Source organism: Triticum aestivum, chromosome 7B (genome assembly GCF_018294505.1).
Source record: "Triticum aestivum cultivar Chinese Spring chromosome 7B, IWGSC CS RefSeq v2.1, whole genome shotgun sequence".
In the NCBI taxonomy this organism is placed as follows: Eukaryota; Viridiplantae; Streptophyta; class Magnoliopsida; order Poales; family Poaceae; genus Triticum; species Triticum aestivum.
In genome coordinates this window covers 287,137,613-287,209,701 of record NC_057813.1, presented here as the reverse complement: position 1 = coordinate 287,209,701, position 72,089 = coordinate 287,137,613, and positions in this window count along the sequence as shown.

Here is a 72,089-nt window from a genome sequence, read left to right as displayed (position 1 = left end):
CCTTCCGGAGGTGTAAAAAAAATGTATAGGAGCTTGGAATGCCTCCGATGAGATGTAATCCTGTTTCACCGTAATAGTACTTTGTTTGGTCTTGTACTAAACCCTGTATGGTGTGTATGACGATGGAATAAAAGAAGCAGTTTCTGTATTTACCATGTCATACGGATGATCATCTTGCATTCCGAATTATTCCTTACACTCTGTATCCTATGTCGGAATTTTATCGTTCTGACTAAATCATTGTCTTGTTACCTAGGATGGTCAACACGCGCGCTAACCCTGCTTCTCAAGAGCAGGCCGAAGGCAGTGAGGGCAGGAATGAAAATCTGCCTCATCCTCCTTCACTAGCCGAGGTTATGATGGAAGCTGAGAGAAACAAGCGGGAGACCAACCGTTTGCTGGAGCGTATTGAACAGAACACAGCACACCATCAGAGGACTAACGTGGTGTCACTCAGTGATTTTATCAAATTGCATCCACCCACGTTCCACCACTCCGTCGAGCCTCTCGACGCTGATGACTGGCTTCGCAGTATCTCTCACAAACTGCGTTCCGCGCTGGTAGCGGAGGCTGACAAGGTCACCTTTGCTGCATATCATCTTGAAGGCCCCGCCAGTCTATGGTGGGAGAATTATGGAGCTATGCGCCCAGTGGGCCATGTCACTACTTGGGCTGAATTCAGCGAGGCTTTCCGTGAACATCACATTCCGGAGGGTCTCATGGACCGTAAACGTGAAGAATTTTGCAGTTTCATTCAAGGCCGACTTTCTGTGGATGCTTACAGCAGGGAGTTTGGTAATCTCGCACGATATGCAACTGAGGAAGTGTCTACTGACGCCAAGAAGCAAGCAAGGTTCCGTAAGGGCCTTAGTCCTGAGCTTCGCCGCGACCTCCGTCTGCATGAGTGCACATCTTTCCAGAAACTTGTCAACAAAGCCATCAGTGCTGAAACTGGTCAGACTGACTATGACGCAACACGCAAGCATGGCCGTGACATGGGTTCCTCATCCGGTGCTGGTCCTCAAAAGCGCCGCGTGTGGGTACCCAACACCGCCCTGCCACCCAGGTTCACCCCGAGGCCATCTTTCCAGGCGCCTCGCCCTGTTCAACAGTCTGCACCAGCCAAGCCCTATGGGGGTCCAACCAATAATGCTCCTCCACGTACCAGTTCCGTGACTTGTTTCAAATGTGGGGAATCTGGTCACTATATGCGTGAGTGTCCCCAGACCAACCCCAACCAATCTGCTAAAGCTGTTGGCCGTGGCAAGCCGACAGGAAAAATATTCCACGCCAAGCCGGTCACCGCTTCACGTGGCCATGTCAACTGTATCTCTGCCGAAGAAGCTCAAGAGGATCCCAACGTCGTTCTCGGTACACTTCTTGTTAATTGCCACCCGGCATCTGTTCTTTTCGATACAGGAGCCTCTCATTCATTTATATCCGAGAACTATGCTCGTTTGCATAACACCGCATTCTGTGACATGCCATCCACTATGGAAATTTCTACTCCCGGGTCTAGATGGCAGACCTCTAGGGTAAGTTTTGGAAATGAAATCCAAGTCGACAGACTTGTTTTCCTCGCGTCTTTGATAGCCCTTAAATCTTCAGATATTAATATCATTTTGGGTATGGACTGGATGTCAGCTCATCAAGCCAAAATTGATTGCTTCTCTAGGACTGTTCAACTCACCCATCCTTCGGGGGAGATAGTCAATGTCTTGACCCGAATAGCCAAGCGACAATTATATTCGCTTAACGCCAGCCCTTTGCCAGACCTTGAGGACGTTCCGGTAGTCCGTGACTTCCCGGATGTTTTTCCAGAAGAATTGCCAGGTGTTCCACCTGACAGGGATGTTGAGTTCGTAATAGACCTCATTCCAGGAACCGTTCCGATTGCTAGAAGACCTTATAAGATGGCACCTCTAGAACTAGCCGAGCTTAAGAAACAACTCGATGAGTCCTTGAAAAAGGGTTTCATCCGACCTAGCTCATCTCCGTGGGCTTGCCCCGTTCTATTCGTTAAGAAGAAGGATGGTACGGACCGGATGGTGGTAGATTACCGACCTGTCAATTTGGTCACAATCAAGAACAAATATCCACTTCCCAGGATCAACGATCTGTATGATCAGCTCGCTGGATCCTCAGTCTTCTCCAAGATGGATTTGAGGTTGGGCTACCATCAAATCAAAATCAGAAACGGGGACATTCCTAAAACGGCCTTTGTTACTCGTTATGGCCAATACGAGTACACCGTCATGTCCTTCGGTTTAACCAACGCTCCAGCCACCTTTTCTCGGTTAATGAACTCAATCTTCATGGAGTATTTGGATAAATTCGTCGTGGTTTACCTCGATGATATACTCATCTACTCCAAGAACGAGGAAGAACATGCCGAACATTTAAGGCTAGTGTTGAAGAAACTTCGAGAGCATCACCTTTATGCCAAATTCTCTAAATGTGAATTCTGGTTGTCAGAAGTGACCTATCTGGGTCATGTAATATCTGGTAAAGGTATTGCTGTTAACCCTGAGCGAGTTCAAGCCGTCCTTAATTGGACTCCACCTGAATCGGTCAAGCAAGTTCGGAGTTTTCTGGGCTTAGCGAGCTATTGTCGTCGCTTTGTCGAGAACTTCTCCAAGGTTGCTAAACCTCTAACCGAACTCCTCAAGAAAGATAAAAAGTTCGAATGGACTCCACAATGTGAGCACAGTTTTCAGGAACTGAAAAGACGCCTGACCTCTGCTCCCGTACTGGTACCGCCAGACTTCTCCAAGGACTTTGTTATCTACTGCGACGCCTCGCGACAAGGACTAGGTTGCATTCTCATGCAAGATCGACACGTAATTGCCTACGCTTCACGGCAATTGCACCCACATGAGGAGAATTATCCTACTCATGATCTAGAGCTTGCAGCCGTAGTCTATGCACTTAAGACCTGGCGACATTACCTCCTCGGTAATCGTTGCGAAATATTCACTGATCACCAAAGCCTGAAGTACATTTTCACCCAACCGGATTTGAATCTCAGGCAGAGACGTTGGGTTGAATTGATCACAGACTTCGACTTAGGAATAACCTACACCCCAGGGAAAGCCAACGTCATGGCTGATGCGCTAAGTCGTAAATCTTATTGTAACAACCTGATGTTACAACAAAGTCAACCGCTTCTCCATGAGGAATTTCGGAAGCTTAACCTTCACATTGTACCTCAAGGTTTTCTTTCCACCTTGGTGGCAAAACCTACTCTTACGGATCAAATCATCGCTGCCCAAAAGCGAGATAAGGGAATATCTAAAATCAAAGAGAACATTGCTAGCGGAGGTGCTAGTTGTTTCTCCACAAATGATCATGGTGTTGTGTACTTTGAGAACCGTCTAGTGGTTCCCAAGAACCAGCATCTACGGCAGTTGATCCTTAAAGAAGCTCATGAATCTCCTCTCACTATTCATCCCGGTAGTACTAAGATGTATCAGGACCTACGCCAGAGGTTCTGGTGGACTAGGATGAAGAGAGAAATTGCTCAGTTTATTGCTAATTGCGACGTCTGTCGTCGTGTAAAAGCAGAGCACCAACGGCCTGCTGGCACCCTTCAACCCTTAGCTATTCCTGAATGGAAATGGGATAAAATTGGTATGGATTTCATTACCGGTTTTCCCAGGACCAAGAGAGGGAATAATGCTATTTTCGTCGTGGTCGATCGTCTTTCCAAAGTAGCTCATTTCTTACCTGTTCGTGAGAGTATAACCGCTAGTCAGCTGGCAGATTTGTACATCTCCCGAATAGTGTCTCTCCATGGTGTTCCTTTGGAAATTAACTCGGATCGAGGAAGTCTTTTCACCTCTCGATTTTGGGAAAGCTTCCAAAATGCTATGGGAACCCGTCTCTCTTTTAGCACCGCTTTCCACCCTCAGTCAAGTGGTCAAGTGGAACGCGTCAACCAGATTCTAGAAGACATGCTTCGAGCCTCTGTTATCTCATTCGGAATGGACTGGGAGAAGTGCCTTCCATTTGCCGAATTCGCTTATAACAACAGCTATCAATCTAGCTTGGGTAAAGCCCCTTTTGAAGTTCTCTATGGACGACGATGTCGAACACCCCTTAACTGGTCAGAGACCGGGGAAAGACAATTCTTTGGCCCGGATATGATTCAGGAAGCAGAAGAACAAGTTCGTATCGTTCGTGAAAAGTTGAAAACAGCCCAATCCCGTCAAAAGAGTCAATATGACCGAAAACATAAGGCTATGACTTTCGAGGTTGACGAGAAGGCTTATCTTCGGGTCACCCCTCTGAAGGGAACCCATCGTTTCGGTATCAAAGGCAAATTGGCTCCTCGTTACATTGGACCTTTTCGCATTCTTGCCAAACGAGGAGAAGTTGCCTACCAGTTGGAACTACCTCCGCACCTCTCCAGAGTTCACGATGTCTTCCACGTTTCTCAACTCAGGCGTTGCTTCTCGGATCCTATCCGTGGAGTGGACCACGAAACGCTTGATCTCCAAGATAATCTTACATATCGAGAGTACCCCATTCGTATCCTCGATCAAGCCGAACGTACCACCCGGCGTCATAATATCAAGTTTCTCAAAGTTCAATGGTCGCACCATTCTGAGGATGAAGCAACCTGGGAAAGGGAGGATCGTCTTCGACTCGAGTATCCCGCCTTCTTCCCGGAGGAACCCAAATCTCGGGACGAGATTCTTTTGAGTGGGGGTGAGTTGTCACACCCTAGCTAGTCATGCATTAGAGTGTTGCATCATGTTTACTCTTTCATCAGAAACTTGAAATGGGGATCTGTGAAACCCTCAGAATCATTTTGAAAATGACCCAAATAAAAATTTCTCCAAAAGGATCCAAGAAAATGCTCATGATGCCCTCTGAAAATATTGGACAGAGATAAAAATCAAACCAATATTTTTAGTGGCTCATGGACATTTATTTTGGGCATTTGGAATTAATGCATAAATATTTGCATTGGAAATATATTTCTATATATATTAATATATGTCCAAATATTATGCCAATTATAAAGGAGCTCTGGAATAATATATCTAGCCCCTGCAAAAATTGGCATAAGTTAAATAAATGATTTAATATATTATTTAAATCAAAACAAATGTCAGAAATTAGAAAACAGAAAAAATAAAAGGGAGAAGCTTACCTGGGCTCCTCCCTGTGCAGCCCAGCCAGCTGGCCGGCCCAGCCAGCAGGCGGCCCAGCCCGTCTCCCTCCTCTGTCGTCTTCGTCCCGACAGAGGGAGGGGAGTGTGGCCGGCGCGCGCGCGCGCCACCGCGCCACGCCACCTCTCTCCCTGCCTGCCTGCCCTCCCCTCCTCGCCTCGATGCCCCTGGACGACGCCACGCCTCTCCCCCTGCTCTCTCTCACTCTCCCCCGGCTCTCCCTCCTCTCCCTCGCTCTCTCTCTCACACGGCCGAACACCCCCCGTCGCCGCCGTTCGCCACAGCAGCCGTCTCCGGCCACCCCTCGCTCCCCCGACTAGCTCAGAAGCTCCGCCACGACCCCCTCTTCCTCCCCACCGCTCCACAGCTCCCCGGAAGCCCTGCATCGCCGCCACGTCGCCGTTCCCCTCTTCGGGCTCCGACCGTCGTCGCCGTCGAATTCGCCGTCTCCAGCGCGTCCCCGAGCCCGCTAACCATCCCTGCAGCTCCGCGGTGAGCCCCCGGATCGTTTCCCCCTTCTCCCCTGGTCTCTTTCGACCTCTAGGCCCTAGCCCCACCTTGGCCGAGAGCTCCACGCCGCCGGCGATGTCGCCGTCGTGGCCACGGTCACCGTAGCACCCAACCGAGCACACTATCGTGCTCCCCACCTCACCAGGAGCACGCAGCACGCACTAACGCCTCCCCAAACCCCCTGCAACGTCGATTCCGACCGCACCCGAACTCCGGCAGCCGCAGCCGAGCTCGCCGCCGTCGACTCCGGCCACCCCAGGGCCAGCCACGGCCACCGTCCGACGCGCCGTCGAGCTAGCTATCCAACGCACCTAGCCGCACGCCGTTTGGAGCACCACAGAGGAAACCCGAGGCCCCTGCACGCCGCGGACCTCGCCGGCGACTAACCGCCGGCGGGTTTGACCTGTCCGACCTGAGGTTTGACCCCCCCAGGGTCACTGACGCGTGGGCCCTGTCGGACAGGTGGTTAGTTAGTACTAATTACCGTTAGTCAACCCCCCCCCCTGACACTGACTAGTGGGCCCCAGCGCCACTAATTAGTAATTAGGATTAATTTAACCCTGTTTAACCCCCCTGTCACTGACGTGTGGGCCCCACACGTCAGGTTTGACTTCAGCCAGCCGCAGTTGACCACTGACGTCATGCTGACGTCATGCTGGCGCAATAGTTATAATTTCTGGATTTAATTTAAATCAGGAAATTCCAGAATATTATTTAAACTTCAAAAATTCATAACTTTTATTCTGTAACTCCAAATTGGACAAATTATATATGAAAAATGATCAGAAAAATCCAATCTATCCATCTGTACTATTTTCATGCATGATCAAACAAGTTAAATTGATGTTTTAAGCAGAACAAGGATAAGCACTTAAAGAGACCATGTTTGAGTTTGAAATTTGAATCTTTGATTCAAATTTGTTCAAACCCTTCTGGTTTTAGTTGCATTAGCCCAACACACTCATATTGCCATGTTTCATGCATGCATCATATTGTTGCACATTGTTTGGTGATGCTTGTGTATCGATGTCCTTTGCGACAGGTTCTGCCTCCGAGGAGTACCGTGATTACCCTAACGAAGAACCGTATCAGTGCATCGAACCATCAGGCAAGCAACCAACCATTTGATCATATCGATACAATCCCATGTTCTCGCTCCTGCTCTCTTTTACTGCATTAAGACAACGCGTTTCAAACTGCTGTGTGCTACGGTAGTTGAACCCATTTCCTCTGCATGACCTGTCATTGCCACAGTAACTAGATGAAACCCACTAGCATGTGTAGGAGTTGATTGAGCCATGTGTATGTGTTGTTCCTACCTTGCTATGCCTGCTATGCTTAGAGTCGTGTCAGGTCTGGTTCATCTGGGTGATGGGCTAGAGTGAAATGTTAATGTCGGTAATGAGAGTGGTGTGGTGAACACGATTTGGTAAAGGTATCGATGAGAGGCCATGTAGGAGTACATGGTGGGTTGTTTCATTGAAGCCGACCTTAAGCACTGAGATCTGTATATGTGATTTAAGATACAGCTACTACCATGCATTGGGCCCTGAAATATGACCCCGCTCGACTTCTTATTCACCCTAGCTCTCTGTCCAGGAGTTGCAAGTAGTTTCTGGTGTTTGTAGCCTACTGGAGGCCGTGGACAGCGCTGACCGTAGGGGTGGGCTGTGATGCGGTAGGTACGTGGCCGGGTGTACCGAATACCCGTTAGGTATCTCGGGAACCCTGTTCACATCGTTCGGGGCCGTATGGGAAACCTCGGCCGGACTCCCTGCGGATGGAACCTGAATAGGCGATAAACCTGGACTAGAGGCTTAAGTGTTTAGGTAGGTCGTGGTCTACACCCACGTCGGCTTTCGCTTGAAGTCTGCCGAGCACATGTCGTGTGCAGACGCTAAGTGGTGGAAACATGTATGAAGAAGTACACCCCTGCAGGGTTAACAGGATCTATTCGAATAGCCGCGTCCGCGGTAAAGGACTACTTGGTTGCCTATACAGTTCATAGACAAGTAAATGGAAACTACTAAAAGCCTCAAGATAAGTGTGAGTGCCAAGGATGGCTCTTCCGTAGGAAGACGGAGGTGGATCCTCGGTAGTGTATTGAAGTGGTGAGTAGTGGACTCGTGTGCGCAAAACCTTTTCAAGTTGGAGTATCGTAGGATAGTCTAGCCAAGAGTCAAAGCTGGCTTGCTGCAATAACTCCACCAACCCTTCTTGATAATATGCATGTATGTAGGATCTGATGTAAGTCTTGCTGAGTACCTTTGTACTCATGTTGCTATAATCTACATTTTTACAGAAGACGCTGCAACCCCTTCTGATGGGTTCTATGTAGACGTTGACATCAACGAGTAGGCTAAAGACCCAGGTGGTGACCCTGAGCTTGTGAAGGACCACGTAGTATAGCTAGGCTTTCCAAGCCTCTTTTATTTTACTAGTTGTCTGTACTCAGACAAGTTACTTCCGCTGCTGGTTTGTATGACTGTATGACTTGTATGTTGGGTCGTGAGACCCGTACCTTTGTGTATGTTATGTATGGCTCCCTGAGCCTTAAATAAAGTACTTGTGTCATAGAGTCATGTTGTGATGCTTCGTTGTATTCGCACATATCGAGCATATTGTGTGTATGATTGAAATGCTTGGTATGTGTGGGATCTGACCATCTAGTTGTTTATCTTTAGTAGCCTCTCTTACCGGGAAATGTCTCCTAGTGTTACCGCTGAGCCATGGTAGCTTGCTACTGCTCTGGAACACTTAGGCTGGCCGGCATGTGTCCTTCTTCGTTCCTGTGTCTGTCCCTTCGGGGAAATGTCACGCTTTGAGTACCGAGTCCTGTTAGCCCGCTATAGCCCGGTTTACCGGAGTCCTGCTAGCCCAGTGCTACAGCCCGGACCCACTTGCTGATGACCGACACGTTCGAAGCTGGGTCATGGATGCCTGTCCCTGTAAGTCCGTGCCACTTTGGGTTTACGACTAGTCATGTCAGCCCGGGCTCCTTATCATATGGATGCTAGCGACACTATCATATACGTGAGCCAAAAGGCGCAAACGGTCCCGGGCAAAGGTAAGGCGACACCCGTGGGGATACCGTGCGTGAGGCCGCAAAGTGATATGAGGTGTTACCGGCTAGATCGATGTGACATCGAGTCGGGGTCCTGACACCAGGCCTCTCCGTCGTCTCCATTTACTCCCTCTCCCTCCCCTAGTCCTCCTAGAATGGCTCTCTCTCGCTCTCGCGCCCTCTATCGACCAGCACGGCCAAAGCACCGCCGGCGGCCGCTGCCCAAATTTGCGCCACCGAGAGCCCCTCCACTCCACCTCTTAACTCTGGAGAATCACTACGACAGCCACGGACCTCCCCTACTCTCCAGTTGCTCTTCCCGATGGCTGTAGCATCAATCTCGTCCTTGCTAGCACTCCGGTCGTTGCTCCCCAATGTTTCTCCCCTTCCTAAGCTTCTCCGCAGTTGTGGAGCACATGGGCGAGCATGGCTCAACGCTTGAAAAACTCCGGTGTGCAGAACGCCGCCGGGGACAACCTGGGTCGCAGCATGGTTAACGGCGGATCCCCTCTGTCTCTGCTCCTATCACGGGCGGGAGGAGGTAGAAGACCCCGCAGGTCAGCGACTCTGCCAACGGACCCCGCCAATTTAAGTGGATGGGTACCCATAAAAATTCGCCTCCCCTAGGCAAAAGTGTACTCGATAGAAGGCGCAATCGACGTGGCCTCTAGCACGCTCGTGGCCGTGCAACTGAGTCGGCCGAGTGCGCCATGGCGCTATACTGTGCTCAGGATGTAGTATAGTTGATGAAGTAGACGGAATACTTGGAGATGAACCAGAAGGGTTGAAGACTTTTGTCAGATTTCGGGCTCTGCAGATCCAAGAAAGGTTCGAACTCAGGGGAGTGTGCGAAGAACTCAACCTCTCAAGCCGCTCGATCCGCTGCTCTCAAGACCTAGCTCGATGAACAAGAAGGACAAGTACATGGCAGTTTACCCAGGTTCGGGCCACCTTACGGTGTAAAACCCTACTCCTGCTTTGTGGTGGATTAGCCTCGCAGGGGGCTGAGGATGAACTAGTACAAGTGGAAGTACAGCCTCATGAGGCTTTCTCTTGTGATGAGCTCTAGGGTATTCGATGAGCTGATCACTCGATGCTTTCTACGGTGGTGGCTAGGCTATATTTATAGTGGCCCTGGTCCTCTTCCCTCATAACTTAGACGGGAAGGGACCCCACAATGGTCAAATTTGAAAGGGGACAAATAGTACATCTGATCCTGATGAAAGCTGGTCTGCACCTGCAAATCTTCTGATCATGAAGTTGTGGTGGGTTTGGCGATGACATCCTTCCTGCCGTTCTGGCGGTCCTAGTCTCGTTGCACGCAAATGGCAACCTTTGGCTAATTACTTGGGACTCCACACCTGCGCTTGCCTACATTGCACCGAAGAGAAAACCCGCTGCTCTGCGCCTGCTGGCACGCGCCTGGCCTCGGTCGTCATGGTTGATGTCATTTCAACCTCACAAAGCTGGGTCTTGCATTGATATCTCTGCTCCGTCAGGAGGCTACCTGAGGAGGCCGCTCCCTTAGGAGGTCTTGATGTCATTCGCCTTGCGAGGCTTAGCCCCTCGCGAGGGTCATGTCTTGCCGTAGTCGAAGATGGGTCGTACCAGGCCGTCGATGGAGTCATGCTATGGGCCGCAGGCAGGCAAGTCTAGGTACCCTGGTTCCTAGAACGGCAACAGAAGCCCACAGGCCCAATGCACGCTCGCACTTGGCTTCGAGGCGAAGCCAAAGGGCAAGTGAGGTGCACCGCAGGCCCCAATCGCCTGCAGAATGGGTCGACGCATGGCGCTTGATGGGAGGTTGGCGTATTTGCTTCCCCATGCTGCCTCGGCAACTGGCGAAGCCTGGCAAGAAAGGCCAACTCCCGCTGCCGAGGCTTCATTGCCTTCCCTTCGCCTTGCCCTAGATCTCATCCATCTCCTACCAAAGGCGCCTCCAGATGCACCAAGCCCTCTCTCCTAAGCATCGCGCCAATGACGGGGAAGAAGGCGAAGCTTGCCGGCACGGCCGCGCTCTCTACTCCTGCCGTCGTAGCGGCCCTCAGCCCATCGTCCATAACCAAAGTCGAGCATCTCGCTGACGTGCTCCCGCTGACGCCAGGCAATGAGAACAAGGGGGGAGTGACCGAGCTTCGGGTTGGCGCCACCGAGATGGGAGCCTTGGCGGGTATGTCCTTCACTTTCTTCCTCCATAGCCTCTTTGCGGGGCTTGTCCCGCCTTTCTCCAAGTTCTTCTTCGCCATCCTCGACCACTACCAGATCCACGTGCTTCATCTCTAGCCCAACTCCGTCCTCCTCCTGTCGATCTTTGCCTTCTACTGCAAGGCCTTCATGGGGGTGATGCCCTCCATCGCATTGTTCTGTCATTTATTCTCTCTCTGGACGGATTGCTCAAACCAACACTCCGAATGTGTCTCCTTTGTTGTGCTCCATGATAGTAATGTGGTCATGAAGGCAGGGAAGAAGGTGGACGACTTCCAGTGCATGTGGATCTACCTGGACGCCCGGAGCCATCACGCTCGGGTGGAGCTGTCGACTGGGCCGCTGGCGAAGCTGGCTCAGTGGTCTCACGAGAAGCTCACCGACCCATGGGCGGCGCCGGTCTTGAAGAATATGCAGGCAGATATGGGCTCCGTGGAGCTGACGGGGGCCATGATTGTCCGTGAGTTCCTGACACAGTGCCTGACCCCCCTCCAAGCTCACTCGCACCCCATGTGGGACCTCAAGGACGTAGAATATGACCTCCAGCTTCACCAAGGGAATCTGATAGACGAGGAGCTGGGCAAGGTTTTGTAGGTCTTGCTCGGGAAGGATCCAGCTACCTTCCGGCGGACCACCTTCCGCTGTATCACCGTGACGATGTGGCGGCGCTGGCCGTCTCCATGCCACTCTTCAACAAGCGAGGGCTCGTACTGCTCGGGTCTCCTGACTCCACAGTGTCGTTGAGCACTCCGCGGAGGAGGAGGAGGTGGAGGGAGACTCGGAGGCAACCCATGTAGGGATGGGGGAGACTTCTCCTCCGCTGTAGAGCAAGCTCCTCCTGGGTCTTCCTAATGACGATGACGTTGGGGAAGGCTCGGGCGGTGGGTCCTCATGTCCCACCGGGGTCGTCATGAGGTCTGGGGGGACCCACCTACGAAGGCTGATCCATGGGGGCCTGAAAGGGGAAACGACGCCAGCACACCCTCAGGGCGGCACCCTCGCCTCGTCGCCCGCTGCCGCCGCACCGGAGTCTCATGTCGCCCGGTCGGCCGGCCTCCAACTGTGGTGAGGCCCTTGCTGCAGAAGCTTGGGGGCACCACCATCCTTGGCAAGAAAAGAGCATACATTGTTGTAGACGAGTAAGCATCTTACTTCACTCTTACCTTCTGTCGTGTCACCATGCTCATGATGTCATTCTCCTGTTGACCAGGTTGGCCCCTAAGGTGAAGAAGAAGAAGAAGGATGCTGCTCTAGAGACGCAGCGGACTCCGGGGTGCCAGTTCCCGATGAACCCACGGAGGGCGCGAAGGCCACGGGGCCCCCTGCCTCCACTGCCATCGTGACAATGCCAGTCCAGGTGCCGGTGCCATCTCCTCCCCGGGCTCTTGTGCTGGTGGGCCAAGGCTCCTTCGCCAGACCCGGTGCTCTTGAGGAGGCCTACGCCGCACGGGACCGACTCCGGGATGATCTTCAAGGTGCTGACAGCCGTGCGGCGACGGGGCGCCTGGAGCTGATCTCGGCGTGGCTCCAAGCTGACTTGACCGTTAGGATAACTTGGAGCTAGGCTAAGGCTGGCGTCGCGGATGCCAAGGAGCAGGCCACGGAGGCCACAGCGGCTTGCGATGCTGCGCTGGCCGACGCCGCATCCGCCAGAAGCCACTGCCGCGAGGTGGATGGCGAGCTAAAGATGCTTCACAAGGATTGGACCTCCCAGGCCCGCGGGCTCCATACACGGGAGGAGGAGCTCAGGGACTGAGAGTCCGCGCTTGCCGAGCATGATGCCGAGCTGGAACCGGTAGCCCAAGAGCTGGGTGTGGAGCGTAGCCTGATAATCTCCAAGTGCAGGGAATCATCATAGCAATTCCCAAAGGTGGAAAGGATAAGTACGAAGTGTTTAACCCACAAGGAGCTAAAGGTAAGATCAATATTCTCTCAAGTCCTATCTACCACTGATACAACTCTACGTACACCCAACGTTTGCATCCAACTAGAAACGAGAAATAAAACTACGTTGCGGGTGTGAAGAGGACAACTTTGCATGTTATCGGAGAGCTAAAATATAAAAGTAGGTGTTGTTATCATAACGTTAGAATATATTACTAAATATTATAAATAGCGAGTATGGAATAATGATGGGTCGGTGTGCGGAATTATCCTAGGCAATTGTTATCAAGACCGGTAGTCGTCATTGCAATTTCATATGAGGGAGAGGCATAAGCTAACATACTTTCTCTTATTGGATCATATGCACGTATGATTGTAACTCTAGCAAGCATCCGCAACTACTAAATATCGTTAAGGTAAAACCCAACCATAGCATTAACATATCAAGTCCCATTTATCCCATACGCAACAACCCCCTTACTTGGGTTTATGCTTCTTTCACTCAAGCAACCCACTATAAGCAAATCATGAACGTATTGCAACACCCTACAACGGGAATCCCTCACGCTTGCCCGACACGGAGGGCACCATAGGACAGCACCAAAATAAAACATACAACTCATACCAATATAGATCATCAATCAACCCAAAGACAAAGGATATCTACTCAAAACATCATAGGATGGCAACACATCATTGGATCATAATATGTGGCATAAAGCACCATGTTCAAGTAGGGATTACAGCGGGGTGCAGGAGAGTGGACCGCGTAAAACAGATGAGGATGGTGATGATGATGGTGATGTTGATGAAGACTATCACCACGGCGATGATTCCCCTCCCGATGGCACTCCGCCACCACTGAGAGAGAGGTGGAGAGGTTCTCCTCCTTGTGCTTCCTCCTCCATGGCCTCCCACCTAGATGGGGAGAGTTCCCCCTCGGGTCCTTGGTCTTCATGGCGATGATGGACCCTCCGAGATCCTTCCCCATGGCCTCCGGTGATGATGGCCCCCTCAGACAGGGTGCCAGAGAGGGCCTAGATTGATTTCTCATGGCTACAGAGGCTTGCGGCGGTGGAACTTCTGATCTAGGTTAATTTCTGGAGGTTTGGGTATTTATAGGGGAGGTTGGCGTCGAGAACAAGTCAGGGGGACCCATGGGTAGTCCACGAGGCACGGGGGCGCGCCCAGGGGGGTGGGCGCACCCCCCACCCTCATGGGGCCCACGGGACTCCCCTCTGGTATATTTTTGTTCGAGTAATTTTTATATTTTCCAGAAAAATTCTCTATTGATTTTCAGCGCATTCCGAGAACTTCTATTTCTACACAAAAATAACACCACGGTAGTTCTGCTGAAAACAGCGCCAGTCCGGGTTATTACTAATCAAATCATACCAAAATCATATTAAACAATAGTAAACATGGCATGAATACTTCATAAATTATCGATACGTTGGAGACATATCAGCATCCCCAAGCTTACTTCCTACTCATCCTCGAGTAGGTAAATGATGAAAGAAAGAATTTATGAAGTGTGAATGCTACCAAGTTCTTAAGTTTGATCAATGATAGTTTCAAATACTTTTTATGGCATCATTATATATCATAATAGTAGCTCATCTCATAAAACTTTTCATGATCAAGTAACAAGCTATTCACATGTTAAAGTATAGATCATAAACTTTCTTGAAACTGATAAACTATATTCTCAGTCATCAAACAATTGCAATTCATCTTATTTTCAGGAAGGGTCTATGTCAGAGCTTTGATTTAGCAAATTCCACATACTCAACTATCATTTAATCTTTCACAATTGCTAACACTCATGTGATATTTATGGGTTCAAAGTTTGAATCGGACGCAGAGAAAGATAGGGGCTTATAGTTTCGCCTCCCAACCTTTTACCTCAAGGGTAATGTCAACAATAATAATTTATGAAAACCTACATCCAAGTGGATATATATATCCGGATCGCTCCAACACAAGGTGCTTGCAAAAGGAAAAAGTGTAAAAATAAATGTGAAAATCACCATGACTCTTGTATAAGGGTAGAAGGTAAAAGTAATAGATAGACCCTTCGCAGAGGGAAGCAGAGGTTGTCATGCGATTTTAAGGTTGGATGCACAAAATCTTAATGCAAAAGAACGTCACTTTATATTGCCTGTTGTGATAGAGACCTTTATTATGCAATCTGTCACTTTTATTTCTTCCCTATCACAAGTTCGTATAAAGCTTATTTTCTTCGCACTAATAGATCATACATATTTAGAGAGCAATTTTTATTACATGCATCATTGACAATTTACTTGAAGGATCTTACTCAATCCATAGGTAGGTATGGTGGACTCTCATGGCAAAACTATTTTTAAGGGATGTTTGGAAGCACAAGTAGTATCTCTACTTGGTGCAAAGAATTTGGCTAGCATCAGAGGGAAAGGCAAGCTCAACATGTTGGATGATCCAAGACAATATAATGTTTCGGATATAGGAAAACATAACCCATTAAGTTGTCTTCCTTGTCCAACATCAACCTTTTAGCATGTCATATTTTAATAAGTGCTCACAATTAAAAAAGATGTCGAAGATAGTATATTTATATGTGAAATCTCTCTTCCTTTAATATCCTGTCATGAATTGTTCAAGTGACCAATTCTGCATTTGCTAGCTTTCGATAAGTTTACTACCTATACTTATTATGTGTGAAGTCATTACTCCCCATGTTATAAGCATATGAAACGTATATAAATTAAGATTTATGATATTCAATTCATTCAACCATTTACTCATTGGATATACGTGAAGCACGTGAGTAAATGGCAAACTACTCCACAAAGATATAAGTGAAGAACATTGAGTAGTCAAATAATTAACTAGCCATGGGAGGATTATTTTTCATTAAAGATTTCAGATCCAATGATTTATTCAAACAGAAGGTAAAATTGAAAACACGCTCCAAGCAAAACACATATCATGTGATGAATAAAAATATAGCTCCGAGTAAGGTATACCGATAGTTTTGAAGACGAAAGAGGGGATGCCTTCTGGGGCATCCCCAAGCTTTGGCGCTTGAGTGTTACTTGAATATTACCTTGGGGTGCCTTGAGCATCGCCAAGCTTAGGGTCTTTCCACTCCTTGTTCTCCTCATATCGATATCTCACTCAAAGCTTGAAAACTTCAATCACACAAAACTTAACGGAACTTCGTGAGATAGGTTAGTATGATAAAGAGTAAACCATTCACTTTGGTACTGTCAAAGACAAGGTTCATAATTATGATAACACAATGCCTACTGTACCATACCATTTCTACAATTTATATTGATAAATATAAGCCATAGAAACTAGAAAACAAGCAAGCGATGCAATGAAAATAGAATCTGTCAGAAACCGAACAGTCTGTAATTATCTTAAAAGCAATCGTACTTCTGCTACTCCAAAATTATGAAATAAATTTTTGGATGCGAGGAATTTGTCTATTAATATTCTTCAAAAAGAGTCAACTCAAAATCCCTCTTATGTAAAAAAATGGCAGCTTATCTCGTGAGTGCAAAGTTTCTGATTTTTTACAGCAAGATCGCATTAACTTTCACCCAAGTCTTCCTAAAGGTCTTACTTGGCACTTTATTGAAACAAAAGTTATTAAACATGATTACTACAGTAGCTTAATCCTGTAAACACACAAAAACAGTAAGGGTAAATATTGGGTTGTGTCCCAACAAGCGCTTTTCTTTAATGCCTTTTAGCTAGGCATGATGATTTCAATGAGGCTCACATAAAAGATAAGAATTGAAACATAAAGAGAGCATCATGAAGAATATTACTAGCACATTTAAGTCTAACCCACTTCCTATGCCTAGGGATTTTGTGAGCACATAATTTATAGGAACAAGAATCAACTAGCATAGGAAGACAAAACAAGTATAACTTCAAAACTTTAAGCACATAGAGAGGAAACTTGATATTATTGCAACTCCTACAAGCATGTATTCCTCCCTCATAATAATTTTCAGTAGCATCATGAATGAGTTAAACAATATAACCATCACATAAAGCATTCTTTTCATGATCTACAAGCATAGAAATTTTACTACTCTCCACATAAGCAAAATTCTTCTCATTCGGTATAGTGGGATCACTAATTCCTAAAGTTGACACTCTTCCAAACCCGCTTAAGATGATAGTATTATTCATACTCCAAAATATATATGTGAAGTTCATGGAGCATTCTACAATTAATATAGACTAACCAATATCCAAGCTCAAAATATATAAGTGAAGCACACGAAGCATTCTATAAAACCATACTCAAAAAGATTTAAGTGAAGCACAAAGAGCAATTCTATAAGATCATACTAAAAAGATATAAGTGAAGCACATGAAGTATTCTATAAATAAATGAAGGGATATCTCATACTAGCATGGTTAATAAAGGAAAAAACACAAAGGATACAAATCATGTGATCAAAATAAAACCCTAGGTATACCGATAATTGTTGAAGAAGAGAGATGGGATGCCAACTGGGGCATCCCCAAGCTTAGATGCTTGAGTATCCTTGAAATATTTACTTGGGGTTCCTTGGGCATCCCCAAGCTTGAACTCTTGCCTCTCTTTATTCTTCTCATATTGATAGCTCCTCGATATTCGAACACTTCATCCACACAAAGCTTTAACAAAAACTTTGTGAGATCCGTTAGTATAATAAAGAAAATCACTATGTTTAGGTACTATTGCAAACTTATTACAAATTCATATTAGAACTATATCTACTGTATTCCAACTTCACCATGGTTCATACCCCCCCTGATACTACCCATATATTCATCAAAACAAGCGACCAACACATAGAAAATAGAATCTGTCAAAAACAGGACAGTCTGTAGTAATCTGGAAGTTTAGTAAACTTCTGTAACTCCAAAAAAATCTAAAAAATATGAATATTTAAACAATTTTTACAGAAGTAATGTGCAAAAATTTTCAGACCCATTTGACTTTCTAGTAAAAAAAATGTAAATTCACGCGCTACAGCCAAAGTTTTTGTTTTTGTACTGCACAAAGTAAACAAGCAATCTAATCATCCTAAAACCAAAGCTTGGCACATTATTTTTATAATACAATGGATATATACAAGGGGATAATTATTTTCAGAGAATCTTCCATGAATTTTTTTACATTATTACCATGAGCATGAACACAAGTGTTCAAGGTTGACCCTCACTTCTTCAATGCATAATGTTCCAATCACTTCTCTTATTGAAAAACTTTTTAGGCATGAGAGGCAAGTAATTTTTTGTATTTTCATTCTTTTAATTTTTTTGTATGTTTCACCCACAACTAAACAGAAACAAAATGGTAAAACAAAATCTACTTAGTGAAGAAAGCAAACAAGCACACACGAGAATATCAACCCCACGCTATTGCTCCCCGGCAACGGTGCCAGAAAAGAGCTTGATAATCCCCAAGTGCAGGAAATCATCGTAGCAATTCCCAAAGGTGGAAGTGATAAGTATGGAGTGTCGAACCCACAGGGAGCTAAAGGTAAGATCAATATTCTCTCAAGTCCTATCTACCACTGATACGACTCTACGTACACCGAACATTTGCTTCCAATTAGAAACGAGAAATAAAACTACGATGCGGGTGTGAAGAGGATAACTTTGCATGGTATCACAGAGCTAAAATATAAAAGTAGGTGATGTTATCATAAAGTTAGAATATATTACTAAATATTATAAATAGCGAGTGTCGAATAATGATGGGTCGGTGTGCGGAATTATCCTTGACAATTGTTAACAGGACCAGTAGTCGTAATTGCAATTTCATATGAGGGAGAGGCACAAGCTAACATACTTTCTCTTCTTGGATCATATGCACTTATTATTGGAACCCTAGCAAGCATCTGCAACTACTAGAGATCATTAAGGTAAAACCCAACCGTAGCATTAACATATCAAGTCCCCTTTATCCCATACGCAACAACCCCCTTACTCGGGTTTATGGTTCTATCACTCAAGAAACCCACTATAAGTGAATCATGAACGTATGGCAACACCCTAGAGCGGGAATACCTCACGCTTGCGCGACACGGAGGGCACCATAGGATAGCACCAAAATAAAACATACAACTCATACCAATCTAGATCATCAATCAACCCAAAGACAAAGGATATCTACTCAAAACATCATAGGATGGCAACACATCATTGGATCATAATATGTGGCATAAAGCACCATGTTGAAGTAGGGATTACAGCAGGGTGTGGGAGAGTGGACCGCGTAAGAGAGATGAGGATGGTGATGATGATGGTGATGTTGATGAAGACGATCACCGCGGCGATGATTCCCCTCCCGATGGAACTCCGGTGCCACCGAGAGAGAGGAGGATGGTTCTCCCCCTTGTGCTTCCTCCTCGATGGCCTCCCCTGGATGGGGAGAGGTTTCCCCTCTGGTCCTTGGCCTTCATGGCGATGATGGCCCCTCCGAGATCCTTCCCCATGGCCTCCGGTGATGATGGCCCCCTTTGGTAGGGTGCCAGAGTGGGCCTAGATTGATTTCTCGTGGCTACAGAGGCTTGCGGCGGCGGAACTTCCGATCTAGGTTAATTTCTGGAGGTTTGGGTATTTATAAGAGAGGTTGGCGTCGAGAACAAGTCAGGGGGCCCCACGGGTAGTCTACGAGGCACAGGGGCATGCCCAGGGGGGTGGCACGCGCCCAGGGGGTGGCACGCCCCCACCCTCATGGGGCCCACGGGACACCCCTCCCGTAGATTTTTGTTCCAGTATTTTTTATATTTTCCAGAAAAATTCTCCATTGATTTTTTGCTGAAAACAACGTCAATCTGGGTTAGTTCTAATCAAATCATACCAAAATCATATAAAACAATAGTAAACATGGCATGAATACTTCATAAATTATCGATACGTCGGAGAGGTATCATAGCCGCCTGGAGAAGCTTAAGGAGGAGGTGGACGCGGTGCAGGCATCCGACACCAAGCACATCTCGGAGGATACGACCAAGCTGGAGGCCAAGGAGAAAATCTTTGCCGCCACTGAGAAGGCTGGGCACGACGCCTTCACTTCCTTCGAGAAGAAGTGTCGCGAGGCGCTCCACTCCCTTTTATGGAGAAGGGTACGACGAGCCGCTAGCGACCCCAGATGGTGGCCTTCCGGGTCTTCTCACCAAGCTTGTCGAGGAGCTAGGGAACATCCCCGCTGCGGAGGGCTCCATGGTGGTAGGGGGTGCCATGCATGCTTAACTGCGGCTGCGACGCGCGTCTACAGCCATCTCCATCTCCTGTACCCCAATCTAGAATTTGGCACGCGGCCGGAGCCGATGGCACCCGAGTCTCGGGCCGCTGCTGCCGAAGCTATGAAGGAACAGGTGGAACCCTGGTGGTTTCTGCTGCATCGACCGTGAGGCCTTAGCGACTGCTACCGGTGGTGAAGGCAACAGCGGCACCGTCAAGGACGTGCTCCCCAAAGCGGCTGGCCGCAGCAAGCAAGGCTGAAGGTGATGCCTCCCATCTTTATCCTGAAACATTTAACATGCCTCGTGGAGGCGTAAAAACTTCTGCTCTGAATTTGTGAACATTCTCGTTTGTAATAATTTGCTAGGATCCTACGATTTACCTTTCCGTGCTCAATTTCCTTTTATTTTGCCTTCGGTGTTCTGCATCGGCAAGCCCCGGCCCCGCGCATACCTCAGCCTCCGTTGGGTCGTCCGGATTGGTAGGACGAGGACAAGGGGTGAGGGGCTACGTGACTAGTGAGGCCCCGGAGTCACGATGCTCATGGATCCCCCTTGACATACGAACATCCTCATGAAGGAAGTGCGAGCGACGTCTGGGTTTATCTAGAGACCTCATATCTTTCCTCGCAAGCTTTCTCCTGGGAGGGTCGCGAGATGATCAGGTGCTAAAGACCTGGTAGGGTGGTGTACGCAAGGCGTGGCCTAGATGCAGCCCCCATTCCCAGCCCCCTCGCACGGCTCTCCTAGGGGAAAGTTGGTGCGGTGGGGCCAGTGGACGCGCCCTGGGGCTCTCCTAAGGTTAGTGCAGCCGCTAGGGTGCCCTTGGTTGTTTATCATCAGCCGGAGCATGACGCCTCCACTCTTGCATGGGCATAGCCGCTCCTCGACCATGTCGTCCGCCAGCGCGGAGCATGGGGCTTCCGCTGGTGCGTGGGACAGAGTTCCCTCTGAGGGGAGGCTCCGGGGCATGTACAGCCCCGTCCTGGCACATGACTTGCACGGCAGGACCTGAGGAGGTGTATATGGGCACCCCGTGAGCCAGCGCGGGACTCACGAGGCCCTACCTCAAGGCGGGTTGCGCCCGAATTTTTGGTAAGGATGCTCGTTGGAATCCTGCGAGATTGTTAGGTCACCTGCGCCGAGTGAATATCTAGAGGATATTGCATGAGAAGGCCAAACACAAGCGACCCCAGGAGGTGACGTGAATGGGGCCGGCCCGCCAGATAGAGATCAACCACTAGATTTGTCTATGCTGCAGGGTCGGACCCGAGTAGAGACTCCATGCCCAGACTTCTCATGCATCTATCCTAAAGAAAGACAACCGACGCGTGGCTCCCATGGTGGCGAGGCACCATGCCGCGCGCCCTAACTTATCCACTCGCGATTAGCTCATGCGAGAACAAGGCACCAAGGACCATGGGAGGTGACCTACATGGGTCTGGCCCGCGAAACAAAGCTCGGCCAGCTGGGTTTAGCGACCTTGCAGGGACGGACCTGAGCACAAACGCTATGCCAATCGTTAATCATGAGGCGGTCGTGGGCGGGTTCGTAAGGGGGCACGGCATTCATGGTGGCGAAGCACCGGACATGCAGGTAATAATATGGCAGCTCATAAAAGGGGCAGAATCAGTTCTGATAGATGCGCAAAATGATATATGCTGCAGGGCGGACCCATAGAGCTTGAGGACAATGCAGCCCGAGGGGCGCCCTCAACTAAACGAACTAAAAAGTCAGATGGCACCGTTGGGGTAGAAGTGTTGAAGTTGCCGGAGATGCGTAATGCAATAGTTGCTCCTCATGAGCCAGCAGGCTCCTGAGCCTCGGGGGCTCCGGAGGCTCTAACTCCTCCTCCATCTGGTCTGCCTAGCACCTGGCTTTACTAGACGCTAGGATGCCACGCATGCATCGCTAGAGCAAGGCAGCCGTGCGCGGCAGATCAAACGGCACGCATACGAAGCCGTGGGGGTGGCCTCCACACCGCCAACGCTGGATGCCCAGAAGAGCTCTTGAGATGCAGCTCTGTTGAGGCCCGGGATTTTAACCTAGATGTGCAGCTTGCCGTTTGTGTCCTGAGCAGCAGCTGCATTGAACGATGCGGGCCGTTTCTCGCCTTCCATGGCTCGCGCCTCCTGAAGATCTTCGATTTCCCCGATGATGAACTCTTGCACGCTTGGTGCCATGCGCCCTGTGCCTTGCTCCAGGAAGCGCGCATTGAAGCACGCTTCCACATGGTGCCCGAACGTTTCCCTTGTCAGGTCAGAGGCCAGGTCAGAGGCCTTCCAGAGAAGAGCCGCCGAGCCCAAACTGAGGGGGCGTCGGGCACGCCTTCCTATGCGAGAGGGAAAGGCGCCCCAGCAGAGGGCGAGGGAAATGAGTCACGATCATCAGGCGCGCCAGCCTCCTGAGTGCTCCTGAGGAGGAGATGCTTCTTTTTCTTGGGGAACCTCAAGGGGAAGGGTGACGCCCTTGCCATCCGAGTTCTCGACCGTCGCGGCCGAGTAGGCACGCTCGAGGGAGGACACCGCATCTTTCTCATCGCAGGCGACCATTATGTCGCCACCGCTTCTTGGCATCTTGAAGACGTTGCAGCCGTGGTATGTTGGTGCCATGAACTTGGCGAGGGTTGGGTACCCGAGGATGCCGTTATACGGCAGGCAAATGTGAGCGACGTCGAAGTCGATGAGCTCGGTGCGGTAGTTGTCGCGCTTGCCGAAGGTGGCGAGGAGACGAAACTGTCCAATGGGCTGCATGGAGCCGTCGGTCACTCATGAGAACGGCTTGGTGGGCTGAAGCTAGTCGTATGGCACCTGGAGCCTGTCAAATGTCTCGACAGAGAGGACATTAAGCCCAGCACTGCCATTGATGAGTGTCTTGGTGACGAGAACGTTGCTGATGGTAGGTGAGCAGAGCATGGGGAGCACGCTTGAAGTGGCCGCGCACTTGAGCTATCCAAAGAGTTCAAAGTGATGGCATACTTGGACCAGCTAAGTGGATGCGACGCCTAGAGCTTGGGGAGGGCCGCGTTCACCTCACAAGTGAACTTCTTGAACATGCGATGGGATGCAGGGGCCTGAGCACCTCCCAGGATGCAGGCGATAGCACGAGGCTCATGGAAGCCCCCAGCCCCATCGTCGTGGCGATGGTCCTCGCTCCTTCTGGGTGGTTGTGGTAGCGGAGGGAGGCCAGCGTTTCCCTTAGGTCAGTCCTCACGAGGATGCTCCCACCATGGACTGTCATGAGGCTGGTCCTACTAGCGGTCTTCACGAGGTTGATTGCGGCAAACCTGACGGGGGCCACGATCGTCCCAACAGCCTCCGCCGTGACCTCCTCCGCTGCCGTAGCCACGGTCATTGCGCTCGGGGCGATGGCCAAGGCACCCGTCATGTATAGCCCTGAGTTCTTGGTAGTCATTGGTGTTGTGGCTGTGAACATTGTGGAAGACGTAGAATGGGCGGTTGCCTTTTGAAGACTCGGGATGATCACAGCTTCCCTTCATCATGTGAGGCTCGGTCGCGAGCACTGCCGGGCCCTTGCACTTCATGTCCTTCACCTTGGCCTTCTTGTCTTCAGGATCGGTTTTAGGGAGCTCGAGGAGGGAGAGGCGACCTTCTTCTGTTGAACATCTCCAGAGCCGAACACAGGTCCTCGTGTATGGCGAGCTCCTCCTTCATCTTGACGTCTCGAACGCCATCAATGAACGCTGAGATGATGACCTCGTCCGACACCTTAGGAATCTTGAGACGAATGTTGGTGAAGTGTTGGATGTATTTGTGCAAGGTCTCTCCTGGTTGTTGCTTGATGCGCTGCAGGTCACCAGTTGTAGGAGCGCGGTCACGGGTGCCTTGGAAGTTGGCGATGAAGCGCTCTCGCAGCTCGTCACAGGAGGAGATTGACACCACTGGGATGTTCAGGAGCCACGAGCATGCACCATCCTTAAGAGCCATGGAGAACCAGTTCGTCATGATCTTCTCATCACCACTTGCCGGCTTGATGCTCAACTCGTAGAGCTGAAGGAACTCGGCCAGGTTGGGGTGCCATCATAGCGCGGGGGCAGATCCGACTTGAACTTGTCGGGCCAAACGGCACGGTGAAGTTCTGGAGTGAACGCTTGGCATCCCGCCATGTCCATGGGGGCTCACCCCGGAGGGGGATCCAGGTCTTGATGTTTGTGTGCAACCGCCTCGGGCTACACGCGGTCATGACACGGGAGCGCAGGAGGAGCTGGGAGCGCACGCGCCTCTCCCTCGGGCCGCTGCATGACCCGTCAGCTTTCTTCATCACGCACGGGCACCCTGCATAGTTGGTCGCGCTGAGAGGCCTCGCGCCTTGGCTCAGGGACAACATCTTGCTAGAGAGGAGGAGGAGGCTCCCCATGAGCTACGTCACCCGCCTGGGGCTGCGTGGGAGGCAGCGAACGGGACAGTGCAGGAGCCTCTCTAGCAGCGCTGACATGCTCGGCGATGCGGTCCACCAATCCACGTAGAGGTCGTCGGCCGGACGGTAGTGCAGAAGCTCACGCGCTATAATCAGTGCTAACTGCGCGGTCGACGGCCTATGACGGGCGTGGGAGGATGAAGCAGCAGCCGGGCTCAGTGATGGAGTGGCGGTGCGGCCGCCACGTCGCACGGAGGGCGGCAGCAACGAATCTTGCTGCTCATGGGCTGCTGGGCCAGTTGCAGCATTCGCCACAAGCGATGGGGAGTGGCGAGGAGCACAGTTGCCCGTGGGCGCCGTCTGGGCGGCGTGCGCGGCGAGGGCTGCCCGAGGCTCGGCACGAACTCTATGTGCGTCTGCCATGGGAATAGCAGAGCGGTGGCGAAACAACTGACGGAAGAGAAGCTTCGACACTTTCCCTACCTTGCGCACCCAATGTCGGATTCCGGGCTCCACAGACCCAAGAAAGGTTTGAACTCAGGGGTGTGTGCAAAGAACTCAACCTCTCAAGCCGCTCGAATCCCTTCTCTCAAGACCTATCTCGATGAAAAAGAAGGAGAAGGACACAGCTGTTTACCTAGGTTCGGGCCACCTTGCGGTGTAAAACCCTACTACTGCTTTGTGGTGGATTAGCCTTGCGGGGGGCTGACGATGAACTAGTACACGTGGAAGAACAACCTCAGGAGGCTTGCTCTTGTGATGAGTTCTAGGGGATTCGATGAGCTGATCACCCGATGCTTTCGATGGTGGTGGCTAGGCTATATTTATAATGGCCTTGGTCCTCTTCCCTCAAAACATACGCGGGAAGGGATCCAACAACGACCAAATTTAAATAGTACATATGATCCTGATGAAAGGTGGTCTTTTCCTGCAAACCTTCTAATCATGATGTCGTGGTGGTCTCGGCGATAACATCGTTTCTGCTATTCTAGTGGTCATGGTCTTGTTGCACGCAAATGGCAACCTTTGGTTGATTCCTTGGGACTCCGCACCTGTGCTTGCCTCCTTTGCACCGAAGAGGAAACCTGCAGTTCTGCGCCCGCTAGCACGCGCCTGGCATCGGTCGTCATGGCTGATGTCATTTCAACCTCACGAGGCTGGGTCTTGCATTGATATCTCCACTCCGCCAGGAGGCTACATGAGGAGGTCGCTCCCTCGGGAGGTCTTGATGTCGTCCGCCTTGCGAGGCTTGGCCCCTCGCGAGGGTCTTGACTTGCCGTATTCAAAGATGGGTCATACCAAGCTGTCAATGGAGCCACGCTATGGGCCACAGGCAAGCAAGTCTGGGTACCCTGGTTCCTAGAACGCCGAGAACTTTGCTGAGCTAGGCAAGCAGACCTTTGACAATGGTAGCCCTCTCTTGTTCATTGGTAACTTTCTGTATGCATGATGATGATGTTGATGATGAGCTTTTTATACCGATGCATTGATGCCTACCCATTGATATTTGCATGTTCATAGCTCTACCTTGTGCCTAGAGATACGATGAATACTTGATGTTGACGCATGATGTTGCATCTATGCCATGATCATCACTTGGTTACAATTTTTCGAAAACCCCATCGGGTGCCCCTAATGCTCGTGGATGATGTTGGACTAGGTCACCACTTGATGAAGAAGTCATGTACCGAAGCATTTTATGTGTAAAAGATGAATTAGATTTAAGGTGTGTCAACCACCCCAACCAAACTCATACAACCACACTACCCCTTATGGGACGGGGCGTCATTGATTACCTGGTCCGATACTAGTATGGTGCCCAGATTACTAGTGATGGAGGTGACGTAAGTTCACTCTCGGGACGGGGTCATGCTTGGATAGGCGGCCATGACTGTTTTTACAGGGCACCGGACACACCGTTGGTCCCTTCGTGTAGTTGTGACCATAAAAAGGGTAGAGACACAAGATCTTTATGATTATACACGAGGGCTGTGTACCAATGAGTGGACTCTATGTTAGTGTCGCCTAGGGAAAGATGGTGATTTTGTGCTTACCCTGGATACTTGTGGTACCGCGGGTCATGGATGACATGGAAGTTTCACGGATCTTGTGGGTAAAGTGTACAACCTCTATAGAGTGTCAAACTATTCGAATAGTCGTGTCCATGTTCAATGACAGTTTGGTGGTGCTACTTAAACTATGTCCAGTGTTTTACAATCCTGGTGTGTGTGAGAGAGAGAGAACTACTTGAGTCAAGACGAATGACTTGACATGTTGATTAAGCTGGAGTTGATCCAAACTCTGTTTATGTTGATATTTGTAACCTGTTCACATGGATATCTGACTTCTTGATGCATGATTTACAAAGTTGTTAGGACATGTCATTGAACTCAAAAATGGCTTTTAAAAAAAATTTCCTACTTAGTGCTATATCATGCATTGTCATACCTTGTTCCAAAACATGGGTAGCTTGCGAGTACATTCAAAGTACTCATTGGCTTGCCACTGGTTATTTATTGGCCCGACATGAAAGAACAAGATATAATGAAGAGTACCTTGGAGACAAACATGCAAGCTGGGACACTTCCTAGTCAGAATGCCTATAGGGTTAAGGCAGATGGCATGGGTTCACGCTGTTGTTGAAGATTTACGCTGTGAGTTTATGAAGACGTGACCATAAAGGTCATATTTGAGTAAAATGGTATGTGCTGGATGTAAGACTCTTGTTATTCAGTTTATGTGTGTTTAGTGAGCATTGATCTCTTGGATCACTATACACATGCATTCGGTGATCACGACTTATGAGTCGGTGTCCCCACACCAGAATGAGGCCTTACTTCTCAAATTCCTAGACACGTTTTATAATCGTTGGGACCTTCCTTGGTTGTACTTACTATGGAGCACATACTACACCACCAAGATCCCACACACTACTGAATCATGCGGTTCATTCTGGTGGCGAGATGTCATTAAGCTAATGCCAAACTATAGAGGGGTCAACCAGATAAATGTGAACAATGGATCATATGTCAGATTTCGGGTTCCTAAAACCCTTGAGAGGTTCGAATTCTAGGGTGCTTTCAGAGATCTCAACCTACCCAGCCTGCCAAATCGCTAACCTCATGGCCTATCGCATCGAGCTCGAAGGGAAAGGAAGACACAATAGTTTAGCCAGGTCCGGGCCACCTTGCGGTGTAAAAACCTACTCCTGTTTTGTGGTGGATTTGCCTCGAGGTGCTGAGGAAGAACTAGTACAGTGGAGAACAACCTCAGGAGGCGTGTTCTTGAGATCAAGTGAGCTGGTGAGATGGTGAGGGCGGAATGGATTCGATCCCCCCTGTTGGTGGTGGCTAGGTCCTATTTCTAGTGGCCTTGTTGCTCTTCCCAAATGTTGGCGGGAAGGGATCCCACAAGGTCCAAATTTGAAGGGAGACAACAAGTACGCCCTATACTGACTAAAGTGGTCTTCACCTGCAAAAGCCGCTGGCCGTGACGCTGCGGTGGGCTCGGTGGTGACCTCCGTCCTGCCGTCCTAGAGGTCTTGGTCTTGTTGCACCAGAATGGAAACCTTTGGTTGATTCCTCGGGACTCCGCGCCTGCTGCTTGCCTCCTTTGCACTAAAGACGAAACTGGTACTCTACACCCACTGGCGCCCACCTGGCCTTGGACGTCATGGCTCACGTCAGCCAAATCTCATGAGGTGAGCCTTGCCTAGAAACCTTTGCTCCTCGGGCGCCACCCTGCTGTGGTCAATCCCCTTGGAGGTCTTGGTGTCGTCCGCCTCGCGAGGCTTGGCCCCTCGCGAGGGTCTGGGTTGTTGATGCTGAAGCTAGGCCGTACCAGGCCATTGATGGAGCCACGCCGTGGGCTGCAACAGGCAAGTCTGGGTACCCCCATATCCCGAACGCCGACAACAGCCCCCGGACCCAAGGCGCGCTCAGACTTGGCATCTGGGCGAGGCCAAAGGGCAAGTGCGGTGCGCCGCGGGACCTAACCTCCTGCGGCCTTGGATGACGCATGGCGATTGATGGGACGTGGGCGTATCCACTTCCCCATGCTGCCTCGACGACCGTTCCTAGTTGACAAAAAGGCTGACACCTGCCGCCGAGCCTCACTACAAAAAAAAGACACATCCCTGACATTTTGGGCTGAACGATTTTTTTCTATCATACTTATGACACTTCTATGACGATAATTGTGACAAACTCGGTATCATCATAGATGTGGTGAGCTCCTACTTCTATGACAAAAAATCATGATAGAAAATGGGATTTTCGTCCTGGGTGGGCCAGAGACGTAGTTGCATGACATTCTTTGGGCCGTCCCTGACGGAAAAAACCGTGGTAGAAGCGAGGGCGAGGAAAATTTGGGGAGTTCCCGGTTACGGTGGGTGGTAGGGGGCCGAGTGATGCGCATTTCTCTCGCACACGTACGTGCGTGGGTGCGAGGTGTTGGGCTCTAGCTGAACTTGAGCGAGGCGTTCGCCTGACTGAACCCGAGAGATTGCACTGTACGCTATGCCTTATTGAACCCGAGCAATCGAGGGATTCCTTTGCTAGTGCTGCTAACTGAAGTCGATCGATGCTGCCTCTAGATGAACAGCGAGCGTTGTTGGGGGGTTTTGGATGAACAGTTCCCGGTGGGGGTTGGATGAACAAGACCTCGTGGTAGTAGAGGTCGTTGCCACTGGATGAACAGGACCCCAATCGAGCCGGTTGGGGGTGGATGAACAGGACCCCTTGGAGGGCTGGATGAACATGACCCCGAGGAGGGCTGGTTGAACAGTAGCCAGTGGAGGGATGGATGAACAGTAGCCCATGGAGGGGTGGTTGAACAGGACACCATGGAGAGAGCTGGTTGAACAGTTGCCGGTGGAGGAGCACGCGGTGGAGGCTAGATGAACAGGAGCCCGTGGATGAACAGTCGCAGGTGGAGGCTGGAGGAGGTTGACGGTGGAGATGAACAATATCTCGTGGAGTCCGGTTTGCGGTACGCCACACCTGTCCCGATGAATAGGACCCCCATTTCCACCGTAGCGCTCCAACACAAGTCCGTTTCCTCCATTTTGCGGTATGCCACACACCTCCCGATCAACAGGACCCCGTTTCGACCGTAGGAGGTCCAACAGAAGTTCGTTTCCTCCGTTTTGTTGTATGCCAGACCCCTCCGGATGAATAGGATCCCATTTCGACCGTGGTCGGTCGAACACAAGGCTATTTGCTCCGTTCTGCCATACGTTAGGCCTCGTTTCCATCGGCTGTTCCGTCCAAGCCCTCCCGATGAACACGACGACGCATTCCGTTCCAACCAAGCCGGTTGGCTCTCCATGAACATGACGACGACACAATTTCTCCACTCTGACCCAGCCATGTACACGAGCCCTGGCCGTACATATGCGCGAGTAGGCGTTCGAGACCCTGCCCGTATGTACGTACGTTTCCGTATTTACTTTATTGCACCCTTGCCACTGTACGTACGTGTACATGCTACGTGCGCGCCTCTACTACGACACATGCGCGCCTCTACATCGACTAGTATGTACATACACGTTCGCGACCAGAATGACAACTCTACGTACGCTTCGACCAGGTGGGTCCCGACTGTCAGGCACTTCCTTGCATGCAAAGATGTAGCTGGTGGGTCCCAACAGTCAGGGGGGCGAATCATTTTTTTTGCCCGTAATATGGACGCACTTTCTTGCGTGCGAAGATGTTGTTGGTGGGTCTCAGCAGTCAGGAGGGAAACGTTTTTTTCGCGAAATATGGTGGCCCGTCTGGTGTGTCCCTGCTGTTAGGTGGAGGAACAATTATTTTGCTCGAAATAAGGAGGCACTTCCTTGCGGCTGTCGTGGACCCGGCTGTCAGCTTGTCCACGTGCAGTACTCTTCCGATGGATGTCGTTCCTTGACCACGTTGACCATGTCGCCCCAAGAGAACTAGGGCGATGGACGACGGCGAGGTCTAGGAAGGGGACAACATGGAGCCGGGGAAGATGCGGCAGCGGAAGCCCGCGCGGAGAGGAGTACGAGGGTTCACTGGTTCGGCTGCCGTCGCCGCAGAATAACAGGGGGTGTGGGTGAGTAGAGGGATGGCCTAGCCAGCAGTGAGAGTAGTAGGGGGCAGTGAGGCCTCCACGACATCACAATCGGCCATGCGAGGTAGGAGCATGCGGCACGACCGGCGCTGCTTTGGGGTGTTGGAGCAAGAAGACCAGAGGTTGAAGAAGCACTAAGGCCGTTGGATGGACATCCTACGGTCAATCCAACTAGAATCGTTTATATTGACTAAGTTGACAAAGCCCTTGGTACGCGTCAACTTAGTAGGCCCACAGGTCAGCCTCCAAAACAGCACGCCCCAGATGTCAGGGGGAGGAATCATTTTCTGGGCAGCTGAAGCAAGAATATCCGAGATTGAAGAAGAAGCACGACATCCGTTGGATGGACATCCAACGGCCACAACTGCTAGAACCGTGCATTGTTGACAAAGCCTTCCATACGCGTCAACTTAGTTTTTTAGGGACGCGTCAACTTAGAAGGCCCACAAGTGTGTGGCAGAGAACATATAGCCCATCTGTGATTTGTAAGAATGTACAACCCATTTTTTATTTCTAATGGAATTTACTACAGCCCATTTACAGTTTTTTAAAAGAACAACCCATTTTCTAGCTAGGACAACGATTAATAATTTCAACCAACCGCTCAAAACAGAATTCAAAAAAATTCCCACATTTTGATGGGATCCGAAATATTTTTATCCGAAATTTCTAGTCAGATTAAATATAATTTCAAAATTAAGTTGTATTACGTTAAAATCCAATGAAATATTGCACGCGCAAATGAAATTAAAATTTTCAAATTCCGAAAATAATATATTTTTTAAACTAATTACGCGTTTGGTGCATTTTTTATTTTTACTGGCCAGTTATTATAATTACATCCCATTTATTATTTCTTAAAGTCCATTTTCTTCTTAAGCCTAATGCATACCTCCTAGGAAAGTTTACAGCCCAGCGGGGCGGAGAATAACAAGTTGACTCGGATATTGTGTACAACTGTCGGCCCAGTTGCATTGCTGATGTTGAAACAAAGGCCTATGTAGTACAGTACAACCTTACATGGCTACACAACCCACATTAAGCGACGCCGGAAAGGCCCAAACAAGGCTTCTATACAACTTTTTGAAGTCACTGAGCTCAATTAATAACTTAAGAAAAAAGTTAGATTATAGTGGAACCTAATTAAAAGCTGTCACGAGCAAAGAAATAATACAACAGGTCCCACTTGTGCATGTGTGCGTGTGTGCATGTGTGTGTGTGTGAGAGAGAGAGAGAGATAGAGAGAGAGACCCATCGGTCAATGCTCGTAAATACATCTTTCAGCCATATGCATTGCTGGTGCTCATTAAAAACTTATATAGTTAACACAATCACATAGAACATCATAGCACAATGAACTTGCATACAAACATTTTACGCAGGCAACACAATCAGGATGGAAGAAGTGGATCACTACGGTAGGGCTATGTTGAAACCAACGAACTCGTACATAACAGTTCATCATCTGTATCAATGACGGGGAAGTATCTTGAATGCTATGCAAAGAAAACAGACAGACAACACAATAAGTTCTGCTAGCACATTAAGTTGATGTACAGCCCTTTCTAAAAAAAGTTCAGGTACGAAATTAGAACATGTCATAATCCAATGTACTAGCACATCAATGCTTCACACCCATAGCTCGGATTTGAATAGTATCTGACAAGATTCAGTTGTTACCTCAAATTAGAGCACATCCAGGCAGCCAGCCCTGCCTCTTCTCCCAAAGAAGCAGTGGCCTCCGCCGCGCGATGGAGTAGGCCCTGTGCCATCCATCATTCCGAGCAACACGGTGAAAGTTTGTCGTTGACTCCTGTAATGGACGTAGTTGATGGACCCTGGCACTAGCAGCGGCGGCAGGACTTCGATTAATGGATTGACCACTTCTTTGACATGCACGAACACTCGATTCAGGTACATCCCTAGCATGGTCCACGGCGGCCTTGGTGGCGACGAATAGTACAGCCCCGGTTCCTGCACCGCTATATCAACATCAATCACCTTTGGTACGATGGACGGCTTCTTCATCCATGCCATAACCGTCAGAGGCCAGCTGTCTGGAGGAACAAACGTACTTACGAGCTCACCTCCAAGGTCCTTGATAAGCTCATTCATGGACTCGTGGTTCCAAGCACGTCGAGGCATGCCGTGGAAGTTAAGCTTTGTTAAAAACTCAAGCTCAGAGGGCACCGAGCCCCATCTTGGGTGCCATCGAACAAAGCTCACCAGCGTGCCATCACAGAACAAACGCTGGGAAGATTCGAACATAGGACTGCAGTAGAAAGTTGTCCGGAACCTGACAAAGAAACAGTCGGTGGCGGGCATAATTCGATGAGCAAGTCACTTATTTGGATGTCGTGCACAATGCCAAGAGCTTTGACAAGGTCATCCGGCGAGACGGGAGGCCGGTCGCCGTTCATGGTTACCATCAGCACATTCTCGGCAAACTGGTCGTCAAGCGCCACTACAAAAAGAATACACTTCCATGATGATACGTGTTTGTCACAGTAGGTCGCGTTTTTTGTCATGCATGTACATCCATGACAAATTTATGACAGAATCAAGATAGTCCTACCTGTGCTGTCATAGAAGTGTTCCATGACATTACCAAAATTATCATCACGGAAGTGTCCACTTCCATGACGATAAATCACGCGTTACAGAAGTGCTTTCGTCAAGGGTGACCGACACGTGGTATCCACCATAATGGAACGCCGTTAAGCTATCGGGTCGGGTTTTGGATCCGATAACCCATTAACAGCCCCGACCAATGGGGATTTTCCACGTGTAAAATCATCATTGGCTGGAGGAAACACGTGTCGGCTCACCGTTGGGACAGATGTCATCCGCTCATTGGACGAAGGCGCCTATGATACGGCGACACGTGGCACGGCCCAACAGAGGCCCATTCCTGTGAAAAGGCCGGCCCGTTTGACTTGGTCAAAAGGTGGCGGGCCGGCCCACGGAAAGCCTGTTAACGGCATGTTCGCATATAGCCCATTTACAGCCCGCTAAGCCAGGGCCCGTTACGCCCTATCCGAATTAGGCCTAGTAGCGTCATCTGGGCCATCCAATATGATTCAGCCCGTTTTAACTTCCGGCCCATGTGTGGCCCATGACTTCTTTCGGCCCATATGAGGACCTTTGTAACTCTTGGCCCATTAACGGCCCGTGGTGAAACTGGCCCGTAATGAACAGTGTATCACTTTATACCCATTAACGGCCCGTTATTGCATTGGGCCGTTTCTAGCCCAAGTTACCTTTCGGCCTTCTTAGGGCCCATTGATTCTTGGGCTCACTTGCAACATTCGGTTACATACGGCCCGTTACTGTCATTTGCTGCTTGTGGGCCAAATTCAGCCCGTCGTTACAGTCGGCCCGTTTGCGGGCCGTTAATACATTGGGCCGTTTTCATGTCAAAAAAAACCCATTGGGCTGTTTTCAGAGAGTTATCAAATACGACCTATTAACGTCCCGTTATGGTCCACGAATAGTACGACCCATGATTGGCGAAATGATGATACGCCTCGTAGAAGGCCCATGGATCCTACGGCCCGTATGAGGCTCATGGATAGTACGGCCTGTAGAAGGCCCATGGATCGTACGGCCCATAAAAGGCCCATGGACCCAACGGCCCATAGAAGGCCCATTGATCCCTAAGGCCCATATAGAAGGCCGATGGATCCTACGGCCCGTATAGAAGGCCAATGGTCCTACGGCTGAACGAAGGCGCATGGATCATACGGCCTGCAGGAGGCCCATCAGTCCGTGTGTTGCCATGATTATTTTGGCCTAGTTACCAAAAATAGGCTATTGTGGCCACTAGAAAAACACAGAAAAAGAACTGCAGTGACTACAAGCAAACAACTAAACAAGACAATAAGGAAATAAATAAGCAAGCAATTAAGGCTAGCCTATTGCCGCTATTACACATACTACATCCACTGGGCATCAATGTTCGCCACCAGTGCAAATATAGGGAACAAAGCAGCATATTACATGCACTGGCCATCAAAATTGGCCACCGGTGCAAATAAACGCGGCAGCAAAACAAGAGCATAACTGAAACAACTTCAGAAGAGCTCAAGAAACGTTATCATGGGTATCCACCATGCTGGCAATAAGCTTAGCAAGCTGATTAGCTTTGTCCTGTTTGGCGCTAAAATCCTCCAACGCTTGCTGTTGCACCAGAAAGTATGCATGTGAATGCTCCAGGGACTTCCGCAGTCCTTCCGCTTCTTGTCGTAGCACGGCTGATCGATGTCTTTTAGCTTGTAGTTGAGACTCAAGAAACCGAACTGATTCAGACAGTGAGTTTGAATAGCTTGTGCAAGCGGTAGTGGCCAGTAACTCGAACACTAAACCAAGACAGGACTTTGGGGTTGTCTCGCTGTCTTCAAGATAGTCTTCCTTAGCTGTTTTATCAGCTTTGTTGGAGACCAACAAGGATGTGTCACTATCCTGAACCTTATCTGCATTACTTCCTTTACCATTGCTTAATAAGGCACTCTTCCCCAATATTCTGTCAGCATTCTAAAAGAAGAAACAAGCAGACACATAACAAGTTTAGCATGTACTAGTATATGAAACTCATTTCGGTGAACCAGTTCATTAGTAAGGTGGACAGGATTAAACTACCAAGTCTTCTATTGCCAAGTACTAGTACATAATAAAAGCATCAAACAAACATATATCTATGTCCTATGGTCACTGCATTGTCTTGCCAAATCAAAATAGAGACACGGTTCAAATCATATCAGTTCAAGACAAAGCAGCAGTGAAAGAATACAAAGCGTGGGAAACTACACGGCACAACAAGATTTCAGATGGGTACCACGGGTCTACATGTACAACAACACTATTGGCTCTGTTGTGATGCTAGTAATGTGCATGATATGAAAGTCAACTGTATACACAATTGAAATTGAAATCAAAAGAGCTATTGATAAGAGCAAACCTGTTAAAGAAACATGCGTGAACATACCTGCTGTGCCATTGGAGTTTCGATTGGATCCTTCAATTTAAAAATAAGTTTGTATCAGTAAATACAGTGATACAAGAGCAAAGCAATCATAGTTAAAAAAGGCGCGCCTAAGCGAGCGCTTAAGCGCGCCTAGGCTCTAGGCGTTGGCAAAACGCATTGCGCATAACTACGCTTAATCTGTGCATAACTGCGCATAAGCATGCGCTTTGGTCAGTAAAGTGCAAGGCGGTGGCAAAACGCACAATTAACGCCTAGCGCTTTTTTGAACTATGATAGCAATGGAATCTTAAATTAGAACAGTTGTTCTTCAGGTTTAGGCACTTGTTCTACATGAACAGAGTACAGTAAGACGCAAGAATATAATACTTAAAAATAGAAAATGAGCTCATAGACCTTACCACATTCTTGGTTCGGGACCAGTACAGAACAAGGCGTTCCCAGTCATCGTCCAGTAAATGTGTCTCAGGAGAACGTAAGGGAATTTGATGAGTTTCTTTGCCGGTGAAGTACGTTTTCTTCAGGTAATTCCGATACTGCCACCAAGCATTCTTGAAGATAGCAGAGGTATTAGCACAGGTTACCTCATCCTGAGTTTCCAAATCGGTCCTTCTCTATAGAGAAAAATGGGAAAATTTGCTGTATTATAACCATCATGGAGGTAGGATGTATGGGACGAAGCAAAGTAATTGCCATGAATAACATTACTTACACATAACTCCTGGACAAACACCTGCAACTGGCATTTTCCTTCATCTTCAGTATAATATTTCCAAGATGGGAAGATACGCACATACGATTTAACAACATCAAATGCGATAGATGCTAAACTACGACTGGCTGGTTGTGCTTCCTCCACAGGAATAGGCGTACTAACTGGTGGAGTTGGGGTTCGCCGTGATAGTACTGGCCCTTTGGGCACTGGAGCTGCCTTACTAACTGCTCTTGTTTGGGAGCTCTGTGGTGGAGATGGTGCTGTGTCAACAGGAACTGGGTTACTATCGGCTGGGGTTGGGGTTAGATTGGGTGAAGCTGGTTCTCTGTCCATCGCAGTAGGGGTACAATCTGCGAGAGTTTGGGTTATGTGTGGTAGGGCTGGTTCTTGTGCATGTACAACCGGGGTGCTATCTCCACCAAGAGGTAGCACTGTTTTATTTGAAGACCGTGTTTTTATTCCGCTAGATACTGGCATCACCCGCTCCAATTCAAATGGCTGATAAACAGGAAACATAGTTGAATGTACAGACATTGTATGAGAGACAGATGCAATAGATAGTGTGGAAAAAAGAGGGCATGAAATAGTTGACATGTATATTGTTTAACTAAAACGGATAGCATGACATAATTTCACATATATGATGTCTATCTAAACTGGATAGCATAGCATAACATAATTCAAAGATATGATGAATAACTAAACAGGATCGCATGACATAATTCACCTACATGTTATCTAAGTAATCAGGATCGCATCATTTAATTCACATATGTGATTTATATGCTAAACAGAGGGCATTCGATATGATGTCTGAACTAAGAACATGGTGTTGAATATTGTGTATATGATGTCTAAACTATGCAATGCAAGACACCGTATGCATGATATGAGCAGTATAACCGTGCCAAGTTAGAGCATACACCTCAGTAGGGGAATAGGACTGGTCATCTGTCTCTGAATCCATCTCTGAGGAGCTATCGGGACCCAACAAGAGATCTGCTTCGACAGGTAGCACTGTCTGCTCTGAAGGCCTTGTTTTCACTCCAGATTTTTCCATCTCCCACCCAAATGGCTGATTCACAGGAAGAGTAGTTTAATGTACAAACATTGTCGACAAATGGAAATGTAATGAAGAAAAGGATGGGCAAGATATCATTCAAATATATGATGCCTGGTTAAACAGGATGGCATTGCACATTTCACATATATTATGGCTGGCTAAAAGACATGAGACTGCATAATTCCCATATATGATATAGAAACTAAACAGGTGGCATTACAGAACATGTCTAAACTAAGCAGATGACATATATGATGTCAAAAGTAGGCACTGCAAGGCAACATATGCATGATATGACTAACATCATCATGCCAAGGTAGAGCAAACACCTTGGGGGTAAATAGGAGTGGTCAGCGGCGTCTGAATCCGCCTCAGAACAGATATCTTCCTCTGGATTACAATCTGGAGAGGGGTGGGGAGGGTTTGCCATTGAACCCACCATGGAGCGATGTCTGCATGACATTGTATTGCCGCGCAAAACTCTTCTCTTTTTCTCTACATGTTCAGCATGACTGTGTACAATATCTGACATGCATACGAAAAAATATGGTGAGATTATGTAAGGAGAGCATGCAGAAATTTAGAGTGATGGTAACAACCAGTGGATGGATCCAAAAATAATGATAGCAGGCTGATGATTGCTTTAAATTAATAAAAAGACAGATGATGATTGCTTTACTATTTGTTTCCCACCCAAGATGAACAACATAGGCATACCCTAGGTGAACCAGATATTAGACAGACATACTATTCATTGCTGCCTCGATATGTGCCCCACAACTAATTTAGAACTCAAGTTTGAACATTAATTTGGACCTGAGTTGGGAGTCCAAGAGCTGAACAGGACGATAAAGTAGCAGGTAAGTTTAAGCAATGCATAACATAAGCAGAAACAAAAGAGTGCGACCTCTCTTGTGGACCCGTGTACTCCTCAGGTTCATCTGCTGAGTCGATGATGGTGATGCCGTTGGGGTGGGTGCCGGCGGCAGGGAAGGAGATCTGAGGCGGCGAAAGACGGTCAGGAGTCGTGATGTCTGGTTTGGTGGATGCTTCTGTCGATGGAGCAGCTCAGGTGAGGTGGACGACGTCGCGGCAGGAGCAGGACAAACCACACAAAGTTCCCTTCGACACGTACCTGTAACTGAAGTAATTCTGTAAGGGCTCATTTGGCTTGCATGATTCTTAAAACGCAGGGATAGGAAAAACACCGGAATAGGATAGGAAAATGCACATGGTAAACAGAGCATTTGTAAACACAGGATTTCTGTCAACTTGGGTGTTTGGTTTACAGGAATTGGAAGAGCAGAGGAATGCAAAGAAACATGGCCAAAATAAAGAGAAACCATATGAAAGCGTGTACAGTTAGAATGTTATTCTGGCACTAATGCACTTGGTCTTGTTTTCATGCATAGGATTTTGAAAAGTAGGTCCAGGTGGATGTTTTGCTTCATTCCTTTCAACAAAATGCATGAATAATTGAATAGTAGAGTGCCATTGGAAAATTCCCTATTGCTATGTTTTTCCGTTGAACCAAAATAGCCCTAATGGATCGACGTGAATGTATAGTAATAAGTGATGCAACAAGTGTACAACCTCTTTGCCGTAGCCGTGTCGACCTCAGCATCATTGGGTTGGTCGCTGAAGCAGTTGAGGCAGAGGTGGCTGTCGGAGGTGTGGAGGAAGATCTGAGGAATCTGTAGACGGCGTCCAGGGCACTGCTCTGTTGTGATGGATCGTTCTGTCGTTGGAGCAGCTCCGGTGAGCCGTAAGACGTCAAGGCTGAAGCAGCACAAGACCGACATCGTCAATCTCAAGTGGGATTCTAATAGCATCTCCAATAGATGATGTAAAATGGATGTAAAATTAACATCACCAAAAACCACCTGACTACAACAGATGAGGTAAAAACTGTTGACTCTGAACTTAACTATCGAAACTGAAATTTACTGTGGAATCTGAATGCTACTATCGAAACTAAACGCAATGGTAGTAGAGAGGCACTTGACATGTAGTTTAGGGAGGGCCTGCAGTTCATCTTCAACATGCACACCCATGAGCCGCCAGCAGCCACCGGCCGAACCGCCGGCCCCAGCGCCGCCTCGCCGCCGTGAAACAACTCGCCACCGCTGCCCCGGCCAGCCCTCTAGGCCCCCCGCCCCCACCCTGAACCCTAAGATAGATAGTGGGTACCTCTCCGGCGAGCCCCCGTCACCGCTGTGGGTGGTTCTTCCTTAACTCCGGCGAGCCCCCCCCCCAACCCCTGAAAATTGACTGACCCAAAAGTCGATTCAGTCGAATGAAGTGTGGCTTAATCGGAGCAGAGCAGCAACACGAGCGAGGGGAGAGCAGCATCAGCAGCAGGGCGAGCGAGCGATCGAGCGAGAGCCGGAGCAGCAGCAGCAGCGCGAGCGATCGAGCAAGAGCTGGAGCAGCAGTAGCAGATCCGGCTGGTATGGATGCCGCCACCGAAGGGGCCTCTCACTGGGGGAGAGCGGTCGTGGAGATGTCGCCCGCGGCGCCGGCTTCAAGGTAGCCGCTCCATGGGGGTGTGGGATGGAGCACCGTCGGTGCCGGGAGGTCTAGTTAAGGAGAAGGTGCGATGCGACGAGTGTACAATCTCTTTGGTGGCACCGAGTAGGCCTATGCTTCGTCCGAGGAGTCGGTGAGGATGTTGTGGTTCCGGTGGAGCAGGTTAAGGCGGCGCTGTGGGGATGGAGCAGCCGCGATAGACGAGGCGATCGTCGGAGCAGCTCCTTGGAGGTGGAGGACGGGGCGGCTGAACCGGCTGGACGGCGAGATGGACGACGGATCCTCATCCGGGGAGGTGGACGAGGGACGTCGAGCTGTTGCGGTGGACGACATCGTCGGGGAAGAGGCTCCGGCTGGGTAGCGGTGACGTGGTGGATGGAGGAGGGTGGGGTTTCGCGGCTGGAGCGGAGAGGTTATGGCGGCCTGGGATTTCGAATGGCGAAAAGGGGGCGATGGGAGGGGGTGAAGCATGACTTAGGGACGCGCTTGTCCAAAATGTAGGGTGTGTTACAAAAGTACCCCCACCGATTTGAACTAGCGGCCCTTTCGGCTCAGGGTTAGAAGGGGGATTTCGCGTGTCGGGATTTGGCAGCTGGAGGGAGTTTTCGCGCGCGTTGTAATTTCGGGATAGCAAGGCGCGGGTTGTGAAGGCGCCAGTTTTGGGAGCACGATATCTGAATTTTTGGGATATAACAAGACGCGGGTTGAATTTTAGGGACAAGCCTAACGTGTAGTAATATTGTACTTGTACGTACCAAATCAATTCGCACTTCCCTCAACCAAAAAGAAAACAAAAAAAATAAAACTATTCACACCACACAAAGAGAGAGTCTTGCCCCGTTTTACTATACAAATGCTATTCAAAGCTACTCCCTCCTTCCATCTATATAGGGCCTAATGCGTTTTTCGATGCTAACTTTGACCAAATATTAGAGCAATGATATATGACATGCAACTTACACAAAGCACACCGTTAACTTCGTCTGTGAAAGGTTCTTTCAATGATATAATTTTCACATTGTGCATGTCATGTACTATTAATCTTGTCAATAGTCAAAGGCGGTCTTAAAAATCTCATTACGCCCTATATAGATGGAAGGAGGGAGTATGAATCCATGTTATGTCCGATTAAATTTTTTCGCTTGCTGTATAATGCATGTAACCTACTCATACCAACATTTTAGTGCATTCCAAATGTCTATACTACCACTGCAATTCGAACTAAATTTGAATTTGTTTCTCTATTTCAATAAGAATCTACAATCATGATTGTTGCCAACTTCAACCATCATAGTTTCCTTGCTATCCGCCAGATATAAATCGGACGGCCTATAATGCAGGATGGCAGGCACACCATCATCAACAACTCCATTTTTTATAAGAGTAGAGATAAAATATATTAAATGTAGTATAACATGTTCATAAACACACCATGTGTATCACCGTTATATATATTCACACATGCGTCGGTTTAAAACACTATGATAAATTCTTCAAATATCCGAATTCACTTTTTATAATGAAGTATATATGATCTCTATTCGTCTTTTACACCCACACAACCCTCTTATCTTTGTAGCTAGCGCTAACTTTCTCTTGTGCATGCACACGCCCGCATCCCTCTCACCCTCCCTCAGCATTCTCTAGCTCCATTGCGCAAATTCGTCTTTTCACTTTAGGTCGTTCACCCATGGTGTGTGTAGGCCCCCCAGCTCCTTCTTTACGGCACACATCGATCGATATGCCTCTCTAGCCAGGTGTGCCTAGCACAAACACAAGCTTCCCCTCTTCTCTTGTCACCGTCCATGCCTCACTCCCACCACTCTTTTCATCGTTCTCGTACTCGCACACTCCTCCCCGCTCGATATAGTATGCCTCTCGTACCACCTCCTACATGCATCCCTCTATCTCTATCCTTCTCCTCGTGCCTCGTTTGCTTCTAACACACACATGCATGTATACTGATCGATCTCCCAACATATACCTGGATCGACTTTAACTACCCCCCCCCATCGATCGACGTACCTCACAAGTTATGTCTCACCTTTCTCTAACAAAGGGCGATTGATCTTCCTATGTAGTTATGTCTGCTTACCACAGCCACATCGTCCCCCCTCATCATTCGTGCATGCCTCCTGACCCGTCTCTCACACGCACGTGCACAGACAACAAGCAGCCATCTCCTCTCTTATTGATATTGCGGGTGTGCCCTTCGTTTGTCTAGCAAGCCTATCCCACCATTTGTTAGAAGCAACTCCACTACCACCCCCTCCAACACTCTGGCTCTGTCTCTCTCCCAACCTTATTCCTCTCCTGCACATATGCATGGATGACGATCGATCTCCCTTAATACATGAGGCAGATCGATCTCCTTAATACATGAGGCAGGCCTCTCTCCTCCTCCACACATATACCAGCCATTGTACCTCTATAGTTGATTGGGCCTCCCTCTTCCCCCACCACACACCGATAGTCGAGCACTGCAGGTAGGTATCCATGCCACAGAGACAAACTGCACATGTCCCCTCTCACATTCCAGTAGGCCAGCCACTCTATATATTTGTCGTGGGCACACACAAATTCGATGCACTCTTTATCGATCGCGCGCGCGCACACACACACACACGCACATCACCCCTCTTTTCAATTATATGGACACCTCAAGCCGGTGATACCTCCACTCTCTTCTCGTGGATCGCCCCCTCTATATATATGTTATATCCAGGACTCTATTTCACACACATTGCATATGTTACATTTTTTGGTTGAACCCCCCCTCCCCAAAAAAACTCTCAAGAACCCACACACTATATCTCTCTAGGTTTGTATGTCTCGCACACAACCACATGTAGGTGGTGTATGTATACAAGAAGAGAATAGGTGCATCGTGCACGTACTCATGCTTCGTGCCCAGCCACACCCGTGCGGGTACACGGTGGAGCTCATTTCTTTACGAAATGGCAGCCCACGTGCTAATTTGAACGACTGTAGCGGTTGTTTACCTAGGGAGGTCGTGTACCACGCCTGCACGAAACAAAGTTCGACTTGACGCATTGCCGTGTTATTTTTAAATAAAGTTATAGCGCTCAATGGCACGTACACAAAATATAAGACGATTTTTATCGAGAAAAAGGTAGTCCGCTCACTATATACAATGGAGCCTTGCGTGCCTGGTTTGTCCCTCTTCAGAGTATGTCACACAAGGCAGTGGTGGCCTCTCTCTCTCACCGTTGGTCACTGATCCGGCCGCATCCCGTCCGCCGGGGGAAAGGGAGTGCGGTGGCTTCTCTCTCTCTCACCGTTGGTCACTGATTCGGCCGCATCCCGTCCGCCGGTGGAAAGGGAGTGCGGTGGCCTCTCTCTCTCTCTCACCATTGGTCACTGAACCAGCTGCATCCCGTCCGCCGAGGGAAAGGGAGGAAGTGCATCGTTTCTACGTTTGACGGCGCCGAGGCAGTACGTCCCGATCAGCGGTACACGCCGTTCTCTCTGACCAAGCTCCGGCGCGGCAGGGCCTACGCCACCTCCTCGCAGATTCCGCCCACCGCCGCTCACCTAGTTACATCCCGACGACCTCCACGTATCCTATGGGGACCCCGACTCATAAGTCGAGATCACCGAATGCACGTGTACAGTGATCCCAGAGATCAATGCTCACTGATCACACAGAAGCTGAATAACAAGAGTCTTACATCCATACATACCGTTTTACACAAGTAGGACCATTATGGTCAAGTCTTGAGTGTATCATCGCAGCAGAAATCTTCGTCGATAACTTGGACCCATGCCATCTGCCTTAACCCTACAGGCATTCTGACTGGGAAACGTCCTAGCTCGCATGTTCGTCGCCGAAGTATTCTTCATCATATCATGTTCTTTCATGCCTGGTCAATAAAATAACCAGTGGCAAGCCAATGAGTACTTTGAATGTACTCGCAAGCAACCCATGTTTTGGCTCAAGATACAACAATGCATGATATAGGTAAATTTTTGCAGAAAGCTAGTTTTGAGTGCAATGACAAGTTCAACAACTTGTAAGACATGCATCAGGAGAATTCAAGTAACCATGAGGACAGGTTACAGATATCAACATAAATATAGTGGGCACCAACCCAACTCAATCATGTCAAGTCCTTTGACTTGACCCAAGTAGTTTTATCAACACACACACACTGGTTTGCAAAGCTCTGGACGTAGTTTAAGCAGCACCGCCCAACTGTCCTTGACCGTGGACACGGCTATTCGAATAGTTTTACACTCTGCAGAGGTTGCACACATTACCCATAAGATACGGGGAACTTCCGTGTCATCCACGACCCGCGATACCTCAAGTACCCGGGGTAAGCACCCGATCACTACCTTTCCCTAGACGACACTAACAAGGAGTCCACTTGTTGTTCCGTATCCTCACGATGTGCATCATACGAGACTCACTCAAGATCGTAACATCCGAGAGGGGACACAACGGTGTATCCGCTGCCCTGTAAAGACAGTCATGGTTGCCCTACCTGGCACGACCCCGTCCGAGAGAGAGCACCAACTCTCCCCCGTCACTAGTAATGCGAGCTCAAAGCTAGTATCGACCTAGGTAATCAATAATGCCCTTTCCCATATAAGGGTAGAGTGGTTGCGCATGTAAGGTTGGGACAGTCATCAAATCTTAAATCTTATCCATTTTCGAAAAGAACACACACACTTGCCTCGGTACACCACTTCGTCATCAAGTGGTTACCCATCTCATCATCTCCCTTGGCCATAAGTGTCACCCGACGGGGTTTTCGAAAAAGTCTTTTGAAAATACTTTGTCTCCATGACCATGCATATTCCCGTCCCTTTTTGCGTAGCACTACTTTAGCATCCTATCTACTCCCACCGTCATAACCCTCATAAGAAGGTAGGGTCATGCACAATGCAAGTACAACGAGGAAGTACGATGGCAACCATCAAAGTGGATACCACCTCATCATGATTCCGTTGCAACAACAATATGGTGCTATATGACATGCATAAAAAGGGTTTCATACACATGGTCAAAGGGCTGCTTGCCTGTTTTAACAAAGTCTTCGAGGTCTTCAATATCTATGGTCCAACTCCAAGCATTTCGTCTACTTGGTCAACTATCATCGAAAGCAACCATAATAAGCAACACAACAAGGCAGAAAACAAAAGTGCTCTAAAAATATGAGTTGGACTTTTCTAGGATACCCTGGTCATATGAGGGATGACCAAAGTGGTTTCATTAGGATTTGATCAATGGACATCTCTGAACATTTCAATATGATGGAATCAAGGGATTAATGGGTTTGTAAGAAGTGTACAGAAACATTATTTTAAAAAAATGAGCAGAGGCACCCATTTATCAAAGAATGATTTTTGAAGCATCTAGGAGTTTGTTTCACTGGATTTGGAATTCAAAGGAATTTCCTATGAATTTGCAAAGTTGACAAATATGAAGAAATGGCTCAGTATATTGTGTTGCATAGAAAGTATTAATACAAATTTTCATAACCTAAGTTATGAACTTAGAAGCATCCAGGAATTTGAATCATGGCATTTGGATCAACTTTGAGCTCTCTGTGATTTTCTAAAGTTCATCACAGGAATGGAAAAACAGGATTTGATAAATATTTGCGGAGGAAATGATCCTAGAAAAATGTGCAAATAGCACCATGTGATAGGGAATGATTCTAGGAACTACTAAAAATTTGAATCATCAAATTTGGAGTTGATTTAATTTATTTGTGAATTATTGAAGTTGACTCGAAAAAGAAAAGGACAAAGGATTTGCCGAAACGGGCTGGATCTGGGCGGCGGCGGCGCGCACTGGGCGAGGTTTAGCAGCAGGGCACCACTGGGCCGGCCTAGCGGCTCGCCCGCACGTGCGCAGGGGCCACGTCGGAGGCGTACTAGCGCTAGGGCGTCTTCGCCGCGGGGAAGCGGTGGCGAGGTTGGTACGCTTCCACTTAAACGGGAGGGGCCCACTGGCCGGTCACTGACCTGCGGGGCCCACCCGCAGGGTCGTCGCCCTCCTCCCGCCCGCGACAGAGGAGGCAGAGGAGGCGAGGCCGAGCGCTTGTCGGTGCTCTCCCTGACGGCACCAACCACCCTCGGCGGCGCCCAGCATACTGGAGGGCTCAGGAGGTCACTACGCACCCGCCGAGCTACGCCATGACCGCAGGGGAGGCCGGGTGCGAACGCACCATCGGCCGTGGCGGGCGAGGTCGACGGCAATGGTGGGCACGGTGCTACGGTCACCGAGAGAAGGTCAAGGAGCGTGGGGGAGGACCTCGGTGATGCTGGAGGTACTATAGTGGAGTCTAAAGGGGAGGGGAGAAGCCACGGAGCGCAAATTTAGGAGGAGGCCGACGACGGCACTCCGGCCATGGAGGGAGCAGGAAGGCATGAGAGGAGGTGCAGGTTGGTCCAGGGGGTGTTCGGGAGAGAGGGAGAGCGAATGGGATCCAGAGGGAGGCCTCGGGAGCCCTTAAATAGGCGAACAACGAGGTCCCGTAGACCCGTGCACCGGCGAGCTCATGCTCGTCGCTGCAGGGCTCGGGGGAAGGCGGCGTGGTGTCTGGGGTGTTCCTGGACGTCGACTACGTCGGGAGAGATAGAGAGAGGGAGTGGGGAGAGGTCAGAGGCGCGCACGTGTGAGCCGCGCCATTGGTGCGCTCGGGCGGCCGGTGTTTGCTAGCATGGAGGCGCGGGGTGGAGGAGAGAGGAAGGGGACAGCGCCATGTCGTGACGCGGACATCGAGGGGCGTTGGTTGGCGTGCTGGGGAGGCCCGAGGTGGTCGGAGGCAGTTGGAAGGAGGCGGCTACAGTGCGGGGGCGCACTGTAGCATGCTCCAGAGCATGCATATGGCCGGCATGGCCATTTTAAAAGGTCAGGGGCATGTCCACTTGTGTCCTGGAGCTTCCTTGGATGCTCTAGAGTGGTCAGGAGCTAGGTGGGGCGCTTCAAATAGAAAGAAGAGAGAGAGGAGAAGTTGCCATGGGTAAACAGAGAGAGAAAGAGATGGGTTTTACCCCCAAATAATTGAGCTGTTGAAGGAGGAGAGTTACTGGAGGTAGGAGGTGGCCTGGGGTAGCTGTGGTAAAAAGATAGGGTCATGGAGATTAGTGGAAGTGGTCAAAAAGGTGGTTTCGGAAATTTTGCAGAAGGTGTTTGTTGTTGATTTGGGCAAGAGGATGAACTCTTGTCATAAGGCTTGACAGGGCCAAATGGCATGAGCAAACAAGTGGTTCCACCAAGATTGAGTCCATTTGGGCAAAGTTGCCAATGCAACTTTTGTAAACCCTAGAAATCAGCAGAAATGGACTTTCCAAGATTTAGTCATGCAAATATGTTCTCCTTGATGCACCACTTGGTGTAGTGTCATCATTTGAGGTTATGAACATTTCCACAAAAGTTTAGATCAAAAGGAGAAAGTTTCCAATGTAGAGTTGTTCAAATTTGGTTCTGGACAGGAAGGGTTTTGGGGCACTTTGATCAATATAACATGTTCTCCAACTTTTGCCACTTGGCCTATATGTATAATTAGAACATTTGATAATGTTCACAAGGTTTGAGAATATTTGGGAATGTTTGGCAATGTAAAGTTGCTCAAACTTCAAAATAGACAGAAATGGTTTTGAGGGGATTTCATGGGGTTATACTATTCTCCAGGACATGATACTTGTCAAGATCATCAAACATGTCATATGTGACATGACAGAATTTTCTTGGAATTTATGGAGAATATTTCCTTTGTAAATATTTCAAAAGCTTGAAATATCCAGAAAGGGTTTTTGAGGTATTTAACCAATATGTTGAACATGACCATGTGTTGAAACTCCTATATATGGACAATATATGTCCACTGAGTTTCCCTGATTTTTGTCAAATATTTTTAAAACAATAGAATAATTTTTTCCCTATTAAAGACCATTTCTGGGCTTAAGAAAAAGCTTTTAAATAAAATAGTAAAATAACTTTCAAAATTATATCTTTGTGGTTTATGGGAGTCCTACGTCTAATAGGATTCAAATATATTTTTGGAAAGATTTTTACTGCCCTTAATTAAGTACTTGCAGTGCAAACCTCAATTCAGGGGTTTTTGAAAAACTAATTTTAGAAAATACTTTTTGGCCAAATTAATTTTGTAAGAAAATACTATATTGCTCTATACACATGGCATGATCATTGGGCAGAAGTTTGGGGCAAGGAAATGAAGTATCGAAGTTGGAGGATTTATTTGATTTTTAGAGCACTTGCAAACAGCAGACAAAACCAATCAAGGCAAGGTCCAAAACACTCAAAAGTTTTTGTCAAACCACATTTTATCATGATTGTTAGCTTAAGTGTAGTGGCATGAAAATCAGGGTGTGACAGACCTACCCCCCATACAAGAATCTCGTCCCCGAGATTCCCAAACTAGTCGCGGAAAGGGATACAGAAACTTGGATCTGGGGTAGTCTTCAAGTCCTCATGTTGCTTCTGCTTCCGTGTAGTGCTCCATTGAGCTGGAAGTACTTGATGGTGTGGCCTCGTGTATGACACTCTTCTTGATCCAGGTTGCTAATGGGTAGCTTGTGGTAGGTTAAATTGGGCTAGGTGTCGATGGCTCGGTGGTCAATGCCCTCGTAGAGATCGGGCAAGTTAGGAAGTTGGAAACACTTCCGTGGTTGTGATGCATGGAAAGCGTTGTGCACAATGGGTAACTTAGGTGGTAACTCCAGCTGGTAATTGTCTTCTGTTCGTCTCGTAGTGATCTCAGAGGAGGGTTGTTAAATCTTGGAGTGATCTCGAAGGGGGCTGATGAATCTGGGTGTGGGTCTCCTTGTCATGGAAATGCTTGGTTCCTTAGAGAGGAGTGGCTTGCAGATACACCTGGTCTTCGACGCGGATGTTTACTTCTTGATGATGGTGGTAGTCCTTCCTCCTTGGCATGACGATCTTCAGATGTTCCTTGACCAGCTCAACGATTCTTCTTACGTCTTCGGGTAGACAAGTATGTAATCAAAGAAAGATGGCAACTAACTTGTCCAAGCACTCCATGCAGACTATGGGGTACGTAAAGTGAGCTGAGGCATTGGTGATGGTCATGGTTGAGTATTGGCCAAGGTCTTATCGATCTAGAGCCAAAGCCCAAGGTCAGGATCCAACTATGTTATGGCTTGGTAGGGCGTAAGGGTTTCAAGGATTCTAGTGTGCGAGTGAATGTTTATCATCCCATCCTTGAGCACAGTTTCTGAGATGCCAATAGTTCTACCTAGTCTTCACCTCATATTACCAAAAGAATCATCTCATATAGGTCAACTCCAATCATCACTCATGTTATTCATATCCTCATGGCTCCCGAGGGGAGGTCTAACAAAATCATATACGTCTACGATCCCCAAACTCATATGTATGTCTACCCCTAAAAATCCATGGGTAGAACACATAAGCTGCTAAGCTTGAACATGACAATCCATGTGCTCAGCCTATTCTTCCAAGGTCTAAGATAAAGCACCTCTATCCTAAGGAAACACGTCGCATGCCACTCCAAGATCCTGTTTCCTTCCTATGAATCAACCCCAACAGTCCATTAACTTCCATTAACAACTACCTAATCCATTAATTCTACAAATCCAATGTCTATGGTGTTCCATATGATCTTCTAATGTCTTATAATCCCTAAGTACTTGAAAGAGCTATATTTACTATAGTCAGTCCACCAATACCCGTTATTGTGATCTAGTAATACTCCAAGGTCAAGCTCACAAAGATGCCTATATAAACTTTGACAATTAGTCCAATCTCCTAGTTTATCGTCCACCAAGAAACATGGTATCATGATCGAGATCATCAGTCTAAATCCAATTTACTCCGAACCATGTAGACATACTCAACATCTATATTCAACTAGAATCACCTACTTAAATCCAAACCTCTTGTCCAACGAGAATTCCTACATGTTCCCCCAAGTCATTTACGTAATATCAACTGTCTCCTATCAATATCCCATGGCTAAGTTAAATCCAAATACTTCCAAGAATTTCATCTTGCGACCGTAATTGTCCTACTAAATCGAATTTACTCAGGGGTACTGAAAGCTATGCTAATCTATACTCATGATCCCACCAAGTTCTTTCATCAACATGAAAACCTCATAATCCACCAAAGAGTCTCAAATAATTCCTCAAGGTCACTGATATAAACTCATCAAGTCATTTGTCCTCTGTTCCTATATCCTCAAATTGGTCTTCCCTCTGGCATCGTCAGTTTTGGTGCTATCTTAGGATGATAATGTGCTCGTTCACTATGTCCACTAGTTCCATAATGAACCCAGTGATAAGCAAGGTTACGGAGGCTTAACAGGTTCTCTTGCAATTTTGTGGGTTAAGCACATGGTTAAGGATTCGAGCTGGGGTATCTTATGAATTCTCGTAGGGTCTAGGAATGGGTTTCTAATCTTGAGGGGCAACCATAACTCTAAGGGGCTGCACTTGGTCGAGGAGGTTGTAGCAAAAGTCTTTAGTGCTTGTTGGTCGCCGAGGTGGAATCCTTGGTGCATATTGTCTTGCTCGTCTTCAGTTGAGGAGAGAGATGAGAGGGAAAAGTAGCATAGAGGAGGGGAATGCCTAAAGGGGGTTCTATAGTGCAAGTGCAAACAAACAGGTGCAAAAAGGGCCAAACAGAAGAAGCAAGGTAAGGAAGGTGATATAGTTGCATACTTGTCGCCTAGGGCAAAAGTGCGACCTATATCAAAACACAAACAAATAAAAACAAGCAACACACAGTCATGGTTCTATTCGAACTATCATACATACTCGACTGCGCATAGGGGGTACACGACTCATCCTACCCTAGGGGTTCTCAGACTAAGTACTCGTGCTTTACTTCGTGCCTCGTGCAGTCTTCTGAGCTTTCCTCTGGTGTTGCTATGTCTCTTGTAGTTGTTCGATGAAACAATCCAGGTTGAGCCTGAAGATTCTTCAACAACTTTTTGCCTATTGAAGTGATGGGGTGAAGGTGGCTCCTCGTAGCTGGCATTGACTCGGCCTTCTGTTGTCTTCTTAATCATGACGATCCCTTTTGCCTTTTAAGGCGCCAAGGGTTTCGGGTAAGCAATCATTTATGCAATGACATTAACAAGGCATAATAGAGGTCCAACCTATCAGTTATGTTGATGACAACATCGATACCAAGAGCGGGGGACGAAGAGAACCGTTCTCCTGCTCACTATAGTGAGGCGGACCAAATGGCTAGGTTCTCATCCACCGGTGGTTGCCGTTACAATAACGATAGTGACAGGGTTACCCTATTAGCGATGTATATCATGATCTTGCATATCCTATGCCCTGATCATCGTAGGCTAAGGTTGCATCGTCTTGGGGCAGTGTCAAGGGTGTCACCATCTCCTGGGTCTTAAGGTCCTTATTCCTTGAGGATGTATCTTCTGTTGGTATCGTCTTGTTGTGATGTCGCCAATCTTGTGTTTAGGACATGTGGGTGAACGTCTGGCAAGGCATCATCCTTCTATATTATCCACGAGGATTTCAAGGAATCCAGTGGTCAAGGCATAAGGATTCTAGTGACCATTAAATTTTGAAAGGGAAGAGGAAATTATATCTTAGTTTTCGAAAACCTGAGAAGGGAAGAGAAGTATAGATAGTTTTGGAAAACTAGTAGTAGTTTTGGAAATAGTTTTACCCTAACTAACAACCATGCTAACTAAGGCTTCCTACAGACAGGATGGCTCTGATACCAGCTCTGTGGGGACCCCGACTTATAAGTCGAGATCACCGAATGCACGTGTACAGTGATCCCAGAGATCAATGCTCACTAAACACACAGAAGCTGAATAACAAGAGTCTTACATCCATACATACCGTTTTACACAAGTAGGACCATTATGGTCAAGTCTTAAGTGTATCATCGTAGTGGAAATCTTCGTCGATAACTTGGACCCATGCCATCTGCCTTAATCCTAGAGGCATTCTGACTAGGAAACGTCCTAGCTCGCATGTTCGTCGCCGAAGTATTCTTCATCATATCCTGTTGTTTCATGCCTGGTCAATAAAATAACCAGTGGCAAGCCAATGAGTACTTTGAATGTACTCGCAAGCAACCCATGTTTTGGTTCAAGATACAACAATGCATGATATAGGTAAATTTTTGCAGAAAGCTAGTTTTGAGTGCAATGACATGTTCAACAACTTGTAAGACATGCATTAGGAGAATTCAAGTAACCATGAGGACAGGTTATAGATATCAACATAAATAGAGTGGGCACCAACCCAACTCAATCATGTCAAGTCCTTTAACTTGACCCAAGTAGTTTTATCAACACACACACTGGTTTGCAAAGCTCTGGACGTAGTTTAAGCAGCACCGCCCAACTGTCCTTGACTGTGGACACGGCTATTCGAATAGTTTTACACTCTGTAGAGGTTGCACACTTTACCCACAAGATCCGGGGAACTTCCGTGTCATCCACGACCCGCGATACCTCAAGTACCCGGGGTAAGCACCCGATCACTACCTTTCCCTAGACGACACTAACAAGGAGTCCACTCGTTGTTCCGTATCCTCACGATGTACATCATACGAGACTCACTCGAGATCGTAACATTCGAGAGGGGACACAACGGTGTATCCGGTGCCCTGTAAAGACAGTCATGGCCGCCCTACCTGGCACGACTCCGTCCTGAGAGAGAGCACCAACTCTCCCCCGTCACTAGTAATGTGGGCTCCAAGCTAGTATCGACCTAGGTAATCAATAATGCCCTTTCCCACACTAGGGTAGAGTGGTTGCGCATGTAAAGTTGGGACAGTCATCAAATCTTAAATCTAATTCGTTTACGAAAACAACACACACACTTGCCTTGGTACACCACTTCGTCATCAAGTGGTTACCCATCTCATCATCTCCCTCGGGCATAAGTGTCACCCGACGGGGTTTTCGAAAAAGTCTTTTGAAAATACTTTGTCGCCATCACCATGCATATTCCCGTCCCTTTTTGCGTAGCACTACTTTAGCATCCTATCTACTCCCACCGTCATAACCCTCATAAGAAGGTAGGGTCATGCACAATGCAAGTATCAACGAGGAAGTACGGTGGCAATCATCAAAGTCGATACCACCTAATCATGATTCCGTTGCAACAACAATATGGTGCTATATGACATGCATGAAAAGGGTTTCATAGACATGGTCAAAGGGCTGCTTGCCTATTTTAACAAAGTCTTCGAGGTCTTCAATATATCTCGTCCAACTCTGAGCATTTCGTCTACTTCATCAACTATCGTCGAAAGCAACCATAATAAGCAACACAACAAGGCAGAAAATAAAAGTGCTCTAAAAATATGAGTTGGACTTTTCTAGGATACCTCTGGTCATATGAGGGATGACCAAAGTGGTTTCATTAGGATTTGATCAATGGACATCTCTGAACATTTCAATATGATGGAATCAAGGGATTAATGGGTTTGCAAGAAGTGTACAGAAACATTATTTTAAAAAGTGAGCAGAGGCACCCATTTATCAAAGAATGATTTTTGAAGCATCTAGGAGTTGGTTTCACTGGATTTGGAGTTCTAAGGAATTTCCTATGAATTTGCAAAGTTGACAAATATGAAGAAATGGCTCAGTATATTGTGTTGCACAGAAAGTATTAACACAAATTTTCATAACCTAAGTTATGAACTTAGAAGCATCTAGGAATTTGAATCATGGCATTTGGATCAACTTTGAGCTCTTTGTGATTTTCTAAAGTTCATCACAGGAATGGAAAAACAGGATTTCATAAATATTTCTGGAGGAAATGATCCTGGAAAAATGTGCAAATAGCACCATGTGATAGGGAATGATTTTAGGAACTACTAGAAATTTGAATCATCAAATTTGGAGTTGATTTAATTTATTTGTGAATTATTGAAGTTGACTGGAAAAAGAAAAAGACAAAGGATTTACCGAAACGGGCTGGATCTGGGCGGCGGCGGCGCACTGGGCGAGGTTTAGCAGCAGGGCGCCACTGGGCCGGCCTAGCAGCTCGCCCACACGCGCGCAGGGGCCACGTCGGAGGCGTACTAGCGCTAGGGCGTCTTCGCCGCGGGGAAGCGGTGGCGAGGTTGGTACGCTTCCACTTAAACGGGAGGGGCCCGCTGGCCAGTCACTGACCTGCGGGGCCCACCCGTAGGGTCGTCGCCCTCCTCCCTCCCGCGATAGAGGAGGCAGAGGAGGCGGGGCCGAGCGCCCAGCATACTGGAGGGCTCAGGAGGTCACTACGCACCCGCCGAGCTACGCCATGACCGCAGGGGAGGCCGGGTGCGAACACACCATCGGCCGTGGCGGGCGAGGTCGACGGCAATGGTGGGCACGGCGCTACGGTCACCGAGAGAAGGTCAAGGAGCGCGGGGGAGGACCTCGGTGATGCTGGAGGTACTATAGTGGAGTCTAATGGGGAGGGGAGAGGCCACGGAGCGCGAATTTAGGAGGAGGCCGATGACGGCACTCCGGCCATGGAGGGAGTAGGAGGGCATGAGAGGAGGTGCGGGTTGGTCCAGGGGGTGTTCGGGAGAGAGGGAGAGCGAATGGGATCCAGAGGGAGGCCTCGGGAGCCCTTAAATAGGCGAACGGCGAGGTCCCGTAGACCCGTGCGCCGGCGAGCTCACACTCGTCGCTGCAGGGCTCGGGGGAAGGGGGCGTGGTGTCTGGGGTGTTCCTGGACATCGACTACATCGGGAGAGATAGAGAGAGGGAGTGGGGAGAGGTCAGAGGCGCGCGCGTGTGAGCCGCTCCATTGGCGCGCTCGGGCGGCTGGTGTTTGCTAGCGCGGAGGCGCAGGGTGGAGGAGAGAGGAAGGGGACAGCGCCGTGTTGTGACGCGGACGTCGAGGGGCGTTGGTTGGCGTGCTGGGGAGGCCCGAGGTGGCCGGAGGCGGTTGGAAGGGGGCGGCTACTGTGCGGGGGCGCACTGTAGCGCGCTCCAGAGCGTGCATATGGCCGGCATGGCCATTTTAGAAGGTCAGGGGCATGTCCACTTGTGTCCTGGAGCTTCCTTGGATGCTCTAGAGTGGTCAGGAGCTAGGTGGGGTGCTTCATATAGAAAGAAGAGAGAGAGAAGAAGTTGCCATGGGTAAACAGAGAGAGAAAGAGATGGGTTTTACCCCCAAATAATTGAGATGTTGAAGGAGGAGAGTTACTGGAGGTAGGAGGTGGCCTGGGGCAGCTGTGGTAAAAAGATAGGGTCCTGGAGATTAGTGGAAGTGGTCAAAAAGGGGGTTTTGGAAATTTTGCAGAAGGTGTTTGTTGTTGATTTGGGCAAGAAGATAAAATCCTCTTGTCATAAGGCTTGACAGGGCCAAATGGCATGAGCAAACAAGTGGTTCCACCAAGATTGAGTCCATTTGGGCAAAGTTGCCAATGCAACTTTTGTAAACCCTAGAAATCAGCAGAAATGGACTTCCCAAGATTTAGTCATGCAAATCTGTTCTTCTTGATGCACCACTTGGTGTAGTGTCATCATTTGAGGTTATGAACATGTCCACAAAAGTTTAGATCAAAAGGAGAAAGTTTCCAATGTGGAGTTGTTCAAATTTGGTTCTGGACAGGAAGGGTTTTGGGGCACTTTGATCAATATAACATGTTCTCCAACTTGTGCCACTTGGCGTATATGTATAATTAGAACATTTGATAATGTTCACAAGGTTTGAGAACATTTGGGAATGTTTGGCAATGTAAGGTTGCTCAAACTACAAAATGGACAGAAATGGTTTTGAGGGGATTTCATGGGGTTATACTATTCTCCATGACATGATACTTGTCAAGATCATCAAACATGTCATATGTGACATGATAGAATTTTCTTGGAATTTATGGAGAATATTTCCTTTGTAAATATTTCAAAAGCTTGAAATATCCAGAAAGGGTTTTTGAGGGATTTGACCAATATTGAACATGACCATGTGTGAAACTCTTATATATGGACAATATATGTCCACTGAGTTTCCCTGATTTTTGTCAAGTATTTTTAAAACAATAGAATAATTCTTTCCCTATTAAAGACCATTTCTGGGCTTAAGAAAAAGCTTTTAAATAAAATAGTAAAATAACTTTCAAAATTATATCTTTGTGGTTTATGGGAGTCCTACGTCTAATAGGATTCAAATATATTTTTGGAAAGATTTTTACTGCCCTTAATTAAGTACTTGCAGTGCAAACCTCAATTCAGGGGTTTTTGAAAAACTAATTTAAAAAAATACTTTTTGGCCAAATTAATTTTGTAAGAAAATACTATATTGCTCTATACACATGGCATGATCATTGGGCAGAAGTTTGGGGCAAGGAAATGAAGTATCGAAGTTGGAGGATTTATTTGATTTTTAGAGCACTTGCAAACAGCAGACAAAACCAATCAAGGCAAGGTCCAAAACACTCAAAAGTTTTTGTCAAACCACATTTTATCATTATTATTAGCTTAAGTGTAGTGGCATGAAAATCAGGGTGTGACATATCCCCTCCGGCCTTGCTCCACTGCCCGTATTCCCACGTCGCTGCATGTGGATCTTCCATATTTCTTTGCCCAAAACGTAGCTCGTCCAGCGTACTTTCCATATTGCATTCTCGTCCTCACACCATTTTTGACAAACACAACCGTGTTGTTATCTTCCCTTAGGGCAAGGAATATGCTTCTTTTTTGTCATCGCATGTGTCATCAACTGTTATTGGCCAGTAATTGTTTCCTTTCTACCTCTTTTTTGCAAACAGGGCTATCCATTTCACCTCGTTGCTATTGCGACCTTTTGGTTAACTGCACAAATCACTTTTTTTCTTAAGAGTGTTTTGTGCAGTTGTACTAAAATGTCACACAGGCAACATCTACATTTCAGTGCGACTGCACAAAGGGAGATTGGTTTTGCTCTATCCTCCTCATCCAACTCCAAGCCTAATCTTCTCCAACTAGTTTGTCTTAAGAGAGACTGCAAAGGTGACCGGCTTCTATTTGTGTGTTTATTGTTTCATCAGCAGTCCTGTATTATCATAATCACACTTAATATCTTTGGAACAGGGATGCTCAGCTCTATTTTCGTGGAACTGCACAAAATGATCGGAATGTTGCATGCTCGAGACAACTACTTTTTTCCCAACATGCCTTGTTGATTTAGACAGAGCTGGAGGGACGTTGCTGCCAATGAAAGCATGGATCAATTTTAATTTAACACCTTCTCACAACTCTATTTTCAGTTGTGATGTAATTATTAGCTCTAATCTGCTAATAATTAACATGCAGTAGCAAGGAAGTTAGTTTTTTATTGTTTCCGAAAGAGCATTGATGGCAAGACACGCGAAACAAAAGCTGAAAGCTCACACCATTGTAAAATTTTATGTCGCTGGAAAATTATTTGTATAGTACTTCAATTATGTAAACAAATGAAGGAAGCTTGATAGCATTGCCAGAAGCCTCTTCATCATCCGGGTCCATGTACCATGCACAAAATTATACTCCTTCATTCCTAAATATATATCTTTTTACAAATTTCAAACGGGCATATTTTAGAGTGTAGATTCACTCATTTTGCTTCGTATGTGTACTCCCTCCATTCCTAAATATTCTATTCATCTTTCTAGAGATTTCAACAAGTGACTACATACGGAGCAAAATGAGTGAATCTACACTCTAACATATGTCTATGTACATCTGTATGTGCTAGTCCATTTGAAATCTCTAAAAAGACATATATTTGAGTAGTCACTCGTTGAAATCTCTAGAAAGACAAATACTCCAGAGTATATTTAAGAACATAGGGGGTAGTGCACAACCGCATGGGAGACTCGGCCCGGTCGTTGTGCCGCATTAATAGTGAGTAATGAGCAGTCAGATCATAAGCCCCACCTTTCCCACTATAAGTTGCTCTGAAGAAGCAACCATCAATACACTCTTCTTTGAATCCGCTCATACTACTCCATCTGTCATTGTTTATACAACGCGCTTCAGAAAAAAGAAAACGAATCTGTGGGACCAAGGCGACTAGCGATCGGCCTGAAAAATAGCATTGGTAGTTAGGCTGGTTGTAATGGGGAGTATCATATACTAGTATCATGCATATGATACTAGTGTATGATACAACCTTCCTAATGCATAGTATCATATATTATTATCATGTTGTACTCTATTTATTGCCATGCATGACACAAAGTAGCATAGCATTTAATATGATACGGTATCATGATATGATACTACACCCTCTTTTTCTTCATTTAATGCTATGACACATCATCAAAATTGCCTAGTTGGCATGCATGATACTAGCTATGATACTATCATTACAACCAGCCTTATAGCACGGCGTCTATTACTAGAGGAATAATGCATACACACATGCATGTAGTGCTTCCACCCCGGGTACACACATGCATGCACGTACTCCACTCCGTAGTAGTACAGAGTACATGGAGAGAAAATTGTGGACTTGATTGCGGTTACGACGCCCTAATTAATTGAGCATTAAACCAAACACATCTAAAGTCTCTCTGGTGCTGGAAATGCATTGAGAGAAATGCATCATAATGAAGCGCGCCCGGTAAACTGTGATGGAGGGAGGAGTAGTATGAAGGTGCAAAACCAAGTACGCGTATGGCCAGTTAGTCAATGCACCTCCTCTTGGCATATCACTGACATGTGGGACATGAGTGTGAGAAAACCGATCTCAATTGACGGCAAAGAGCCAACCTGCCGTTACTTGAGAGAGACGAGGAGCTAGAACACACAGACGGGCTCGCACGGAGGCCAAGATATATTTGAGCATGGTTGGTTGATCGATATCATTCATTACATGTTGGGCTGCCGTTTTCCGCCCTTCTCCGGAATAAACGTGTGCTTTATCAGAGATAAAAAAATAAGAGTACAGACGCTCCACCATGCGGTTCTAGTAGTAGTACAACTCGTACTACTGTGCTTGGCTCTTCGCCTCTTTGTGAGAACGAACAATGATGGTACTCCGCATGTTGGATACTACAGTGTATGCCTCTGACAATCTGACACCAAATGGACTGATGCATGTCCACCGAGGGTAGGTTGCATTAGTCAAAAGGCGTAAGCGAGCTTCACCTTGTGCTGCAAGCTTCTCCTCATTCTGCGAGTTGACGGGACACACCAAAAAGTAGTGCTAGTCCATACTCCCTCCTTTCCGGTTAATATGGCTTAATCTTTTTTGCGGGTAAATGAGAGAGCTTTATTCATATATAAGCATTCTTAGGACGATCAGCCAAGACACTTGTCACTAGGAAGCGAGGTACCCCGCAAAAAAAGAAGTAGGAAGTGAGGTGTTTCATCAAGCCAGCTCTTGGCCACATTCAAAGTGCAGCAAGCACGGTTCGCATGAAGATGCGCCACAAGGTTTGCTGACCTGTTTACATGCTGAATAACAAAAAAAGAGGAAATATTACCAAGCACTACTATTTGTAACAGGATATGAGCCAGAATTAAGCGAGAATTGTGGCGAGTGTTCCATGCAATCAACTTCCATTATCACATGCGAGAACCCTCGAAGAGAACCAAATGTGTTGAAGATTGCTTTATCACATTTTAAAATTATAATAAAAGTGCAGACACTCCTCCATCCGGTTCCTAGTACTCCCTCCGGTCCTTTTTGGTTTGTGCCTAAGAAAATTCAGTTTTTCCCTCAAAGCTCTGCGCCTTAGCTTCTTTACCCTGCTCTTTCCACTAGTACACCTCCCATCTGTTCCGCTTTGACTGCATGTGCAGCCGCAGTAACTCCCAACTCTCTCTCCCATACCAATCGCCCCTTCCCAAGGCGTGCGCATGAAGATAGAGTGACACACATGCAGGCATGGAAGAGTGAGATGCATGCAGACTTGAAAGAGAGAGAGATGCATGCAGTGCGAGAATTCCGGTGTGGGGCAGGCTCAACCAATGGTATGCATGCCTAGAAAAACTAACCCCAGCTTCTCTCGGTAGCACATCAGGGATAAACTGTCCAATTTCAAACGAAACAATCGCTCCTTGGTATCCTGGCTTCACCTTAGACGCAAAAAAAGAGGACCGGAGGGAGTACTAGTACGTACCTTTATAGACTATATTAGTAGTACTAGTACTAGTAACCTTTGCGCTTGGCTGTTTGCCTATTCGGGAACTCGAACAATAGTAGCACTAGTAGTATAGTGTATGCTTCTGGCAATCTGACACCGAATTAATTGTAGCACATCCACTGCCTGAGCGAGGGAGAGCTTGCATTAGTCAAAAGTTTCTCCTTGTCCTACGAGCCACCGCGCGCAAGTAATGCTAGTCCATACTGCCTCCTCTCCGGTTAATATGGATTAATTTCAAACGAGATAAATACACTGTCTGTTACTGTATATTTGTAAAAATACGGTCAGTGGACTTCATAATACGCTCATTGCGCTCAATATATATATATATATATATTCCGGTGTTTATACGGTCACTAGCTCACCCTGACTGAGTATGCGTGTGCATGCACGTGTAGGTTGAGCACTTAGCGTGACCGTGTGTGTTCCGTCGTGTGCTCGGACATGCATGCATTAGGGCGTCGCGCACGTTTTTGCGTCCATGTGTACGTGTGACTGTTGCATACACGTAGAGGGAGTACGTGTAGGGGCCACTAAGGATCAGTCAAATCACACAGTAAGTTAGTTGGAAGAAGCAACCATCATTTGACTCTTGAATGACACGTACGCAATATAAAGTGGTTGATATGGAGAGAAAAAGAAAACCACTATATATACACTAGCAGGAGCCTAAGCTACAAGCCTGCTTGCTAAGGTTGCTCTCTTCACAAGCATAGAACGACGGGCCTGATCCCGCAGCTGGGGGAAGGGAACAATGTTCTGCGTAGACGCCACCGACATCGGTGAGGGAGAAAACCCATAGTCGGTGCGTCCCAATCGGGGGTCACCGCGGTATGGGCCGATGCCGCGTCCCAACCGCCCTTCTAGGTACAGCACGACGTCCCAGGTAGTCCATCTTCCTTTTGGAGCCAGCTTGCTCCACTGCCGTAGCTCCATCTCCATGTTGATCTTTCTCTACTTCTACTGGCTTCTACTTGTGATGAGTTTTTGTCTCATGAACTAGTGCCAGTACTATAATTCTAATCACACATCTTCAATATCTTTGCCATCAGGGATGCTCGGGTCGATTTTAGTGGAGCTGCACAAAAGCATCGTATGATCCGAGGGTGCCAGCCGTCTTTCCTTCGACAGGTTCTACCTAGCCAGGGAATTAAATCATGTTTAGGGTTTAGGGTTTAAGTCGTAGTGACCCCATCAATAGTTTTTTTTCGTACACGCTCTCACAACTTTTTTTCTTTAGTTGTGAAGTAAATATTGGCTATGATCTGTGAATCATTGAGATGCATCAGCATGCATGTTAGTTTTCCTTTGTATTTGATGGAATGTTGTAACGGGGCAACCATGGAATAGGAATGAAAATGGAGTGGAAAGTTTCCGTTTTTTCAGAGAAAAAACGGAAACGGAGAGAAACCAACATTTCGTTTTGTTGGATCGCGCCATCGAGAAAAACCAACGTTTAAATCACGTATGTTGTGTTCGTGTCTCACCCTCCTCCACTGCTCGACCCCACACGGTCGCTCAACATGCCACTCACCGCAAACCAAGTATACAATAACTTTACCGTCTGCTTGTCGATGGATCGCGCCATGGAGTACTACTAGCACTACTGGAAGAGATTGACGAGTTGGGGGAGGACAGCTAGCTGTAGCACGGACTCCCAAGAACTTTTTACATGCATGTTGTAGCCAGCTATTGCGACCTTTGAACGCGGAGCAGCCACGTGCACCCGGAAGCAGTGCGGGTGACGCTCTCTCGGCCGGTGCCAGTGAGAGGTCGCGTCTGCTCTGGCCGGGCATGAATGCGGCACTGACCGTTTCGGGCGGGAAGCACGCGCAGGTGATGAAGAGGGTTCGGGTTGGTCAGGACCGGACGTGCGCAAACAAGAGATGTTGTTCGTTAATATTGCTGTGCATATAATTAACAACGTAAATAATGTGCCAGTTGGACAAATATGATTGGAGATGGAGATGGAAATGGAATTTTACATAAACACAGATATGCATGTCTATGTCTATGTGTGTGTGCGCGAAAACTCTCGCGACCTGGAAGCGGGGGCATGTTTTTGATCGAGTTTTCTTTCTTGGTACGTTAGAAAATCAGTTTGTCTAATTCACATCTAGATGTTATTTAAGGATATCACATCTAAGCTCCCACAAGTATATAATGTAGCAACAAGAAACAAAAAAACTAGGACAAAAAAATAGACCACAAACAGAGTGGACATCAACTTAGACATCTAGATGTGTCCTAGACAGACCCTTAAAAAATTGTCCTGATTTATGCCTTGGTGGAGGTATACATGTTGTTTCGACAAAAAGTACATGGTGGTTGTGCGGTCATTGTCCATATGGTGGTAGTACTATCACTGGTTAAATGAAGAAATGCTTTTTTTCTCGGGTATCCTGGTTTAGTTCCCATCAAGATAGGGTTTGCACTCTCCACACGCTCGCCGCAATACATATATGTTACACGCTGGAGGCTCAGCGTTCATTTGCTAGGGTTTGCTATATTCACAGTCTCTCACCCTCTCGTCACCAGATCTAAACAAGACTGTGTTGGCTTCTTGTCTCTCTCTCCCCCCTCACAGCTAGTGAAGGAGGCGTCTGTATCCCTTCGCACCGGGAAGGGGAGGAGGTGCAGCGTTAACTCTATCGCCTTCGGCGAGGGAGGCAATCCACTGCCGGCTGCGCTGTTCTCTTTCACCCAGCGCCTATGCGGGAGGGCCACCAACCCCTTCTTCCTCGTTGTTGTACGTAGTGTGGGCAGATCCGGCCTCCCGCCGCAGGCCTTGCCACATCCCGATGACCCTAAGGTATAAGTTTCTCTGAAACCGTCATTGCTCCTGCATGTGGATATTTTTTGATCTGTAGTCAAATCTAGGTCTTGGTTCAAAGAGGAAAGAAAGGTGCGGTGGGGTGGAGCATGAATCTAGGACGTGGTTCAATGAGGAAAGGAGGGAGAAAAAGTAGTATAGACTGGCTATCCAGCCGCTTTGTTGGTTGAAAAGGGAAAAAGGGGGTAACCCAGTACACACATCTGTAAGGGACCAATCTCTTTGTTGAAAAGGGAAAGAAACTGGGGGGGTCGGGTAGTTTGTGCAGGACTAGATTTGCTGCCCTCACATAGGAAAAAAGTTCAAAGAGAACAAATATGGGACCAACACAGATATGCTGCTTGGCTACATACTCTGCATCACCCATTTATACGTGTGGACGCACATGGTGCTAGCATGTCCCATACAACTATTTTGCTATTGTTAATCTAAGAATGCCACCGGAAAATTGAAGTAATGCCACTGTTAAAAGTGAATTACATTTTTTAACGAATGTTATTTCAAGAGAGTGTCTCTGTTAATATGAATCAATGCAACCATTTTAGAAATGCTACTATCCTACTTTGTTTTCCATCCAAGATAAGTTAGATGCTTCTTTCTGTCACCGTTTGTTTCATCCTCCTTTATCGGCAAGTAATTGTTTCCTTTTTTGCCTCTGTTAAAACAGGGGTATCGATTCAACTTGTTGCTATTGTGACATTTTGCTTCACTACTCGAAACACTTATGTTTTAAGAGTGTTTTGTGAAGTTCAACTTGAATGTCACACCGGTGACTTTGCTTAATTTTGGTGGAACTGCACAAAAGGAGATCCGAGATTTGTTTCCAGTGTTCCTGTCGAGTTGTTTCAAATCTTGGTCTCAACCACATGATATCTATTCAACTTGTTGCTATTGCGTCATTTTGCTTCGCTACACGAAACACTTTGCTTGATTTCAGTGCAACTGCACAAAAAGAGATTGCATTTCCTATTCATGTTAGCTGATTCGTATTTTATCCTGGTGTTCTCATGAAAGGTTAGTACAAGCCTTCATCCACATGATTGTGCAGTGTGCTTTGAGATGTTGTGCTACCTGTATTGGTACTGTTTTAGATAAATGTTGAATTGAAGCTATTGTATTGCTGTCTTATCCCATTAAGTAGTGAAAAAAATGGGACCAACCCAGACATGATGCTTGTTGCTTTGTTAGAACAAACTCTGCATCACCCCCTTTATAAGTAGATGGAAGCACATATTGGTGTTGTGCCCACTCTCCCCTAGAACTGTTTATGCTTTTCGTTAATCTAATGTCGCTGGTAAAATTAAGCAATGCCACTCCCAGAATTAATTAACTACTGAATCTTAGTTCAAAACTGCAACACTTGTTAGGAATGGTACTATCCTACTTTGTAGTTCTTTCTACATGTTTAACCAAGGTATTGTTAAGATAATGTATCTTTAAAAATAAATTAGTTGCATTGTTTTAGGAATGGTACTTTTCTGCTTTGTCGTTCTTTATACATGTTGAAACAAGGCATTGTTAAGATAATGTCTCAGTCAATATGAATGAATCACACTGATGGAGAATTGCTACTCTCCTGCTTTGTTTCCCATTAAGACAAGTCATCAACCATTATTTCTCAGTAATTCTTTCCCTTATACCTATTGTTGCTTACAGGGATATCAAAATTAAAGCTCGGTTTTATTCCGACTTCGATTTTAATTGAACAGCACAAAAGGAGCCAATGTGTCCAAGGCAAACTGTTGCGTTACTGGGTCGAGTTGGTCATTCCACTTTGCAGAAAGAAGCAGCCACTGGCTGCGGTACATCACAGAAGGAATGACTGAGAAGCTTTACAGAGTATTATTAGACACCGGTGACATGACTAGTCTGCAGAGACCATTGGCAATTTAACAACACGTGGAGTGCCCTGGGCAAAAAGTGCCCAAACAAGTACAAGAAGCTACGACAGGACACGATCATAGGCATTACATATTTTGAATGGGAAAAGCTTGTCAAAGTTTAATCATTGATGTTAGCAAGAAGACGTTAGTTTAATATATTGGAATTGGAAAACCATGTCAAAATTTGCTCATTGATGTTAGCCAGAAGACATGCATTTGATATTTTTGAGTGGGACGCCCTTGCTGTGAGCAGCGTCGAGTGTTTTTTCCTATTCCTGTGTTCAGTTTAGAAGTAAATAGTTACTCTGCTGAGATATTCCTGTGTTAAGACTTTGTTCTGAATATTGTCTATGTAATGCTAGGCCTTGTGTTTGATTGCAAAGTTGAGCTTGGAATGTTATGGCATGCGGCATCACGAGCTGTTCACCATGCCTCCTGAGAATAATGCTTCGTATTGTTTTGCATGTCGATCTAATGCCAGTGATTTGCTTGTTAAGAAGATCATCCTCTTCTATTGTTTCCATGCGTAAGAAGTTCATCGTCTGATGTTTCATTCATAGCCTATACGACATGTCGGGTAGGTTAGACGTGAAACCATATGATCTTCTGACCAGCTCATGATATTAGGCCGTGATTGGATCATTGTTTTCCAACCAAAACCGCTTGTAAAACTGACGCTTGTAAATTAAAGCAGATGGTCTCGGGCGAAGGCGCTTGGTTGGTCGATTTCGACTAGTAAAATATCAGAAGTACTTCACACACGAGAAAAACGCTGAACGACACTCGGACGATTGCTAATCCAGCCGTTAGCTGTTGTTTCAGCCTTGCCCATGGATGGCATGATACGCACGTCGTGCATGTATCGTCTGGTAATGTCGTCAATATAGCAGTGCTCGTAAAATATACACTGGTCTCTCAAATTACACGCGTAACCCGCCGGTTTTACTTACAGACCTCGGGCCTTCCGATGATGAGTAAATTACACTTGTATGTTAATACAGGTTTTAAATAAACCAGAGCTCCCAAGCGCGGCATTACCGTTTCATGCCGTCTCAGTTTCTCGAAGGTGCTCATAGGTGTCCGATGATCCTGGCTTCCTGAATGAGCAACGGGCACTGTATCAGACCTCCGTAGGGCCCGCGAGGCCCTCTCCATTGTCCTTCGAGTTGTTGCGCTCGTCGTGGCGCCGAGCATTGTTAACATGGTCAACGAACATGAGGATTCAAGAGATGACTTTATTTTGACTGGATGACACTAGGGACCCACTAGGGCCATAGCGGTACGTACGCAAGTGCCTCCTTATTATGTACAACTATATTTTTTTGCTTTCTCCTGGTTTCCTGACATCACGGTCCCACACCATTGTCAACCTATGTAGTCAATATAAACGAGAGAATTGCACAAGGTGCGGCCGACAGCTGGGACCAAGCAGCTCGAGCAGTATTTGTGTTTTTGAGGCGAGAGCACTGTAGAGATTTTCTTGGCGATGATTTCATTGTTGTTCAGAGGAGAGCAGGGTATTAACTGGGCGGGCTGTGGCCCGTCTAGCCCAGGCTAGATATCCAGCCCAGATACTACTTTTTTCAAGCTGAAAATGGCTAGCCCAGCTATACGTCTTTTGGAGGAATACCCAGGCAAGGTCAACTTGTTATTCTCCACCCCGATGGGCTGCAAATCTTTCCTAGGAGGGATGCATTAGGCTTAACAGGAAAATGTGCTTTAAAAATAATAAATGGGATGTAATTATAAAAACTGGGCAGTAACTATAAAAAATGCACCAAACATGAAATTAGTTTATAAAATATTATTTATGGATTTTGAAAATCTTAAATTTTCATTATTGCGCGCCAATGTTTCGTTGGATTTTTACGTAATACAAATTTATATTTAATTTGACTAGAAATTTCGGGATAAAAATATTTCGGATCCCATCAAAATGTGGGAAATTTTATTGAATTCTGTCTTCAACTGTTGGTTGAAATTATTAATCGTTGTCCTAGCTAGAAAATGGGTTGTACTTTTAACAAACTGTAAATGGGCTGTTGTAAATTTCATTAGAATTCGAAAATGGGCTATACATTCTCACAAAACACAAATGGGCTATAAGTTCTCTGCCACACACTTGTGGGCCTACTGAGTGATGCGTCCCCTAAAAAATAAGTTGACGCATATGCAAGGATTTGTCAACTTATTATAGTTAACACACGGTTCTAGCAGCAGTGGCCGTTGGATATCTATCCAACGGATGTCGTGCTTCTTCTTCAATCTCGGATATTCTTAGCTTCGGCCGCCCAAAAAATGATTCCTCCCCCTGACATCTGGGGCGCGTTAAGCGAGAAAACAAACGGCTACATAGGAGCTCTATGGTGGACCACCAGCAGGAAGATCGAATGGCTTAGCGCATCCTGCGCCTACTGGACCTGACTTCGTATTTGCCGACATGTGGACTCACTTCTCTTTTATGGGATTACTTTTATTATCCAAGTTGTCTATTTACGTGGGTGAATCAAGTACAACAAGTCAGGTCAGAGCTTGTGGTAGAAGATTGGGCTCTGCTACGCAGATCCACCCTTGCTCTCGAGCCAATGCCAATACCAATAGAGAGGGTCTAAACGAAGGATTCAAAGGAGGTTACCGGTTAAGGGCAAATGCAATCTCTGAGCCAGTTGGAGAAAAAAGGTAATCAAAGAAAGTTTCAGTTGGACTTTCCCTGCCAACCCTACCCATTGTCAGTAGCATCATTTGCCTTCCACCCTCTCAAGAACTTCCTGAAGCCCTGAGACACTTGTTGCCAATAGTCTGGAATGGAACATTTGCAACAGTTCTTGTAGGCCATTTCTGCAGAGAGTCATGAAACTCGCATGCAACTTAGAATCAGATTCTTCCACCGAAGGTCCCTATCACATTCCAGGTCTGGTTAGCTGAGATCTGATAGGGCCCGGTTCACTGAACATAGATCTCTAAAGAACAGTGCACTGGTACACGATATGATCTGTCGTCATGACCCATGAACTGAGCTTCTCACTAATCGAAATGGTCCTCTCAGCATGTTTCAAGGGAAGCAAGAGATCGTTTTCTCAGGATATTAGTCACCCAATCTTCATCGTATACTGAGGTGCTCCCCGTCGGTTGTTGGAACGACGCGAGCCGGGCCGGGCCTCGATTCCTTTCAAAAAGATGAAGGGACAGAGGTGACTAATTCCCCATCTCATTTGGGGCGGAAAACGTCTCTCCTATTTTGATTTTGGAAGAGTTCTACTACTGTTTCAGTAGTTCTAAGACCCTTCCTTCCCTTTTCAAGTGCTTGCTATCCCTCTCGCTCTACCCGTCCAGAGGGAGCCCTAGTTTCAGCATAATAGCCTATTTCCTGCCCCAGAAGAGGCTCAGCCTACCAAACCCTGCTCTTTGCCTGCTTACCGAGCTCTCCTCATACCGAGTATCTAGGCATTTCTTCTCACAGACCGGTTGGGAGAAAGTTGGGTTTCGATTTTTTCGAAAAAGAGAGGTTTGATGCTTCTGAATTCATTGTATTAATTCCACTTCCTACTCGCAGTATGCTCTTAATGATCCCGGCTCATGATTTAATTGCCATGTATTTACACCGTTTTGGAGGATGACCTGTGGGCCTACTAAGTTGTATCATACCATGGGCTTTGTAAACTTAGTCAATATAAACGATTCTAGCTTCAATGACCGTACGATGTCCATCCAACGGCCGTAGTGCCTCTTCAACCTCTGGTCTTCTTGGTCCAGCCGCCCAAAGCAGCGTCGGTCGTGCCGCCTGCTCCTGCCTCCCTTGGTCGGCTGTGCTACCGCGGAGGCCTCACCACCCCCATACTACTCCCACCGCTGGCCAGGCCATCCCTCCACTCACCCACACCCCCTGTTATTCCGCGGCGACGACAGCCTCACACCGCAGCCGAACCAGTGAACCCTCATACACCTCCCCGCGCGGGCTTCCGCTGTTGCGTCTTCCCCGGCTCTGCGTCGTCCCCTTCCTAGGTGTCGTCGTCATCCACCGCCCTGGTGCTCTCGGTGCGGCATGGTCAACATGGTCAACGACCGACTTCCATCGGAAGAGTACTGCATGTGGAGAGGCTGACAGCTGGGTCCACGACGACCGCAAGTAAGTCCCTCCTTATTACGCGCAAAATAATTATTCCTCCACCTGACAGCTGGGACCCACCAGACGGGCCACCTTATTTCGCGAAAAAAAAGTTTCCCCCGTAACTGCTGGGACCCACCGGACGGGCGACCGTATTTCGCGAAAAAAATGTTCCCCCCGTTGTCAGCTCGGACCCACCGGAAGTGCCTCTTTATTACGCACAAAAAAATGAATACTCCCCCTGCTAGTTTGGACTCACCTTGGTGGGAAGCTGACTTGTGGGCCTACTAAGTTTACGGGGATGAAGGGCTTTGTCAACTTAGTCAATATGAACGATTCTAGCTCCACCGACCGTACGATGTCCATCCAACGTCCGTAGTGCTTCTTCAACCTCTGGTCTTCTTGCTCCAGCCGCCCAAAGCAGCGCCTGTCGTGCCGCCTGCTCCTGCCTCCCGTGGCCGGCTGTGCCGCCGCAGAGGCCTCACCGCCCCTAATATTCCTACCTTAGGCCACGCCCTGCAGCGACCGCAGCCTCACACCATAGCCGAACGAGTGAATACTCATACTCCTCTCTGCGTGGGCATCCATTGCCGCGTCTTCACCGGCTCCGTGTCATCCCCTTCCTAGGCCTCGCCGTCGTCCACCGCCTGGGTGCTCTCGGCACGGCGTGGTCAACATGGTCAAGGAAGGACTTCCATCGGACGTGGACTGTACGTGGAGAGGCTGACAGCTGGGTCCACGGCCACAGCAAGGAAGTGCCTCCTTATTATGCGGAAAATAATGATTCCTCCACCTGATAGCAGGGACCCACCGGACGGGCCACCGTATTTCACGAAAAAAAAATTTCCCTCCTGACTGCTGGGACCAACCAGCTACACCTTCGCACGCACGGAAGTGCGTCCGGGCAAAAAAAACGATTCTCCCCCCTGACTGCTGGGACCCACTAGCTACATCTTCGTAGGCAAGGAAGTGCCTGACAGTCGGGACCCACCTGGTCGAAGCGTACGTAGCGTTGTCATTCTGGTCGTGAAAGTGTACGTACATACTGGTCGATGTAGAGGCACGCACGTGTCGTAGTAGAGGCGCGCATGTGTCGTAGTAGAGGTGCGCACGTAGCATGTACACGTACGTACAGCGGCGAGGGTGCAAGAAAGAAAATACGGCCACGTACGTACATACGGGCAGGGTCTCGAATGCCTACTCGCGCATACCTACATGGCTGGGCCGGAACAGAGAAACAGCGTCGTCGTCGTGTTCATGGGGAGCCAACCGGCTGGGTCAGAACGGAATGCGTGGTCGTGTTCATCAGGAGGGCTTGGAAGGAACAGGCGATGGAAACGAGGCCTGGCGTACCGCTTAAGGAGGAAACAGACCTCCTACGTTCGTAACACGGTACTGTTGATCGGGAGGGGTGTGGCATACCGCAAAACGGAGGAAACGGACCTCCTATGGTCGAGATGGGGGTCCTGTTGATCGGGAGGGGTGTGGCGTACCGCAAAACGGACAAAATGGACCTCCTACGGTCGAAACGGGGCTCCTGTTGATCGGGAGGGGTGTGGCGTACCACAAAACGGACGAAACGGACCTCCTACGGTCGAAACAGGGGTCCTGTTCATCGGGAGGGGTGTGGCGTACCGCAAAACGGGACTCCACGGGATACTGTTCATCTCCACCGTCGACCTCCTCCAGCCTCCATGGGCTACCGTCGACCTCCTCCAGCCTCCACGGGCTCCTGTTCATCCAGCCTCCACCACGCGCTACTCCACCGGCTACTGTTCAACCACCCCTCCACCATCTACTATTCATCCACACCTCCACCGTCTACTGTTCATCCAGCTCTCCACACCATGGGGTCCTGTTCAACCACCCCTCCACAGCCACCCCTCCACCGTCTACTTTCATCCAGCCCTCCACACCACGGGGTCCTGTTCATCCAGAGGCAATGCCACCGCTCACTTTTCATCCAAACCCCCCACCCCCCCCCACCCCGCAACACTCACTGTTCATCCAATCGATCGGCTTCAGTTAGCAGCAGTAGCGAAGGAATCGCTCCATCGGGTTTAGTTAACAGCCATCGATCGATCGCTCGGGTTCAGTAATGCATAGCCTACAGTGCAATCGCTCGGGTTCAGTTAGAGCCCAACGTCTCGCTCGGGTTCAATTAGAGCCAACGCCTCGCACACACGCGTGTACGTGTACGAGAGAAACTCGCATCGCTCGGCCCCCGACCTCCCATCGTAACCAGCAACTCCCCGAAATTTTCCTCCCCCTCGCTTCTACCACGGTTTTTCCCGTCATGGACGGCCCAAAGAATGTCATGCAGCTGCATCTCCGGCTTGCCCAGGATGAAAAGCCCATTTTCTGTCATGATTTTTTGTCATAGAAGTAGGAGCCCACCACATCTATGATGATACCGGGTTTTGTCATAATTATCGTCATAGAAGTGTCATATGTATGACAGAAATTTTTTCCGTTCGGCCCAAAATGTCACGGATGTGTCTTTTTTGTAGTGCGCCGCCATGCCACTGTTGAGCGACAACACACAGTGACCGAAGGCAGGACGTACCTCAGGATCTCTGGCTCGGAGATCCGCTTTGACTGGCGAATTGATAGTGCGCTTGAGTACAGGGAGTACAAGAGGGGGATTTGGGGGAACTGGAGTAGGAATCGAGATTCCAGAGGTGGGTGAGGGACGGGAGATTGGGGATGAAAAAGTAGCATGAATTTCGAACACACGCCAATATGCTCTCGGCGTGCAAGCGCACGAAAACACCGGTGGCACCCACATGTCGGCCTAAGAGTCCTTATTCTTTCTTTTTTGGAGAGCCCGGCCTTTTTGAGGATATTTTGAGAGCCCAGCCTGAGAGTTATAATTGACATGTTTGGCATTGCGTTACTAATCGGCCCGTATTCAACGACACCTCACTGGCCCAAACAAGTGTACATCATCGAAAAGACACTGAGCTCAAATTATATAACTTGAAAAAAGGAGATATACTCTGAACACTGGAGAATGGTGACGCCCTCATTTAGCCCACCAGTAGTTCGAGACAATAAACAGTTCGAAACAACAATATATACAACATTCAAACACTGACTAGTGACTACTACTGACATAAACAGCAAGACATGATAGTTCATAAGAAGTCTTGCTACACCACCAAAACGCAGCCATCTGCAGGGCTCAGACTCTTGTGATCCAGACAAGAATGACATTCTAAACAGAGGAAACTATTACATAGTAAGAGTGACATAGACGAGGATGACCAAATGACAAGGAATATGCATAACAAAAGAGAGAACTACTGATCCAGAACAAGCAGCAAAGACAACAAGTCATTCGAAG